The 72,089-nt window shown below is 38.5% G+C and overlaps 1 non-coding gene across 1 annotated transcript; it reads right to left on the reverse strand.

Moving 5' to 3' along the window:
- Positions 1-35,165: 35,165 nt before the first annotated feature.
- Positions 35,166-35,271, reverse strand: LOC145612924 (small nucleolar RNA R71). Its single transcript, XR_014106828.1, has one exon. It is a non-coding gene; the product is annotated as a small nucleolar RNA R71 (small nucleolar RNA).
- Positions 35,272-72,089: the final 36,818 nt, after the last annotated feature.

The raw sequence follows: 72,089 nt of genomic DNA on the forward strand, positions 1-72,089 counted from the left end.
ATAAGGTAAGAGTTACCTAATACTATATGAACATTTTAACTTTCACTAAGGTATGTGATACCAAGTTACAGAGCTTAACATTGTGATGTTACGTAGGAACTGCAAACAAGTGAAGCTAGCTTGGAGATGGAGCTTGAAGGTGCACTAGAAGTTTTGAGTGGCCAGAGATAGCTTCATAGTTTTATTTTCTCATTAGTTTATCATGACATTTAGAACAATTTCCAGTTTTTGATGAGACAATATTTCGGTTTTCTTGTTTTGAATACTGATTTGGTTTTAATTGGCTTGGACAAATGTTGATCCATGACCAAGGTAATAAATTGTTTTCATTTTGCTAGATATGAGTTAATTTTATTTATGACATTGATATAAGTAGATCACAAAAGTAAATTTAGATGATTCAAAGTAAACTTACTTATAAATAAAGTAAGGTTAGGTCACACAAACCATTTGCACATCCAAAGTTATGGATGGACTCTTACTCTTATATGATTATGAATCACTTGAGAATTTGAAGTCATGCTTGATAAGTTAAAATGACCAAGTTACCTTTTAGTTGAAAGGGTAAAAGAGCTAAAATGACCTTTTGGAACACAAACATATGATGTGAATGTACCATAAATTCAAGATTTAGCAAAAGGATTTAACTATTTCATTGCACTTATTAACGATTTAAGTAAATATAACGATAATTACTTAATGAAATAATAGCTGGAATCATTGAAATGTTCAAAATTCCAAAATGAAATGTAAAATCAGGTTTGAGATAAACAATTTAGCACCACAATATGATTGTTGTGATAAACTTTTAACTCAAAACAAATGATCATCTAAAGGAATTGTTGAATTAGTTCACAATCCAGGAACATTACAATTAAGATGTATGTATAAAAAGGAATCAAACTTTGCTTGCCATGGTTCGATCCAAGATTTAATAATTTACAAATATCGTTTTGAGGATATGCATTAGAACAACAATTGCGAATATACTAAACAAAAAAACTTAACCAAAGCAATAGAAAGGATTGGAAATGTTCCAAAGTAATCTTTTCTAAACAGGATTGAGGGAATATGAAATCTATGTAAAATGTTTACAAAGATGACATAATAAACCCTAAATCAGGTGTTATTCCTACAATCGCGTAGAAATAAAATGTTTGTTGCTCGCGATAGTGTCTATATAGAAAAAAAATCTCTTCCTACAAAGCCAAGTGGGAGTAAAGTTAGATCTCGATGAGATTCGAGACGAGCAACAAAGGGATGTGGATAACACTACATCAGAGACGAAGGCGCATGAAATCAGCTAATTTGATAAAACATGTGTCGAAGCAAGCTAATTCAAGTAGCGAGACTTCTATCGTCCTACTAGAATGAAAGACTTCAAAGGGTTGAAGAGAATAATTCTATTGTCGCTCATACCTATCGTAGGTAGAGAATAATTCTATTGTCGCTCATACCTATCGTAGGTAGAGAATAATTCTATTGTCGCTCATACCTATCGTAGGTTACTTAGGATTAAAACAAACAGTTTGTTGGAATTTTAGTAAAAGGTGGATTCTAAAATTTTCCTATTGGAATAGTTGGAATCCATACCTACAAGCAAGCTTTGCACAAGTGCCAACTCAGGAAGTGGCTTAAAGCCAAGAAATCCAGAATGGACTCCATATCTATAAAGATGTGCTAGTCCATGATAGTCTTGCAAATAGGGTCAAACCTATTAGTCATGTAAGCCTATTCGGATTATTTCTAGTTATGGAAATCAAAATCACTTTCATGAAATATTCTTGATGGATGGCATGTATATGATACAACCTAAGAATTTTGAAATCCATGAATTCCTATAAAGTTTTGCAAACTTCAAAAATTCATTTATGGATTGAAGTAAGCATCAGGGAGTTGGAACATTCATTAGGTAATCAAACGGTTTGATTACCTTAGAAGAATGGAATAGAAATCTTGTAGAGATAAGAAGTTTAGTAGGAGCAATTGGTCTTCTTAGTCTAGTATGTAGTTGACATATAGTTCATATGAAATGATATATCAATGCTTGAATAAGTCAAGCAATGGTTAAAAGATTGTTTCTATATGGGAGACTTAGGAGATGTTGAGTACATATTGGGAATCAAAATCCACAAAGTGAATCTTGAAGGATGACTGGACCTAATCAAGAGACTTATGTTGATAAGGTTCTTGACAAGTTCAAGATGCAAGATTCTAAGAGAGGATCTTTTCCCATGTCTCATGGTTTTACACTCAGTAAAACTCAGTGCTTTAAAAGCTAGTAGAGTTGAGTTGTAAAGGTAATGTACCTTATGCTTTTGCAAAAGGTCCATTACATGTGCCATGAAATGTACAAAACAAGTTGTTACATATGACTTGTGCATGTGTAGCAAATTTCAAGCAAATACAGAATAAGCATACGGAAAGTTACCAAGAACAAATCCTTGAGTACTTGAGAAGCGCTAAAGGAATTTTTCTAGTTTATGGTGTTAAAGATAAACAAGTTGTCAAAAAGGTTTTATGGATGCAAGTATTTCCAAACAGGCAAGATGATTCTAGAAGTTGGTCTAGATGCACAATTTTGTTAGTATGGAGAAGTATAGTGAGCTTGAAAAGTTCAAAGCAGAGCACTATTGCATGCTCAATGTCAGAATATGTGTATTAAGCTATAGTCGGATAGTTTAAGAGGAAGTTCGGATTAAAATGTCATATGACTAAAGGGTCACCTTTGCCCAAGAACAAAGGAGCCAGGGTCACATCACAAATCCAAACAAATGGATATGAGATATCGCCTCAGTTATGAGATCATTGACCGGCGGAAGGTCACGTTCTGCGAAGTTTTATTATGAGTGAGAAATCACTAAACCCCTTCCATAGACAAAGGTATGAAAGTCATATTAAAGTCTTGGATTGAAGCAAATTATGTAATTTAAGTTGTGTATGTTTGTGAAAACATATTACATAAGAAAATACATCAATTTGCAGAATTATATTTAAAATAGAAATTATTATTTCTCTTATTTAATTATGGTTTGAAATTAAATAAAATGTCCAAAATAATTATGAATTGATGGGCTCACTAGGTTGATGACCTTTTGAATGAAACCCCACAGGTGAACAAAATTCATATATTATTTAAGTTCCTAGTTTGAAATCATTATAATGGACATAAATGATTTCAATGAATGGACTAGCATGTAAGATTGATTGGATATCGCAGTTTCATGGGCTATAGGGGCATAGTGATGCTCGGTCAATCACTTGGATATGCATGAATGATGCATGATCGAACTATTGACCTACTTTGAAGTTCAAGTATAGAGCTTCCGTATATATTAGTGGATTCCTTTGACATGAGTGGAACATTGATTTCATTCAATGGATGTTATGGCTGTGGTACACTCAAACGTCTGCCCGTAACTGGAGATTATAAAGGGTGTTTCCCGGTCATTTCAGAAGTTGAGTGGGAGGCTTGTTGCCACAAGATTGGATAGAGTCTACCTATTAAATTAGGAAATGTGTCATGGCCGCTTGAAGAGGGAGAATTCAGAAAATACGTGGCCGCGTTCAAATGCATTACTCAGTAATCATTTGGTTTTGTAATTCTAACTCAGATTTCAAGAAACGATTTGTAGATTAATATGATCTCGACATGTGATGCAATCATATTATCAAATCGACATATACATTGACTTAAGGAATTTGAATATTGCACCTGTCTCAGACAAGTGGGAGATTGAAGGAGTTATGTCTTCGTCGTGTGCAATTACTAGATATATAATTGGATTAAATTATGGAGATAATTAAGTCCGGACATTTGGGTCGTCGTTTTGCCATAGCTAGAGGTACTTACGATCTTTGGACTAGTAAAATAGGCCAAAGCCCAATTGGACGGATCCTATGAGGTCACACAAAGGGGCTAGATCGAGCATTAGAGGACGAGGCCCATCATGGGCCTCATCACTCTAGGTGGCCGGCCATATGGGGCTTTAAGAGGCTATTGGGCTTCGTGCCCTAGTCTAATTATAATGAGATTATAAATAGACTAGGTGCCTAGGTTTGCATGTAAGGAATTTACTGATCATTTTAGATCAAACCCTAATTAGCAAACACGAAACCAACCCCTCTCATACTCCCTCTCTCACGTCACTCTCCTCCTCCCGTCGCTGGTGGTGTCTCGTGGTGGTGGTGGTTCGTGCGGTGGTCGGTTGTCCGAAAAGGTGGTGATCGCGGTTTTCCTCAATCACTCGACCAATCTAGTATTGGTGGACGGCTCGTTCAAATCTCGTGGACTAAGTAGAGGAGCAACACTTGGGGCTCTATTCTCTCCCTGATTTGCCTGTCAAATAGCTTCGTGGAATTCACGCTTCAAAGGTATGATTATGTGTCTTGTGTGTTATGCATGTGATCCTTGGATTAGGTACTTTATTGAATATGATTCATATATGTTATTTCCGCTGCGTAGTACCTATAAACTCCTACACCATAGCCCACAAAAAGCAGTTTGACTCAAAGATATCCCTTGCTAGTGAGATTATCCATCCGACCCTTAGGATCCTTCATAGAATTCTCGGGTATTCGGTTTATAATAAGAAAGATTTGGGGAAGTTATCTCGAGAGGAGATCTTGGTATCGTGGATGGCTACCAAGCCGGAGTTGGGGTCTAGGCTAAACTTTGGCTATATCTTCATGGAATGTTGTAAGGAGATTATGCATGGGGTCAAAACGGGGGAGATTCATTGTGGAGGCATGGTGACCCGTCTAGTGAGGTATTTTAAGCAAGAGCAGTTCTTAGAGTCTTGCACTCCGGTTGGAGGGAGTGAAGACATTTGGATTAGTTTGAAGCAAGTCAACACCCTTCGTTTCATAACTAGTACTAGGAGAACCAATACTTTCTCTTGGCTAGTGAGGAATACCCACCATTGCCTTCTCCTAACCCGGCCACCACCTCCATCCTTCGCTAAGCTAGGAATGTTTGGATGGTCCCTAAGGACAATGGGAGGATAGACGAAGATGAGATGGAGGAGGTTGATGATTTTGTTGAGGGAGTCGGGAATGAGGGAAATAATGAGGAGGAGGAGGAAGGAAGAGGAGAAGAACAAGAGGAACAACAACAACAACCACCATTTCATCAACAACATGAGCATTTCCAAGATGATGCTCAAAGAAGAAGAAGAGAGAGAAGACAACAACAACAACATCAACAACAACAACAACAACAAGACTTCCAAGGAGATGCCTATCTCCGGGAAATGGAGGCCATGAGAGCCAACATGGAGCGAATGCAATTGAGCATGCAAGGTATGTTTTCGGACCATCAAACTTTGTCTTATCAAACTAGCGCCTTGTATGACGCTAGTGTACGTAGGGGGAAGGTCGCACCTCTGGTCAACTACCCTTATGTGCCGCCCCAACAAGGGCCGGTACCATCCCGGGGTGGTGACGGCCTCCCTACGTACCCATATTGGCCCGGGGTTGAGGACCCCGATGTGCCAAGGCGCAACTTCCCGCCCTATGATTATACAGTCGCCGGGGGAAGTGATTATCGGGGTGATCCCGTATATTACTATGTTCACCCCCGTCACCCCGAGCTCCTTATTCAACGTGAGCCCTTTGACCAATTAACCCCATCCCAACAAGACCTATTTAAGGGTCATTATGGATTTCCTCTCGGTTTCACCGGAGGTTGGGATAGGGGTGATGATGTTGGAGGTGATGATGGTGCCGGCCCTAGTGGCCAATAGTCCCCTTTTTGCATGTTTGTTTCCCTTTTTGTTCTCCCCTTTCCCTATTTTTGCATGCTTGTCGGCATCGAGGTCGATGCTTTCATTTTGTAAGGGGGGAGGGTCAAAAAGGATGTTTTATGATTGGTGTGGGGGAAGCACCTTGGGCTCGGTGGGAAGTTTTTGATAAGGCTTTTGGTGGATTTTTAGCTAATGGTCTCGTTGGTGTGTTGCTTGTTGTTGTCTTATTTCTTTTGATGATGTTTTTGGGAATTTCTTGAAATTTTTTTTTTTTTTATGATGATAGGTTTTTCTAGGTTCTTGTATATAGTTGGTGTTTAAGTGTTTTATCGTTTTCTTTTGTTTGGAAGTTACTAACAATTTCATTTTGTATATATATAGCTTTTTTTCCTTTAACTCACCTTGTTCGTAGCTCATGCTTCGGATTGCGGAACCTTTTGGAGAAGCTCGTTCCTACTCCTTGGGTACTTTAGTCTAGCACGGACGCTTGGTGAGGCCTTTCTTATTTTACTCCTTCTATTTTCACTTCTTTATTTTCTTGGTTGCTTAGATTAGGATTAGATTTAGGGGAAGTTGAACGATTCGAGGATGTATGAATTTAACACCTAGTGTGTTTGGGGTCTTTGGCGACGTGGCCATTAGACCGCTTATATGTCGATTGGGATAAGCGTGTTATGATTGCATCTTTGCCCTTTCCTTTTTCCCTTTCTTATCCTTATCTTAGTTTTCCACCTTCTCTTTTCTTTTCTTTCCCTTTCTTTTATTCTTGTTGGTGTGGATAACTTTTTGAGGCTTTCTTTTTACTCTTTCTCTTTTTGAATGTTGGACTTGTATGCAATGAACTTTTGCTTTTGAATAATAGTCTTTCTAGGTAATAATGGTATGCATGGTTTGAGATTACGTTTGGTTGATTCTAGGATAAAGCATGCTAAGATAGTTGTCTAGAACTAGGGGGATCATGAAACCGGATTCTACTCGTTTGTGGCATGTTGGTAGTTGCTCCCTATCTTTGATTTGACATCCTTAGTGAGTTTTTGCTACAACCATGTGTGATGTACAATTGTTCAAGATTTCATCAAATTCTTGCATGAGCGGCATGGATCCTTGATTTTCGCAAACCTAATCTAGAATCTTAGCGTATGATTTCTAAGACCGTGACCGAATTACCTAGGAAGCACAAAGGCAAATTTTTGGGGAGGTATTTTCTTTTTTCTAGGATAGTCCCTTTTATGTTTACTTTTTGGGTTTGGGATACATTTGCCTACTTGTTACCCCTTTGACCTTTTTCTCTCTTTTCAAGCCGCATAGTTAGATATCTTGAGCCTTTTGTTTTGTTCTCCTTTTTTTTGGTTTTTGTGAAGCAAAGGTCAATGTTTGGTGATTGTGGTATATGAAGTTGGAGTTTGGTTCGATTTAGTACGCATAATTGAGTTGTTTATATTTTTTAAATAATGGCAAATGCTTATGTAAAAGCCGTCCTTAAGAAAAAAAAGGCAAGGATGTTAATAAATGCATATTTGAAAAAGCCGTCCGAGTTGAGAAAGAGGCAAGGACTAATGCTTAAAAGGAGTAAGAGAAAATTCAAACAAAGTAAAAAAAAAAAAATGAAATTTTTTTTTTTCAAGTGACTTTGACCCCTCTTTGCATTGAGGACAATGCTTCCTTTAGCGGGAGGGAAAGCGTTCACGCTTTTTGTCCCTATTTTAGTAGAGTGTTGCTTTGAATAAGCTTGGGGGTGTTAATACATTTTTGTTTGGTGATTACTTAAGTTTGGTGTTGAAATTTGGCCGGTCTTTGCTTCACATTTTAGGATAACCATTAAATTTTAAATTTTTATCCTACCTTAACCCTTCTTGCCTTACGTTACAACCTTGGGGAAGACCTTTGGACCTAGGAGTTGAGTCTTTCATCGGTGGAGGGAATCATAGGTTGTGGACTAAGGAAAGGGGATACGAAATCAAGATGTCGAGTAGCCCAAAACTTTGATCTTTTTCCGGTTCCTTCGCGGAATCTATGAGATGCTCACTAAGGGGAGATATGAGATTAGTAGGGGGAACGCGGTAAGACCGTTTGGGATGAAAGTGGAGTGTGATAACTAGTTCCTATGCTTAGCATATTTATGTTTCGATCAATCTTAGGTATCTTATAACGTGCATACCATAATTCACTTTAGAAAGGTTGTTATTCATTTGAATTATAGTCTCTTTGTAAAGTCCATTTCGTAAAGATTTTGTTTCCTTTTTCCTCTTTCTTTTCTTTCTATGGTTTGCCTCTTGGGGGTTTGGTGGAGAGTTATGGGTAAACTCTTAGGATACCCTTACGAGAGCATCACTTGTCCTCTAGGGCGATCTAGGGGTTTAAAATGGCTTGTTGTAGCTAAAAACAACCGTGATTCCTACGACAGTGAGTCTTAGTGTAAATTCTTGTCCCTCTTTTTCTTTTTACTTCGAATAAGCCCTTCTTTTTCCTTCTTGGACTTTGTTTTGCTCGGGACAAGAAAAAGTCTAGCTTTGGGGAATTTGATGAGTGTCATTTATGGCACTCATAGGGTAGTCTTTTAGGGTTATTTCTTTCCCTTTTTCATGCTTTCTTCTCTTATTTTTGGTCCTTTTTCCTTTAGTTCCTCTTTTTCCTCTTTTCTTTATGATTCTCGTGTTTTCCTTTATTTGGCTCTTCTTCCCTTTTATTTCCTTTCTTTGTTTACTTGTGTAGGTATTGTGAGAATCACCTTGGCAAAGGATTCAATTCGGGACCTTAATGATCAAGCAAGGAAGAAGCATTTGGCTAGAGAGGGCTTAGAGAGGCCTTGGAGAGGCCTCGGAGAGGTCTCCAAGGCAATTCCAGCAGGCTTTTAGGGATCAGCAGGCCGCTGGCGGCTCTTCGGAATTTATCAGGTCAGCCTGCTTCGTCAGCTTTCCTCCGCGGATTGCTAGAGTTTTGGTGGGATTCCACCAACACTTTTCACTTTCCGTGGGGAGAGATGACGGTTACCCCTTACGACTTCTCTATGATTATGGGTTTTCCTTTTGTAGGTGAGCCTGTAGTTGTAGGGGTCGTTACGGGGTTAGACGTGAGACTGAGTGACCTCGTGGGGAACCGTCTTGCGACGGTTCTTCACGTGTACGTACAGTCTTGTCCGTACTCAGTTCTTGCCGACGAGTGGTCGCTGACGAGGTTGACCGGCAGTGTGAACTTGAGCAGCTTTCTCGGATATACATTGCCCACGTTCTTTCCGCCACTATCATGAGTGATTGGGGAGAGCGTTTTGTTATCTGGTTACGTATTTGCCTCATCAATGACTTGGGGAAGTAGGTAACCTGAATTGGGGGGAGGTGTCTTACGCCCGTATGCTTAAAGTTATGGGCAAGGCTACCCGGGTGACGGATCCCGCGGAAGCTACCGAGGTGCCTCGGATCTCCCTCACATGGCATGGGCGTATCCTTGAGGTACATACTGAAAGGAATGGTGTCCTTCGAACAAGTGTATTATTCTGATAGCGGGTTCAGAATTAGTAGAAAGCTAATATATTCAGCAAGGTCATGTGATCGGAATGCCTGGGTGGAGGCCGCTTCCGATCAGTAATATTAATATAATTAATATTACAGCTTAATCTTGACTGAACCCTTCGGGTCACACCCAAGCAAAATATACGAACCGACTCGACGAATTAATTCGGAAGAAATTAATTCGTCGCCCGAGTGTTAAATAATTAGATGTCGGTAATTCGAGCTTGGAGCGTCGAAACCAATCGTCGGAAGTCGAGTCAAAATAATAAAAGACGAGGCGCGCAAAAATGATAATAAATCGACCATATTCCCAAAATACCCCTAGCATCGGAGTGCCCCGAGCATCCGAATGCTAGGGGCAAAAATGTCCTAGCAAAGGTGGCTAGCAAGCACCATGCCGAGCCTAGCATGGCTGGCTAGGTGCGTGCTAGCGCACCATGCTAGCAGCCACGGCCAGCAGCAGCTAGCAGCCGCAGCACGTGGTGCGTGCAGCAGCTAGCTACCGCGGCTAGGCTCGCTAGCACAGCAGCAGCTGGGTGCGGGCTGGGCTCGGGCCGGGCTCGGGCTTGGCTCGGGCCATAGGGCCGTGGATTAAGGGGAAGCATGGAAATGGGAGTAAGTGAGTGAGGACATGTGGCACAAGGAGATTACTGAGTGGGGAGCAAGTATGGTCCCCTACTTTCCATGTGGTCCTCACCAACCCATCTCACATGGTAATGCCACTTGTAGATTTGTTATTAGTTTGCAATTTTAATTTAATTTAGCTTTAAATTAATTTGTGGAATTTCATGATCCCACATTTATGGGATTGAAATTCCCACTCATACTCTCCTCTATAAATACCAACATTGGGATTTGGAGTAAAGTGCTTGAGTGGGAGTTAAAAAGAGCATTTTATATTTTTGGGAAAACTCTTAAATCATATAACACTCGGGTTTTGGTCGGACCTTGCTAACTCCAAGGTAGCGGACCTTAAAGTTGTGTTCGTCCTTTGTGGGTGGATACCGTCGGAGGCACGACGCTTGCGGTGCTCGTGGCTTTCAATTAAGAGCCCGGTTTTGTAAGGGCGAAGCTCGCTTCGAGGGTAAGATTCGTTCTCCTTTCCTTGTGATTATTTATTTATGCTTTATGATTTTATTAATTGCGAGTGGTTCCTCAGGTCGGGGTTGTTTTCGCGGTGAGTCGGACTCACCAAACCCGAACAGCGGCATCGGAGCCTTGCTCGTTTATTTTTATAATCATGTTTTTTCAAGGTTTATTCTGGCTTAATTTTCTGGTTTAAGTTGCTAATTAGATTAGTAGCTAGGTTTTATTTATTTCAATCCCGTTTTTAATGTCGAGTTTGGCCCGGATGCCAGATTTTCGCCCAAGACTAGTGAATTTTTGGTGGAAAACGTGTTCTGGAAAGGTTATAGCCCAAGGGGATTGTGATTTTAGCCAAATTCTGACCAGAAATGCCTTTTTCGAGGGGTTTTTCGTTTTTGACGAAAATTTTTAAGTCTTTTCTAACCTTGAAATTAATGGCATAAATTGTTGATTATATGGTTGATTGTTTGCATTATTTTCTGCATTTTTATGTCCCCTTAAAGCACACTTACTTGGTAGTATTTGATGCTTAAAGGTTGATATTTTTACATAATTGCAAACTAATTGCCTTTTAGTGTGAAAATTTTATTTTTTGAGGCTTCCTAAGTGTTAAAGATTCAATCTTTATTTGTGATAAGTGATTGAAACTTTAAAAACCACTAAATTCCATGTTATTTTGAGTTGAACTTTGTTGTTTTAATCATTTTGAGTTGATTGGAAACATAAAGTTTCGATTTTTATGATAGAAATTTGGTTTTCTTATGTTGGAAGATATAGTTTTCAAGGATTCACAAATTTAGATGTTGGAATTTTTATTTGAACATTAAAGTTCATATTTTTCCAACTTCCCTTTACTTTGTCAAATTCTCAAGTTTAATTTAAATTGATTAAATTGAAAGTGAGAAATTGCCTCAATTTTATTTTGCACCAAGCTAAACCAATTTAATTAAAGAAATTTCTTGGAATTATTTTGGTTATTGCACTTTGAAAATTTTATTAAGTTAGACTTGTTTAAAATTTTATTTTGCTCACTAAATTAGTTCTAAAATTAATTTAGAATTAATTATTTTTGTCTCGCGAAAAAGGGATCAAATCCCAAGGTTGTGGCACGCAAAACGAGGCAATGCACCACCATGGCGAGCCGGGCTGCACAGCAGCCCGCATGTGGATGCCAAGGTGGTTGCGCCGCCTCGCTTGCAGCCACACGCGCGGCAGCAGCCACGCACAACAACAGCACACGCGCGGCAGCAGCACGCGGGCTGCAGCAGCCACGCGCGGCTGTTCCGTGGTAGCAGCTCGCGGCCGTGTGCCGTGTGTTCGTGGTTTTGGCGTGTGCGTATGCTTGGTGCGGTGAGGTGACTAGCCATAGTAAGATTAATGTTAATTATTTTGCCGTTTTATTTATTTTAATTAATCTTGTTTATTTTAATTAAAATTTTGGGAGGCTAGGCCTCGATTTTGAGCGGCATTGGCAAAATTTCATTTTGACAAGTTTGGGTGCTACTGACTTAATTAATTAGATTAATTAAGGGAAATGCGGAATTTAGTGAGAGCTTCAATTATTAACGACGTCAATCACATAATCGGTTAAACAACTTTGACTAGTTTTAATTAGGCGTGTTAATCGGATTAACCACCTAGATTAGTTTCTAGTGCGCGCGTTGTTTAAATGCATTTTACTTGTTTTGTTTTTGTAAATTGCATGGGCCATTCACAAATAGTGAATGGATGAATGGAATGTATATTCTCTCTCTCACAGGTTTTATGAAATGGCAACTAGTGGGACCCGACTAGGATAGAAAATACGGACTACGTGCCGTTATGTAATTTTGTAAATCTAAATACGGTCTATGCACCGTTAAGTATTTTTGTACTTTAATATTTAGATTATTCCTAGTTGTAGACACTAGTTTTTGCATAGTTTGGTTAAGTCTTGAAGACGGCGTATCCTGGAAGACAAAGCCTTGAATTGCAAATAAAGACCTTTTGAAGATATGAAGATTTCAAGGGGTCATGCTAGTTGCCAATATGCATCTATAATTTCGCTTTATATATTATGCTTATATATATATGTGTGAATTATTCGTTAGATGCATGTTTAGGTTTTCTTGATGTTGCGATGATTAGTTAAGTTCACTTAAATCAACCAATATAGAAATCCTAGGTCCCTAATAATATTGAGTCAAACTTGCCTTTCCAAAACAACAATTACTAACCGGTCGATGGTGATGGTAGGCTACGCCAAAGCGAGGTGCCATCACTTCTCTAAGGGGCATAAGGCACACCGGATGTGCACGTTGGTTTTGGTTTAACTCATCGGTATGAGTGAGGAGTCCTCACATACCGTGGAAAAAGAGATACATCGTCAAAGATGCATTAGATGCGACGATTGTCTAACCAAGAGTGGCTTAGAGCCATTAGCAAGGCAATGCTTACCCTAGAAGATTGAGTGTTTAAGACAAGCCAAAGCATGCTTAACCACTCTTTGTTTCTTCGGATCTTGGAATCGCCTTATTTTCGCCAAACAGGGACAATTTTTATGCGTAAATAAGACGTTTAATAAGATTGAAGTTTGCATGAATGCTATTAAATTTCAAACTTATTATGTTCTTGATAAATGGTTATATTTTGCACTTATATTTATAGCATTCTAAATCAAATAATATTGTTTCCATGATTGGTAAAGGAAATCCTTGAGAATAGTTCTCAAAGAAAGGAAAAGCATTTCTAAAATACAATTCTCATAAATGACTTTTATAACTAAGTCCGATAGGACGGTTGGACGTCATGTATTCAAAATACTAGGTAGTTTTGATAAAACATGAGGTATTGAGTTGCAAACTCAAGATTGTCAATGTTTGACAACCAACGTATCTTTTCGCATCACAATTGAGTAGGACTCATTGATGTAGTAATTCGAGTAAGAATTAATGGAAAAGATGGAACTTTGTTTAACGACGCACTAGGTGCTTGATTATGCCTAACAAAGTATAAGAGTCAAGGTACTTAAAGAAACGATTCTTAAAGTAAGATTATGATATATTGTATGATAAGAAATATAGGAAAGAAGGAACAAAGAAAAGGAATTAGATTTCATTTCAATTCATGAGTTCATGTTATTGTAGTTTACTTAGCAATTCGTTATCTTCACAAGTATCGGATACTGCTTGAGTGTTCCACTATGAAAGTGACCTCAAACTATTGAAGTTAAGCTAAGTTATCGACTTACAAGCTTAGAATGAAGCAAGAAGAGCTACATCAGTTGTAAGGTCGTATGTTTTGTTAAAGACCTTTTAAGCCAAAGGCTGGAACAAGTAATGGTTATTATGTTCCATAATCAGCAATTGATCCGTTTACACACGAAAAAACTCACATTCAAAGTAATGAGCAATAGTTGCGAGATTTATTTGAATGGGATGGTTATCCAAGTGGTGAGTTAAGAATGCTTGATTATAAACAAACATTTCTCTAACATGATAAACTCACTAAGTTCAAGTCATCGTCTTGATTTGCGTTCCAAACATCTTTAGCAATGTCACATTGACAAGAACGTACTCAAGGCTCTATTAGATAGGCTCTTGATAGTTGCTCGAATTGGAAATCGTTCTAAGACAAGAAAGTCTTACTTGTTGAAACCGACAAAGCAGAGAGCTATTGTTCTTGGTATAGATAATTGACTCCGAAGACTAAAGAGGATTCAATTATTTCAACGTTTCACAAAGAATTTGAAAGGATATGGCTATATTCATCAAATGTGAACAGACTTGACTTGAGTAGCTCAAGAGTTCAGTAAAGTACATAATCGACTTGGCAAGATATCAAAACGTCTAGATTAGATCGACCGATTTTTGCCTGAGCCAAGCGTGACTATCTCAAAGTTATGAATGGAAATTTTCATAAATAACTCCACAAAGAACATGGTGTGTCTTCATGGAGACCTCGGTGTCATTTGAAAATGACTCGAACGATGATGGTTCACAACCCTTCCTATAAAGTTCTTAAAGATTTGCACAAATGACTAATGTTACACTAAACAAAATGTCGAAGCTAAGAAAGGACACCATATTTAGTTATGGATAGAAATAACTTGTAAAAGTCTTTTCAAGTATATGTCTAAGGCTATTAGTCTCAGTGGGAGCTAGGTGGCTCAGTGGGAGCTGAATGGCACAATAAAGACTAAGATAGCTCAAGTGGGAGCTAACTGTTTGTTTCACAACGAACTTTTACCCAAAGATAATATACATGTCTCTTTGTAAGCATTCAAGTGAGACTACGGGCATTACCTCCACATCCTAATCGAGAACATAATGTTTGTTGCTCTAAGTGGTGTCTTTCTGGAAAGTAACACGTTTCCAAAACGACAAGTGGGAGGAAAATGAACTCGATGACCATCGAGCTTAGCAACAAACTAGAACTGAGAATCTCGGAAGACCTTAAAGGACTTCATGAGAATGCTTGATCAAGAGTACTCAAAAGGACTTTACAAGTGCCTTAAAAGAGAATTCATTACTCACAAAACATTAAAGATGTTGGAGTAAGATCAACATAATAAAAGGGCTTTGAAAGCGCCTTAAAACTCAGTGTTTGATGCAATTACCCCGTATAGGTATAGAATTCACCAAAGGCTTGGATTGAATCCTATAAATTTTCTATTAAGTTAGAAATAAACCTAAGACTTACAAGCAAAGGAATAATGTCTTGTAAGATAGTTACGACAAATCCAAATTCCGAATGATGGTTAGAGGCCATGAAAATCCGAAATAGACTCCATGTTTGAAAATCATGTTTGAAACTTGATTAATTTGCATGAAAGGTGAAAGACCCATCGATTGCAAATAAGTTTTCAAGGAGAAAACTAACAAATGTGGAAATATATATGCATACATAGCTAGATTGGTTGTAAAGGATATAATTAATTTCAAGGAGTTGATTTTAATAAAATCCCATTCACCAATCGAAATGCTCAAGTCTTTTCGTGATTGATCTAGCAAAATTACGCATATGAAATATGAAAAAGTAGATACCGAAACCGCCTTATCAAAATGGAATTTTGGAAGTGACTATGGAATGGTCTAAGGGTTTTGAAAATCTAAATAATGCTAGATTTGAAAGCAAGCACATGGAATCCGCCATGGGATTAAAGGAAGCATTGCATGAAGTAATTGGAACGTGTTTTCTCAAAAAGTTAATAAGAGGATTGACTTATGGAGAAACATAGAAATTCTGATGAACAAGAAGTTTAGTGGGAGCAAAAGTAATGATCCAACAAGAAGTTTACGAACTCTATTGTAAAACAACTATCAAATGCTAAATGCTTAGATTTGAAAGTAATTTCGACAATGGACTGAGCTAAAAATGATACTTAGTACATGCTGGGAATTAAGTTATATGGTATAGACTTAATTAAATGTTTAAATGAGTAAAGGAAATTACCATGTTAAACATGAAGGACTTTGAAAGTCTTTCGACCCATATGTATGAAGCTAAGTAAATTGTTTGAACCAAGTATAAGCTAGGCTAAGTACTAAGTCAAACAAGAAAGACTCTAGTAAGAGATTTTCAACCATGTCATATAGCGAACAATTTGGCAAGACTCAGTGTAACTGTATGAGCTGAATGTCACATGGATGGAATAAAATTGAGAATCATTCTAGAATTAAAACCATCATGTAAAGCTATGATATGGAATTGTCAGACGACTTACTTGCTTAGAGCATGTGAAGTACGTATATAACACCAATCAACGTTAATCTATGTATTAGATCATTACATTATAGTCAAGAACATCCATAGAACTTAGATAAGTAGTTGGATGAAGTTCTTGACGCATGGAAACAAATATAATTTGAGTTATGATGTTGCAAGCACAAACCTTAACAAGGATTAGATCCTTAGCAAAGAAGCCATTTATAAGCACGAGGCAAGAAGTGTTGTGGCTTGAGAATGGTAACATGGATATGCATCCATATATAATGTGCGGGAATTTAAGTAAAATTTCCATAATCACAAGTGATTAGGGTATCCCAAATCGTTGTGAGTCGCTTGGAGTGAAACCCAAGCTAGGCATCATCAGGGAGTCTACTAAAATATATGTTGAGAATATTGTTGCCTTAAAGGCAATAATAAGGAAAGATGTTAAATGGAAAAGTTCGTTGTTGAACATTAATGATTGTTGACGTGGGGAAAACAAGGTCATTGGGCTAATTCTCCCTAAGCCAAACAAAATTTATAAACACTCAACAAACCTAAATACAAGTATAGAGGTAAGTCAAGGGTCGAACCCAAAGGAACGGTAATGTCTAAGTGCTTCCAATTATATACCTAAGCTAGGTCGAAGACAAGGGGTAAAATATGACTCTAACAACTACTAAAACGAAGAAACCAAACAAATATAAGAGCTAGGGATTAGGATCCGAAAATAATAGCAATGAACATAGCAAATTGGAATGGAAAGTCGACTAAGTCAAGCAATGTGAGGGTAGATCAAACATGCAACCAAAAGAGCATATCAAGCTATTCTCCTAGAGGTCTAACTAGCGTCAACTACGATAAACTCTAGCTAGGAAACATCACAAGACACCTCAATCGTGTAAAATGCAAGCCACAAATCAATGGTCTGTATCAATGTGAACTTACAATGCAATCTAGTGCAATAATCAAAGTTAGCTACTCTTTAATTAATCACACACATGCTCATGATCAATCAACCAAGTTTAATCACATCATCAACTCCATCAATTATCCCCAATTTACAACAATTCATTACATCATAAGTTTCACCAAATCCCTAACCAAACAACTACTCAAACATGATCATCCATTCAACCAACAACTAAAGAGATCAACAATCAACAATCAAAGAATCAACAATCTAAGAAGAACAAATACACTAATCAAGATCAATCATCAATTCATCAAAATCCAAACGAAATCAAAGAATCAAAACAATGAATATTAAACAAGCAATAAATGAGATAGAGTTTAGAAATGCTCTTTGATAATAGAGTAGATCTCCAATACAATTGTCACCATTGGATCTTCAATCTCTCAATCACCATTGAAATTCCTCACTTTCTCTCTCTAAAATCTACTCCTAAAATTACCCTAAAAACTAGAGAGAGAAGCTCTCAACTAAGCTAAGAATATGATCTAATTCTACTTCTAATTCTACTTGTTTCTCTCTCTACCCAAAAATGGGTATTTATAAATACAAGGATTAAAGAAATAAAACTAGAAAAGAAAATAAAAAGGAAAAGGAAAGGAAAGAAAAGAAAATAAAATAAAATAATAAAAGAAATAAAAAGGAAAAATAAATCAAGGAAATAAGAGTTAAACGGAAATCGTTTTGCTGCTCAAGTCAAATGCATCACACGCATCAATTCATCACAGCTGTTCATCAACATCAATCAACGACTCATGACATACCCAGCTGGGTGCGGCCGCACTCATCGAATGTGCGCCCGCACCTGCTGAGGTTCGAAGGAACTCGATTGCGGAGGTTCAATTGGAGTTGCTGCTGTGGCTAGGAGATGCTTCAAGGGCGGCGCAATTGGTGGTTGCGGCTGGAGAAATATGCGACGGTGGCAGGTTGAGTAGAACTGGTTGCGGGTTGCATTTGTGGTGAGAATTGGAGGTAATTGCAGGTGGCGAAGGTGGTTGTTGGTAGTCGGAGTGTGTGTTGCGGGGGCTGCTTGTGTGGTTGCGTGTGTGGTGGTGTTGCATGAGGTAGGTAGGCGCATTTGGTGGCTGTTGGTTGATACGGGAGCTGTGGTGGCAGTTAATTGAGGGGTGAAGGGGCAATGGCTGTGGTTGGCTTTGTTGCTGCAATTGGTGTTGTTGCGTGAGGTAGTGGTGGCTGGAGTTTGTGTTGTTGCGTGAGGTGATGGTGGCTGGAGTTGGTGGCTGATTTGGGGGTTCGATTGGTGGCGATTGTTGCTGCTGGTGTTTGCGTGGTGTGGAGCTGGAGCAGGGGCAGAGGTTGGTGTTGTGTGAAGTAGCTGCACGAGTTGTTGCGGGGTATGAGGCAGCAGGGGCTGCATTGAGAGGAGTTGAAGTTGAAGCAAGGAGTGTGGAGCAGGGGAATTGTTGCTGTAGTTTCTGGTTACTTTAATCACCATCACCATCATCACCATAATGGTGATGAAGGTTCAACTATGCAGTAGCTAGCACCAATTTGGACTTGGAACCAACACCTACAAACACACATAAAACCGAGGAATAAAATAAAGTCAAATAAAACTAAAACCGATAAATAAAAGTAAAAGAAATAAAATGAAAATGAAAATAATAAAGGAAGGAAAAATATAATAAAATGAAAATAAAATAAAGTAAAGAAAATGAATTGAAAATAAAATCAAATAAAATAAAATAAAATAAAACTAATTCTATAAAATCTAAAATAAAGAGAAAACAACTAAAATAACGAAAATAAAAGAAATAAAGGAGAAAATACTAGAAAACCATAGAAAGGTAGAAAAGAGAGAGAAAGCATAAAACCGAACATTTATTGAGCAAGAAAGCTATGAAAAGAGGATAAAAAGGACCTAAATGCTCATCAAATGTGTGCCATTTATGACACACATCAATTGTAGGTTGTCAAGTAGAAGGTCTCAAATCATGAAAATGAGTGGGAGCCATTGCTTGGACAATAAATCATGAATCACATGTAATCCATTAACACTCTCAAAATTTTATCATCTTATTATGGAAATGGTGGATAATGAAGATGCTAAGGTTTGCAAAGTAATTTTATCTGAACCTTTGCAATAAGTGAACGACAACATTCATAATTGCATGAAAGAAATCAAGCATATCAAATATGGGTGTGATTTCTATGAATGTTTTATGAAGGGTATTACTCTTTAAAACATTTGGGAACCATTTATCATAAGATGAAACATTGTGAAGTTTCATAGTGGAATAAAATATTTCAAAATATTCCACAAAACTATTTAATTGTGGTTTAGAATTAAATAATGAGTCCATTCGATTTTAATAAATATTCAAAATAGGGTATCAAGTCAATGGCTTGGATAAAGAAACACCTATTAAGTGAACATTGAATATCTTAATCGAAAATTATCCCTAATCAAGGTCGTTTATTTGTGGACGATTAATAACCATTAGAGATTAGTGTGTAGTATGATTTATAGCACCATTTCTTGTTCTATGAGGATATAAATCATTTGCACAGGTATTGGTTTAGAACCATACTGGATCGACCTATGAGAAAACTTTAAGAGATTTAAAAATCGTCATAAGTATTTTTCTCATTATTACTATCGGAACTCTTTTCCTTTGACCATGAGTAGTGGGAGATCTCTTGTTTGAGTTCTGGTCCGCTTTGGTATCCGCCAAACGTATGCCGTAACTGAGGATTATAAAGACATATTTCAGGCGGGTGAGTCCTCTTAGTAAGAGAAGCTACATTAAAAGACTGGAAATGTCCCCCTACTAACAATAGGGAACATGTCTTGTTGTTTACAAGGCCTCTCGAAGAGCGAGACTGTGAAAATGCATGGCCGTGCTCAGATGGATTTTAGAAATCATCTGCGTATTGACAGTCAAACTCGGATTTCGAAAACACTTCTGGACGTAATAGAGATGACTAGTAATCTTACTCTGTAGTTCATGAAGAGACATTAAGAGACATAGGATAAGGGTTATACACTAAATGCACACTTGTCCGGAAGGACAAGTGGGACATTGAAAGGAATGGTGTCATTCGAACAAGTGTATTATTTTGATAGCGGGTTCAGAATTATTAGAAAGCTAATATATTCAGCAAGGTCAAGTGATCGGTATGCCTGGGTGGAGGCCGCTTCCGATCAGTAATATTAATATAATTAATATTACAGCTTAATCTTTACTGAACCCTTCGGGTCACACCCAAGCAAAATATACGAACCGACTCGACGAATTAATTCGGAAGAAATTAATTCGTCACCCGAGTGTTAAATAATTAGACGTCGGTAGCGTCGAAACCGATCGTCGGAAGTCGAGTCAAAATAGTAAAAGACGAGACGCGCAAAAATAATAATAAATCGACCATATTCCCAAAATACCCCTAGCATCGGAGTGCCCCGAGCATCCGAATGCTAGGGGAAAAAATGTCCTAGCAAAGGTGGCTAGCAAGCACCAAGCCGAGCCTAGCAGGGCCGGCTAGGTGCGTGCTAGCGCACAATGCTAGCAGCCACGGCCAGCAGCAGCTAGCAGCCGCAGCACGTGGTGCGTGCAGCAGCTAGCTGCCGCGGCTAGGCTCGCTAGCACAGCAGCAGCTGGGTGCGGGCTAGGTGCGGGCTGGGTTGGGGCTGGGCTCGGGCCGGGCTCTAGCTTGGCTTGTGGCTTGGCTCGGGCCATAGGGCGGTGGATTAAGGGGAAGCATGGAAATGGGAGTAAGTGAGTGAGGACATGTGGCACAAGGAGATTATTGAGTGGGGAGCAAGTATGGTCCCCTACTCTCCATGTGGTCCTCACCAATCCATCTCTCATGGTAATGCCACTTGTAGATTTATTATTAGTTTGCAATTTTAATTTAATTTAGCTTTAAATTAATTTGAGGATTTCATGATCCCATATTGATGGGATATAAATTCCCACTCATACTTTCCTCTATAAATACCAACCTTGGGATTTGGAGTAAAGTGCTTGAGTGGGAGTTTGAAAGAGCATTCCATATTTTTGGAAAAACTCTTAAACTCATATAACACTCGGGTTTTTTTCGTACCTTGCTAACTCCAAGGTAGCGGACCTTAAAGTTGTGTTCGTCCTTTGTGGGTGAATACCGTCGGAGGCACGGCGCTTGCGGTGCTCGTGGCTTTCAAGTAAGAGCTAGGTTTTGTAAGGGCGAAGCTCGCTTCGAGGGTAAGATTCGTTCTCCTTTCCTTGTGAATATTTATTCATGCTTTATGATTTTATTAACACTCGGGTCGGGGTTGTTTCCGCGGTGAGTCGGACTCACCAAACCCCAACACGTACTTTAAACTATCTTTTAATTATTTTTTTTTCTTCTTTTAAGCTTATTATTTTTCGTTTTTTCGTTTAGGCTTGGGAACACTCGTACCTGCCTTTTTTAGGCCCCAGGGTGTTCGGGGCTGCTTGCTTTCCTACTGGCCATCGATTGGCCACGATTAGGAAAAGGCGAGCCATTTCAGCCGGCGACTTTCGCTAGAGGATTCTTTCGGCGACTCATGCGTCGGTGATTATTTTGACAACACATGTGTATCTTTCTATATATATATATATTATTATTAGTATTGTGTTTTGATGATTTTTATGTGATTGTTTTTTATAGATCGATCTGCGTCCTTAGAGTTTGATCGGCGGAGTCCCTAAGGCTATCCGGTCTGGCACGGTTCGTTGCTAATTCCGGGCCCTCTACCCGGGACTCCCGGTGCTCCAGAGGACGGACGCTTGGTTTTTAGGCGAGCGTGTTCTCTGGCAGCATTCGTCAGAGGAGCCTGTGGTTCCTGCGGATCATCCGATCCGGATGTTACGTCCGGATTTGCTGTCTATTGAGGAACGAGCTTAGGCGATCCTTGGTTATCCAGCGGAGCAGCAGGTACTGCTGGATGCTTCTTTTTCGGCTTTCATTGCATCCAGGATGAGTCCATTCCCAGCTTTTGTTCCAGTTAGTACTTCAACTCTCTCTTTTTCTTGTTTCTATTTATTTTTTCGGAACTTTGACCCTTTTTATTATTGTTTTATTTTAATTTTTTAGCAGGTCGAGCTAAGTGGTTGGGTGCCTCCTACAGCGGAGATCACGTATACCGATGCTATCAGATCGGTAATTCGTGAGATCATTCCAGCAGCGGAGGATGATGAGGGGATACCGTTTGTTCCTGAGACGGTTGAGTCGGTGTGTCCTTTTGTATATGTACTTAAACATTTCTATTTATTTTTTCTTTAACATACAATTGTTTACTAACTGTCCTTGTATTCTTGAAACAGGTTCCCCAGGAGACCGTGAACGACATGGTGAGGACTATACGTGCTTTCCGAGCTGCTTATCGGAGAGCCCTCGTGACTTTGTCATGTCTTGATCATCGGATGATCGCGGTAAGTTTCATTTCTTTTCTTTTTAACAAAGTTATTACATTCCATGTATTAATCTTCGTTTTTGATTTTGCAGGATGTGCAGCAACCGTCTAGTAGTCACCGAGCACCCTGATTCCTTTTTTAGACATATTATTATTTTTTTTAGGAAACAGATGTATATATCATTTTTATTTTGTTTTTCTGTACATATGACACATTTTTGTGTATATATGTCATTATTTTTTTTTTCCATGTGTACGTACATTTTTCTTAAAAAAACAAAAAAATTTCCGAGGGAGGGAAAGGGTTCCCGACTTACCCCCTTCGAAAAAATAACAAAAAAGAGAAAAAGGAAGGAGAATAGGAAAAAGAAAGCAAAAGGGAAACAAAACAAAGAAGAAAAAAAGGAAAAAAAGGAAAAAAGAAAATTGAAAAAGAAAGTAAGGAAAAAAAAAAAAAAAGAAGCACAAAAAGAAAAGGAAAAGGACACAAGAGTTAACAAAAGGTAAGTGTATGATTAGTCTTAAGATTTTGTCAAGATTCCGTCATTATGTAAGCCAAAATACGGAAATAAATCTAACCCATATGCCGCGACAGAGGAGATGCGCGTAACTGGATTAGTCGCGCATGTGAATTGGTTGCGCACGGATGTCGCGCGCAACTCATGAGTTGCGCGAGCCTTTCCTTTGGGCGAAAATTGCCAAAAATTTGCCCCTCTTGGGTCTATTTAAGCGTGGTTTCATGTAGGATTTTGATCATCTCACATTCATTCGTTTAGTAATATCATAAGAAACTAAAGAGAATTAATCTCTCTAATTTCTTGCTCTTTTTCTTTTTTGAATTGAACAATGGTGAAGACCTTTGAAACAACGTTTGAAGCAATTGGTCACTTCCCTTTCAACCGAGGACAAACTAGCTTTCAAAATTTACCACCTAGATCCTCTATTGAGTTATATGCAACTAGTGATTAATTTTGATTTACTTCATGCCGCAGTCAACCATGGGAACTCTAATCACCATCTCTTCTTGTTTAAAGGGGATGAAATTTTTCCACTACGTGGTGAGTTCGAGGCCTTGCTAGGCTTTCCTATAAATACACTCCATGTGACTTATTCACCTACCTTGTCGGATCCCAAACCTATATTCCAAAGAATTTTCGGCTTGTCCGACAATGATATGACTAATATTGGAACTGAAGAAGGCGTGAACTTGATTCAATTTATTGAACATTTCGTCGCCCCTCATGATAACATGACTAAACAACGCTTTAAAATTCGTGCTTTATGTTATTGTCTTGTTGTTAATTGTTTACTTATGACAGGCAAAGCGTATGGAGATTATTCCATGGTGTCCATAGTAGAGCAAATAGAGGGACATCATTCACCCGCTCCTTTGGCTTTGGCGGAAACTGTTCTATGCTTGAATCGCCTTAGAGGAGTCCCTAACGAAAACGGTTTCACGTGAAGTCCAATCCTATTACACGTACGTTTTTTTTCCTCGTTCATCGGCGCAAGTTACGAAGTTGCGCTGACATGACCAGCGCAATCTTCTGCGCTGCGCGCAGATGGCGCGCGCAACAGGTTTTGATGTGCGCGCCACCTGCTCGTGTAAATTCGCAAATTGATTTTTTTTTTCTTTTTTTTTTTAAGATTTGGGTCATGGAGCGTTTGCGAATTGTTGATCAGCCACAAAACCTTGAGGTTAATGGAGTAAGGACATTCCCTAGAAGTCGAATCCTTTATAAGCACAAGAATGAAGAGGAATGGATGTCGTTTTTCTGTCACGGGGTTCCTAACATACGCTTTGTGATTCCTTGGTGGAACATAAGTAGTATGGTTGGGAATAGTCTCAATTGACCTTACATCAGGCTTCAAGGCCTATCTAGTGCTACGAATACTTTTCCTTGTAGGGTAATGAGACAGTATGGGATGAAGCAAATTATTCCCCCGCAAGATAGTGATGCCCCTAAAGATGTGGTCTTTAAACCTGAACGAGTTTTTCGTTGGATGGAGTATTGGTCAAGTATCCCTAGATGGGTAGTACAAAATCCTACCGAGAGTATTGTATTATCTTCCTTTTAAAAAGCTTGGATGAATGCGGCGGATAAGGGCGAATTAAATAAGGCTCGATCACAGCATCAAGCTGCCACTACTCGTAATCCACCTAAGCCTTTGATGCATTCGGCCACCACTACTCCTCCTAGTGGCCAAAACAGGAGTGAGAAGAAAATTAGACTTCTCATCTCCTGAGGATCGTTTGAAGGAAACAAAAAGGAAAGCCCCCTCCAAAGCTACGCAACAAGGCGTGATAATCAAGGAACCTTCGCAACCTACTTGCAAAAGGACTCTCACGAAAGCTACAGAAAAGGGAAAAAAGGTTGAAAAGACCCCAATTCCCAAATTAAAGAACAATGTGTGGGTTAAGAAGAAGATTGTAGGAGAAAGCTCTAAGGTTTCTCAAAATACTGCGATGGAAACTACTCCTCCATCATCTGTGACAATCAAGGACATAGTAAAACCTTAGAGTGTTACACAGTTTCGTTATTAGTTTTAATTTGAATAAAGTGTAATCATTACTATGTTTTTTTGTTTACAATCTAGTTCAATAATGTCTCTCTTATTTTAGAAATTTGAATGAAATAAAATGAGCTTTATGTTTTTATATTTTTAATGACCGAATCATAAAGATTGCCTACTGACGAGTTGAAAATGTAGGTCGTTATCTACCCTTCCCAAAAGTCAAATTAAATTTGTAAACACTTAACCAACCCTATACTAGTATATGGTAAGTCAAGAGTCGAACCCAAAGGAATGGTGAGCTATTGTGTATTACCTATAGTCAAGATATCCCAAACTCTAGAGATAGGCTGTGAATTCTATACTAGGACAAACACGGCAAATAAACAAGAAGAAATCAAATGTAATAAGCACTAGGGCTAGGATCCACATGTAGTAATAATGGAATCAACTAATTGGGAGGTCAAATTGGCTAAGTCAAACAATGTGAGGGAAGATCAATCATGCAACCAATAAAGCGTATCAAGCTATTCTCCAAGAGGTCTAACTAGCGTCAACTACGATAAGCTCTAGCTAGGAAACATCACAAGACACCTCAATCGTGTAAATGCAAGCCACAAATCAGTGGTCCGTATCAATGTGAACTTACAATGCAATCTAGTGCAACAATCAAAGTTGGCCAATCTTCAATCAATCACACACATGCACATGATCATCAACAAAATTTAATCACATTATCAACTCCATCAATTATCCCCAATTAGCTCTAATCCATCACTCATACATGCTTCACCATTGCCCTAGCAAGTAATCTACTCACTAGCCATTGAAATGAAGATCAAAACAACACTAATCAACAAATTCATCATGATCAAACCAAACAAGCTAAAATCAACACAAAATCAATCAAACTTCAATCAAACTTGAACAATCCATTAAGCAAATGAAATCAAAGTAAAGATCAAATTATAGATTGAATTGAAGAAAAGGAATCCTTACAAACTTGATCATAAATCAAAAGTAATGTAGAAATCTTCAATCATCAAAAATACACCATGAACTTTCTCACTAAAACCTAGAGTTTCTCTCTCTAAAATATGATCTAAAATTATCCAATGAATTTTTAAAAAGTTCTCTCCAAAAGTTCTCCCTCTAAAAATAGAAGGAAAAGCTATATATATAGGAAAGATACAAAAGAAAAGTTAGTTAGATCGTCCCAAAAGAAACCCTGGAAGGTGCGGTCGCATCAAGGAGGAGGCGCGGACGCGGGAAAAGGGTACGGAACAGAGACCCCGGGGGGCGCGCCCGCGCCACCCAGGTGCACGGCCGCACATTGCAGCAGGGCATTCCTCTCTTTCTTCGTCCTAGCTCATCCTCGTGCGCTCGTCTTGGTGATGATGATGAACACTAAGGTAGGCAGTTTCAAAATGGATATTTTGGTGGGTTCATGGGAAAGATGATTCGCACACCGCATACGTGCACCGATCTCTTGACTCGTTCCTTGCGTTCCTTCAAACTTGAAGCTCCAAAAGGAGAACATGAGGCATCCAAATTGATGAGAAATATGAGAGGAAGGCTCGGGAATCCTTGGAAACACGATCATAACCTGAAAATAAACGAAAACAAACAAACAAAAGCAAAAAAGAACAAATAAACAAAGAAATGCACAAAACAAGGAAACTAACTACGGAAAGCACAAACTATTGAAATAAAGAACAAAACTAAAAAAACTAAGGAAAAGAGCTACAAAATAGCATGAAAATCATCCTAAAAGAGGCGAAATGAGTGCCATAAATGACACTCATCAAATTCCCCCAAGCTAAACTTTTGCTCTTCCTCGAGCAAACCAAAGCAAGAAAGAATAAGGATGAAAGACTTATTCCAAAAGAAAAACAAAGAGTCAAGATGAGAATATGCACTAAGACTCACTGTCGTAGGAATCACGGTTGCTTTTAGTTATAACAAGCCCTTTTAAACCCCAAAGTCTCCTATGAGGACGAGTTAGGTCTCGTAAGGGTATCCTAAGAGTTTACCCACAACTCTTCACCAACATCAAAGAGGCAAAACCACAAAATAAAAGAAAAGGGAAAAAGGAAAACAAAACCTTTGCGAAATGGACGTACAAAGAGACTACAATGCAAATGAATGAAAATCTTTCTCTAGTAGTCAAGGTATGCACTTTTCAAGATATCTAAGGTTGATTGAAACATAGGGTATGCTAGGCATAGGAACTAGACATCACAATCCACATTCATCCTAAACGATCTTACCACGTTCTCCCCACTAGTCTCAAATCTCCCCTTAGCGAGCATCCCAATGATTCCTCGAAGGAACCAGAAAAAGAGATTTATTTAGGCTACCCGACAATCGTGACTATGCATCCCCTTTCCTTAGGAAATGACCCATGATTCCCTCCCCCGAATACTGAATCAACTTTCTAGGTCGAAAGGTCTTTCCCCAAGGTTGTAACGTAAGGCATAAAGGGTGAAGGTAGGCTAAAATTTAAAATTTGGCGGTTTTCCTAAAAAGTGAAGCAAAAGGGTGATCAATCCTTAACAACACGATCAAGAAATCACCAAACAAAAACAACACCCCCAAGCTTATTTAAAGCTATACTCACAAGAAATAAATATAAAAAGCGTAAACGCTTCCCCCCTAAGCTGAAATGAAGCATTGTCCTCAATGCTTAGCAGGAGAAAAGAATACATCAAAATGTTCTTTGAATTTTTCACTTTTTCAATTTTTTTGTATTTTTTCTATTTGTATGCTTTGCTTTGTCCTTGCCTTTTTCTAAATTCGGTCCATGCCTTTTTTAATGTAGGACGGCTTTTACTCATACTCACTTGCCATTATTCACAAAGAAGACATAATCACAAGCTTGCATCAATGGAACCACATATCCCAATTATATCACCACAACTTCATCAAGAATGATCAATTGTTTCACAAAAACAAGATAAGAAAGAAAATGAAACAAAAGGCCAAAGGTCTAAAGATATGGCTTGTAAAGAAGGAAATAGGCTCAAATGGTTGCAAGAAGGCAAATGTAAACCCAAAAGCAAATATAAAACAAACTATCTTGAAAATGAAAAATACCACCCCGAAAAAGGTGCCTTTGTCCTCCCTAGATAGCTCGGTCTCGGGTTTAAGAATCATAAATCAAGCTTTACAGATTAGGTTTGCAAAGTCAAGGCTCCACGCCGCTCATACAAAATAGGTTGAAGGCTTGAAAAACGATGAACCTCACATGGATGTAGCAAAAACTCACTACTGGTGTCAAATCGACTATAGGGAGCAACTACCAAGCATGTTGCAAACAAGTAGAATCCGGCTTCATGATCCTCCTAGTTCAAACCAACTACCCTAGCATACACCTATCCTAGATTCAAACAAACATAGTCTCAAACCGTGCATACCTTTACTACCTAGGAAGAAAGTCATGCAAAAGACAAAGTCCAATGTACAAAGTCCAACTCATAAGGAAAACAAAAATGATGTAAAATAAGCCTCAAAATCAAACCACAAACCAAAATAAGAACAAAGGAAAATAAAAGGAAAAGAACAATAAAAGAAAAGAGAAGAAAAGGAAAGTCATAGATAAAGGAAGAATAGGAGAAAAGGAGAAAAGAACTAGAAAGCAAGTTAAACACATACATCCCAATTGACATACAAGTGATCAAATGTCAACATTGTCATCGATCCCAAACACATTACATGTTAACAAGCAATCATCCTCGAACCATTCAACTTCCCCTAAACTAATCCTAATATATGCATCCAAAAAAAATAAAGAGAAAAATTAGAAAGGTCTCACCTGGCTATCCATGCTTAGCATAATAAACAAAAGCAATAAAAAGAACCACCTTCGTTGCGTTCCAAGATCGTAAGCATCATAAAAAATCCATGCGAGAAAAAGAAAAGTAAAAGAAGCGATAAACAAATAAAATGGTTAGTAACTTCAAAACAAAAGAAAGAAACTACAAAATAAGAGTAAACTAAGCTAACAAAGATTATAAACAACTAATAAGCAAAACTAAAACTAAACTAACAAAGACTAAAGAGTAAAGGAAAGAAAGACTAAAGAGTAAAGGAAAGAAAGACTAAGAAAACAACTAAACAACTATCTAACTAAAGAAACTAGACTACAAGGTTTGGATTCATGGGATTTGGATCAAAGGGTTATGGATATTAGGGATTTGGATTCGTGGGAGTAAGGTGCAAAAACATCATCACAAAGAAAGCATCACAACAACAATAGTAAATCATGCACACGGGGCTAGCAACAAGCATCAAGAGGACTAGAGACCAAGAAAAGAAAACCATCAAGCAAGAGGCAATAAAAATACAAGGCATGCAACAACAACAAATACTGGCAACCGAGATGTAAAAGAAGTTCCCCCAAACTAAACAAGAATACATCTTAACATCCCAACAATACAAAGCAAGCATATAAAACATAAGTGATGGAGGTAAAAAGCAAAAAAAGCGAGGGAACTAATGATCACCACCACCATTACCACTCGGCCCGACCCTGTTGGAATCATTGTTGCCCATGTAGTCATCGAAGGTTGAGGGTGAATATGGAGTCCAACCTCTAGTGAACCCCTCGGGCCAACCATAATGCCCCTTGAAGTTATCTTGTTGCCAAGGGGCAAGATGCGTGAATTCCTCGGGCAAAGCGAGCTCGAGTGGATGGTTAGGGTGCACATAGGGGTAATTAGGATCCCCCCCCTATAGTCACACCCTCCACGGGCGCTGTAACCATAGATACCGTGCTCGTCCGGGTAGAATCGAGGCTCGGTACCGGGCTCTAGAGGCCCTTGCTAATACGGATGCCCTTACGAAGGTATAGGACCTTGCTGGGGCGGAAAGTAAGGATAGTTAATTGGGGGAATGATGTTCCCGCGGTTTACTTCCGCATCATACAATTGTTGTTGAATGAACATACCTTGTTGCATTTCAGATATACCTCTCATTTTGGTGTAGAGGGCCTCAAAATCTTGGTCGTACATGCCCTCTAAGCGGATTTGCAATCCCCTCATTTGGTTGCTAAGGGCTTCCAAATCGGAACTAGTAAAAGAAGGTTGTTGCCCTTGCCCTTGTTGTTGTTGTTGTCGACGTTGATGTTGTTGTTGATGTTGTTGTTGTTGTTGTTGTTGTTCTTCTTCTTCTTCTTCTTCTTCTTCTTCCTCCTCCTCCTCATCGGAGTCAAAGTAGGGCCGTCGGTAGCTCTTGGGAACATACCACACATTTGCGGTGTCGATCCGGTGAAGAGATGTCAAGGAAGGGTTGGGAAGGAAGAACCAATGCTTGTTATCCCTAAGCCACTCATAATGCCCCTCTTCATATTGTTTGGAGATAAACTGAATTTTCCCCAATTGTCTCATGTCGAGGTAGAGAGAGGAGGCATCTCCAACCGGCTTGCAATATGGCAAATAGTGATCAAGTTGGAGGTGTGACAAAAGCCTAGTGACCATTCCCCCACAAGGTATATCTTCGGTGCTCCGGTTTCTCAAAGCGACAAAATAAGTAGCAAAGACATATCCCAAGTTCAACCGGCCACGATATTCTCCTCTAGTGGAAGACCGCGTACCCCAAAAGACGGCGCACCACCCGCAGAAAAGGTTGGTACACACTACTAATCTTGGCCTCCTTGGTGACAAAATCACCACCACCGGAGATATCATCCCACCATGAATCTTGATCATACTCCGGAAAAATGTAAGGCTCTAGATCCAAGATGTCACCATGAGGATCGAAATCGAGAGCGGCATTGAATTCCTCTAAGGAGTGGTCGAAGAATTCGTTGAAGATTTGGAATTGAACCCTATATTGACCTTCTACGGGAACAAGCTCAACCGTAGCAAGAAATTCTAATGTAGGCTCAACATAGGTGCGGTAGCTGTTAGCGATGAAGGAGCCCATTCGAAGATTTATCAACAATTCCCTCACATCTTCATCTATACCCAACTTGGACATGTCATGTTAGAAGTAGTGTCTCGTGGGTTTGAGGGAGCGCTGTTCTTTTAGCTTTTGGTATCGGTTCTTTTGTGTTGGTCATGGATTTTTCGTTTTCGAGGTGGATTGGATTGTCGTTTTTGGGTGGTAGAAGTGCTAGGGGTAGGCTCTTCAATGGTGATGTTGGTTTTTCATTTCTAGGTAAGCTTTTTTATTATGTTTGACATGTTGAACCAAGCTTAAGATCACTAAAAATCAATCACAAGTATTCCAACACCAATCCACAAAATTCACCAATCCAAGAAATTCAACTTCCACCAATCACAAACTCAATCCAAATTGCCGCACAACCACCAAACAATCAAGAATTCCTTCACACACAACTAAAAACTCAAGAACACCAACCAATACCACAATCAAATACTCCTTACTACCAACACTACCAAAATTCAAATTCCAAATTATTCAACCAAATTGCTCACAATAGCTACAAAATCAACAATCAAAACAATGTAAGGTGAAATCAAGCAACAATCAACTCAAATAATCATCCAAATACCAAAATCAATCATCAAATTCAACAAAACCCACACTACTACTATTCATGCTCATGAAAATTTCAATTCATGCAAATATATGATATAATTAAACAAATTAAAGCTAGAGAAGATGATTACACCATATATGGAGGAAGATTGAACCACTTTAAGCCACAAATTTCAACTAAATAAAAAAGCCCCAAATTTTACCCAAACATGGAGGAGCAAGATTAAGGGTTTAATTTGGTGAAAGAAGTATGTTTTTGATGATTTAGATGAAAATGTAGATGATTTTGATAAATTTGGAGTGAAGATTTGTGTGAAAAATGATGAATTTTGATGAGAAGAAGGAGGGTTTGGTGCGGGTTTGAGGGTTGAGGGTGATGGGGGTCGTGAGGAAGAAGAAGAGAGTAAGGGCAAATGAGGGAACATGAAGGAAAGAAGGAAGGAAAAGAAGGAAAAATGGCACGGGCTAGCTGATGCACACGCACCAACCGCGTGCCCGCCCGCACCTGAGCCCAGCCAATTTCTCTCTTTTTTTATTTTATTTTTTTGTTTTTATTTTTTTTATAAATTCTTGGTGCATTCATTGGTGGGTACACAAATAATGATGATGATAAATACCAATATAGGCAGTAGGAAAATCCCATTTTAGTGGGTTCAAAACTAGAATTTCATGAACCCACCATAAGAACCCACCAAGTGCAAACTTCCTTCAACTTTAAAGCACAAAATCCTAACTTACCTCACTAAAATTCTTACCCCTTTTACCTCAAATTTCGATAGAATCGAGTATAATCACATCAAAAACCGCAAATCACCTTCTCATTCTTCATGCTCACATGATGAAATCTAATCCCAAAAATGCAACCTACAAATACAATCAAGTAACAAAGTGAAAGAAAAGAAAAGGAAATAAAAGAAGGAAAAATAAGAAAAATTCAATATAAAAAAGAAAGGTTAGAAACTCCGGGTTACCTCCCGGGAAGAGCTTGCTTAAGGTCCTAAGCTCGACCTTTCCTCCAAATCACGGAGGGTCAAAGAACACCACCTTTTTCATGGTAGCAAAAAGAGCAAAATGCTCTTCAATTTCTAGCAACCTCTCATTGTTGCTTGGTGAGACTTCCTTCAAAGATTTCTCAATCGCAAATTTTTCTTGTCTTAACTTCTTTCTCTTTCTCAACAACTTAGAATCACAAGATTTATTCTTTGCCTTGTTGCTCAATGGAGATGGTTCCTCAACATCCATAATCATGGAAACATCCCCTTCATCTTGAGGATAGAGCTCAAACCAATGAGGAATTTCAACTTCCTCCTCGTCTACAAGCTTGGGAATCATCATTTTCTCTTCACTAACCTTCTTGTTATCAAAAATTGAAAGAACGAACATCATCAAAATTCTCAAGAACATCATTAGTTGAAGAATCAATCATGCACACATTATCAATAGAACAAGGGGAATTAGCACACATAATTCCTTGCACAAGAGACAAAGACTCTGATGAGTGACATTTATGGCACTCATTTGGTTCCTTTTTGGATGACTTCTATTTCATTTTATCCCTCTTTTCTTTAGTTTTCCTTAGTTTTATTCTTGTTATCTTCATTTTATGCTTTTTGTAGTTAGTTTCTCGATTTCATGCTTTTTCTAGTTTACTTGTTATTTTTCTCTTTTACTTGCTTTTTATCATTTATTTGTAGGTAGTAATTGATTGTCCAAGAATTCCCAAGCTTCCTCTCTATGAGCTTTCATTGTTTTCATGCCTAGAGATGGTGCAAGAAGCTTCAAGTCAAGGGTGGATCCAAGAGGCAAGCTTCAAGGCTTTGTATATGCCTTCTTCATGGCTTATACTTTTCAAGAAATTCAAGAAAGTTTCTGCCTACTTTGTCCTCCATCATCATCATCTAGGACGCGTGCACCGCTTGAGCTAGGACGAAGAGAAGAAGGGGGAAAGACCCAGATATGTGCGGGCGCACCAAGGTGGTGTGCGGCCGCACATTGGTCGGGTGCGGCCGCACACCTGGTGCGTGCGGGCGCACCAATCTGGGTGTGCCCCGTGCGCACCATTCTCCCTCCTCCGAGCGCCCGCACCTACGAGGGTCTATTTTTGGGCGTCAATACCGACCTCCTCTTTGTATATATAGTTATTTCTACCTATTTTTAGAAAGAAGTTTTTAGATTGAATTTGATAGTTAGTTTTGGGAGAATTTTAGAGAGAGAAACTCATGATTTTTGGTGATTGCTCAAGAATTCCTCATTGTACTTGATCTTTAGATCAAAGTTTTGTAAGGATCTTCTTCTTGATTTCAATACAAGTTTGATTCTAGTTGATTTAATTTGTTTCCCATGTTATTGATGATTGATTGTAGTTTAATTGAATTTTGATTGATTGATGGTTTAATCTTTGATTTCAATTATGTTGATGATGAAATTGATGATTGTTGTAGTTTAGATCTTGATTCCTATGGCTAGTGAGTAGTTTTCTAGCTAGGGAAATGGTGAAGCATGTTTGAATAATGGATTAGAGTAATTTGGGGATAATTGATGGAGTTGATGATATGATTAAATTTGGTTGATAATTCATGTGCATGTGTGTGATTAATTAAGGTTTGGCCATCTTTGATTATTGCACTAGATTGCATTGTGAGCTTGCTATGATACGGACCATTGATTAGTAACTTGCAATTTCACGATTGAGGTGCTTTGTGACGTTCCCTAGGTAGTGTTTAGCGTAGTTGACGCTAGTTAGACCTCTAAGTGAACCATCTTGGTTTGCTCTTTTGGATACATGATGATCTTCCTTCATATCACTTGACTTAGTCGGTTTAACCTCCCAAATTACCATTTTCTATTACAATTACATGTGGATCCATTGCCCTAGTGTCTTTAGATTGATTTCATATAATTTCTTGCATCATTTAGCTCTAGCTCTAGTTTCCTTCATAAACCCCTTTTACTTGACTTTGAAATAGCTTGACTTAGGCATTGTGCATTCGACCTCCATTCCTTTGGGTTCGAACTTGACTTACCACTACACTAAATAGGGGTTTGTTAAGTTATAATTTTGTTTGATTGGGTGGGGTGGTAGCCCAACGACCTACCGTTCTCCTTCCCATCAAAATGGCGCCGTTGCCGGGGAATGGTGCTTTGAGTGCATGTTGTTGTTGAGTCTATTTCATTTCATTTGCAAAATACAAAAAGATTTTACACTTTAGGCTACACTTGTAGCCGTGCTACTTATATTTTCTTTGAGTTTTATATGCATAGGTCCCGAGATCGCTCATTTGTTCCCTTTGATTCGGAGATTGAAAGAACTCTCTCAAGGAGGAGAGTAGCAAACAAGACTTTGGATTATAGTTCCTCAAGCGAAGAAGAGATTGAACAAGAGCAAGTCATGGGAGAACAACCAAGAGTTGCCTTGAAAGAATTGGGAGTACCCGGTGCATATAGGTTCGAGAGCGGCATAGCTCCACCTACAACACCGACAAACGACTTTGAAATTCGGCCGGCAATGATCACCCTAATTGAGAGGAGACAATATAGTGGGGCAAAGAACGAGAGCCCATTGAACCATCTTAAGGAGTTCGAAAAATATTGCAACACGATCAAGGTTAATGGAGTGTCTTAAGAATTCATCCGCCTTAAGTTGTTCCCTTTCTCCCTCATAGGAAGGTCTTTGGAATGGCTAGACAAAGAGGTGAAGCCCAATTCATTGAGAACTTGGGATGATGTCACTAAAGCTTTCTTGTCCCGTTTCTTTCCTCAAAAGAAAACGGCGGAGGCAAGAGCTTTAATTCAAGGATTCAAGCAAAAGCCAAATGAGAGTCTTTATGAGGCATGGGAGAGATTCAAGGAGTATCAAAGAGAATGTCCTCACCACGGAATTCCAACATATCAATTGATCCAAATCTTCTACGGTGGTTTGAGTCCTCAAGGCAAAGCATGCCTTGATGGAGGGGCCGGTGGTCCAATCATGAACAAAACCGAAGAAGAAGTTGTGGTTATAATAGAGGATGTGGTGACTTACTATAGAGATTGGCAAGATGGGGAAAGAGATTCTTCAAGCAAGCAATCTTCGTTGTACTCGGTGGACCATCTTAATGCCATCAACAATCTTTCCTCTCAAATGACAAACTTGGGAAAGGAGATGACGGCGATCAAGGCCAAGTTGGAGAGTGTTTCTTCCTCTTCCCAAGCTCCAAATCTTCCCTCCCAAATTAAGGGGAGAGGTACTTCTTCTAACTCTCAAACTCCTTCTACTTCACATAATATGCCTATGGGATGTTTGTTTTGTGATGTATGTGGATCATATGACCATGATTCTAGCAATTGCAACAATGAATGTGTTGATGAGTTTGACAACAATGAGTGTGAACATGTTAATTTTGTGTCAAACAACAATGTTCAAAGGTTTGATAATCAAAGAGGCCAATGGAATAGGAATTACCAAAACCAAGGCAATTTTGACAACTATAATCATAGTGGTGGTTATAGGAACCAAGGGAATCAAGGTTCTCGTGGTAACCATAACCAAGGTTATAGTGGCCAAAATCAAAGCCAAAATTATGGTAATCAAAACCAAAATTATGGTAATCAAAACTAAGGTTATGTAAATCATAACCATGGTAATGGTAACCATAATCATGGTGGTGGTAAACATAATCAAGGTTATGGTTCAAATCAAAATAGGGGTAATTGGAACAATCAAGGAAGGGGAAATTTTCAAAACAATGCTCAAAGAGGTCCCCCACCCGGTTTTGTTCCAAAGACTCAAGGTGAAAATTCCTATTCACAACCTTCTTCTCTTAGGACTACTTTGGAGGAATTGATTGATAATCAAACCAAGATCATTAACACCTATATGGCGGTTAGTGATAAGAAATTCAATGAGATGATGACCCACAATAAGATGCTTGAGACTCAAATTACCCAATTAGCAAGCACTATTAAGGATTTTGCTAGTCCTTCATCTTTGCCTTCCTAAGGTGTTGAACCAAAGAAACCCGTGTACTCTATTGCCACAAGTGGTGGAAATGATTTTGATGAGGGATTTTCTTGTTCAAAAGAGGAAAGATATGAGAGTGGTGCTATGGAGAATGAAGTGGAGAGGGTTGAGTCCAAGGAAATTTATTGTGAGGTTGAGGAAAAAGAAGAATATGTTGTTGAAAAGATGAGTGAGGTAGAGAGATTTCCCGATCTACCATATCCCCAAAAATATTTGAGATTCAAAATGGATGAGCAATTTGGGAAGTTCCTTGAAGTTCTTAAGGAAGTTCATGATTCCACACCCTCTACCGAGCCAATTCCCGATATGCCTAAGTACTCCAAGTTCCTTAAGGAGATACTAGAGGAGAAGGAAGATTTTGATGAGGGTAGTTCGGTGGAAGGAGGGAAGTGTTTTAGTGCTCTTATCCATGGTGAGCTTCCGGAGAAAATGGAAGATCCGGGGAATTTTTCAATCCCTTGTCAAATCAAGAAAATGGTTTTTGAGAATGCTTTGTGTGATCTAGGGGCTAGTGTGAGCATTATGCCCTTTTCGGTTTTCAAAAGGCTTGATCTAGGTGAGCTTCAACCATCTAATATAACATTTCAATTGGCCGATCGCTCTATTAAGCTTCCTAAGGGAAGAATTGATGATGTTCCTTTAAAGATTGGAGAGTTTGTCTTTCCCGTGGATTTTGTTGTTTTGGAGATTGAGGAGGATGAGCATATTCCAATCATTTTAGGGAGACCTTTCTTAGCCACCTCGGGAGCCTTAATAGATGTGAAGGGAGGTCAAATCACTTTGAGATGTGGAAAATTGGAAGAGAGTTTTAAGTTGAAGCCAATGCATGAGTCCTTATCTTGTGTGCAAGATATAGCATGTGCTAGTCTTTCTCGTTCCATTGATGATATGTGCATGATTGATTCTTCTACTAACGATGTTTTTGAGATTGTTGATGATGTTTGTGCAAGTCTTGATGATGTTAGTAAAGAAGAATTTGTAATTCAAAAGCCAAGGGATGAGAAAGAAATTGAGATTCCAAATTGGTTCAAGCTTAATTCTCAAGATGAAGAGAAAGCTTCCATGATTAAAGATGTTGAAGTCAAGCCGAAGAAAAAGGCCCGTGACTCGAAGAAAGCAAGAAAAAGAAAGAAGTTGAGAAAGGAGAAGGAAGAATTTGAAAAGAATTTTGTGAAGGTTTCATTAAGCAACGATGAGAAGTTGCTCAAAATTGAAGAAAATTTTGCTCTATCAACCACCTTAAAGAAGGTGGTGTTCTTTGATCCTCCATGATTTGGAGGAAGGGTCGAGCTTAGGACCTTAAGCAAGCGCTTCCCGGGAGGCAACCCGGAGTTTCTAACTTTTCCTTTTGATTTTTGAATTTTCTTATTTTTGTTTCTTTTATTGCTTTGTCTTTTCTTTTACATTTCTACTTGATTGGATTTTTAGGATGACCTTTTGCGGGATTGGAATTCTACAAGTATGCATGATGAATGGAAGGTGTTCGTGGCACAAATCATATTTTGTTCGATTCTAATCGAAATTTGAGGTAAAATGGTAAGAATTTTAGAGAGGTAAGATAGGAAATTCATGTTTTGAAAGTTGGAGGAAATTGATACTTTGTGAATTTTTTGTGGTGAACACATGAATTTTCAACTTTGAGGGCTTTGAAAATGATTTTAGCTACTGCCTATGTTGTTCCTCATCACCATCATGATTCATGTGCGCACCAAAATGAGCAGTAAGTATCAAATTTTTGAGAAAAAGGAAGGAAGGGGCACGCACAGGGATGTGCGGCCGCACACGAGGCATGTGCGGGCGCACGTCAGCTCTGTGCGGCCGCACATGGGCTGGACGTGCATATACTCTTCTTCTTCCTCCTTTTTCCCTTAATTTCCTCATTTCATCTCCTTCCTCACGAGCATTCCCCTTTCAAAACCCTCTTGTGCGCACTCTTCACTCTCCATTCACCATCAAAAATCACTCAAATCCTCACTAAAATCCCTCCATTTTCACTCAAAATCACTCACAAATCTTTCTACACTACAAATTCCTCACAAATTGACCCAAATTTCACTCACTCTCTCTCCTACTCTTGGTGGCCGAAAATTGGGGCTTTCTTTGTGGGTTCAAATTGGTTGCTCTAAGTTGGTTAATCTTGCTTCTCTTATGGTATAATCACTAATCCTTGCTTTAATTTTGCCATTTATATCATAAATTTGCATAGATGGAAAATTTGTATGAGCATGAATAGTGTAGTATTGATTTTGTGATTTTTTATGCTTGATCTTGATATTGGTTGTGCTTTGGTGATGTTTGTTGATTGATTTTGCATAACATTGTATTGTTTGTTGATTTTGTAGTGATTCTCATCATTTTCGGTTGATATATTGTGAGTTGAATTTTTGGAATATGGGTAGTATGTGGTGAATGTGGTATTGGTCTTGTGGTTATTCTTGGATTGTTGAAGGGGAGTTTTTCTTGGATTATTGGTTTTGTTGATTGGTTTGGAATTGGTTTTGATTGAAAAGAAGTGTGAATTTGGAGTTTGGCAATTTTGGTAGTAAGTGGTGAATTTAGGTGTGGTATTCTTGGTTCATTGATTTTGCTCTTTGTTGGATATTGGTGATCTTTCTAAACCTCTCAAAATGTCTAAATACCTCAAGAAACTCACCAAGAAACGGAAAACCGATGTTAGCATCGATGAACCTCCTCGCCCAAGTACCTCCTCTAGGCCTAGTACATCTTCTAGGCCTAGTACTTCCAACCCTTCCTCCACTCAAACACGACCCCCAACCTCTCTTCCCAAAAAGAAAAACTTCACCGACAAACAAAAGACCTTCTACCAAAATTTGAAGGAAGAAAGAATCCTAAAACAAACCCGCCACTACTTCCAACCCGATATGCTGAAATTGGGTATTGATAATAATGTGCGGTCGTTGCTCCTAAATCTCCGATTGGGTTCTTTCATCACCGATGCCTATCGCACCTATAAGGAGCCTACTTTGGAGTTCTTGGCTACCTTAGAGCTTGTACCCGTAGGAGGGGTATATAGGGTGCGTTTCCAATTGTTCAACCACATCTTCGACCAATCATTGGAAGAGTTCAACGCCGCTCTGGATTTTGATCCCCACGGGGATATTGTCAACGTTGAACATTACATCTTCCCGGAGTATGATCAAAACTCATGGTGGGAAGACATCTCAGGTGGTACTGAGTTTATCACCAACCGGGCTAAGATCTCATCGGTGTACCAACCTTGCCTTAGGGTTGTACACCGTCTTTTGGGCTATGTTTTGTTCCCCAAACAAGAATTGGGGAAGTTGAGCAAGTTGGAGCTCAAGGTCCTTTGGTTGTCTACCCGCCCGGAGTATGTGGGCCGGTTGAACTTGGGGTATATCTTTGCCCAATATTGTTTGGACCTTCGCAAGAGGAGTACGGGAGAGATCCCATGCGGGGGCATGGTAACTAGGCTATTGGCTCGCCTTCGCCTCGATGCTTATCTCCCATTTTGTAAGGAGATCGGGGATAGTACTTCTATCTACCTCGATATGCAACAATTGGGTCAAATCCAATTCATCTCCAAGGGCTATAGCGAAGGGAGATATGAGTGGCTTAGGGGCAACGAGCATTGGTGCTACTTGCCTAACCCCAGCTTGACTTCTTTGGCTCGGATCGCCAACAATGTGTGGCATGTTCCCAAGTCCTTTCGGGATCCCAACTTCGACTCCGATGAGGATGAGGAAGAAGATGATGAAGAAGAACAACAACATCAACAACAACAACAACATCAACAACAACAACATTATTCTCCACAACAACAAGCTCCTCAAGAGCAAGAGCAAGAGCAAGGGCAACATGCTTTCGCCAATGCGAATTTGAGGGCTCTTAGTGAGCAAATGAGTGGATTGAAAATCCACGTGGATGGCATGTATGATCAAGACTTTGGGACCATCTATGAGCAACTAAGAGGTATTCAAGAGATGCAACAAGGTATGTTTACACAACAACAACAAATTTATGAGGCGGAGGTTAACCGTGGGAACATTACTCCCCCGGTTAACTATCCGTACTTCCCGCCCCAACAAGGTCCTCTACCTTCATATGGGCATCCTTATTGGTCGGGGCCTTCTAACCCCAACACCGAGCGTCACTACTATCCGGACGAGCACGGTAACTATGATTACAAGGCTCCGGGTGGTAGTGACTATAGGGGTGATCCTAACTACCCCCATGTCCATCCCAACCACCCCTTTGAACTCACTTTTCCCGATAACTTCACCCCTCTTGCTCCTTGGCAACAAGATCTTTTCAAGGGGCATTATGGGTGGCCCGAGGGGTACACCGGAGGATGGGAGCCCTACCCTCATCCCTTCGATGACCCCGAGCGCAACAGAGACCCCGATAGGGCCGGGCCGAGTGGGATTGGTGGTGGTGATGGTAGTAGTTATTAGTTCCCTTTAGCTTCTCATGCTTTTTGCCTCCATCCCTTATATTTTTTATGCATGTTTTGTTTTGATTGGGATGTTGAGATGTATTTTTATCTAGCTTGGGGGAACTAATAACTTGCTCGGTGACCAATTTTGTTGTTGTGTACATACCTTAGTTGTTTGCATGTTTGTTTTCATTCCTTTTATTTGATTTCCTCATTTTCTTGATCTCTAGGCTACTTTCCTTGTAGCTAGCTTGTTTGCCCGATTTGCTTGGATGCTTGTTGTTTGTGGTGATGTTTTGCTTGGCATGTTGTTGTTGATGATCCCTTATATCCAAATCCCTTAATCCAAAACCCTTTAATCCAAATCCCTTAAATCCAAATCTTGTAGTTTAGAGTAGTTCTTTAGTTAGTTTAGACTTTATTGTTTACTTAGTTTTATTTCTTTTATTCTTTCTATTCTTTGGTTAGTTTAGCTTTTCTTTCCTTTAGTTGTATATACTTCTTGCTTAGTTTAGTTTCCTTTTATTTGTTGTTTTCTTTTATTTGTTTTGAAGTTACTAACCATTTTCTTTGTTCATAGTTTCTTTTATTTCTTTTTCTCACTTGGTTCCTTGAAGAGCTTATGGAAATGGCATGCTACGAAGTGGTTTCTAATCGCTTCATTTATCTTTGCTAAGCTTGGAAACCCGGTGAGACCTTTCTTATTTTCTCTTTATTTTCCTTGGTTGCATAGAATAGGATTAGTTTAGGAGAAGTTGAATGGTTCGAGGATGGATGCTTGTTAACACGTAATGTGTTTGGGATCGGTGACTTTGTTGTCTATCGATCACTTGTTTGTCGATTGGGAATTTTATGTGTTTAACTTGCTTTCTAGTCCTTTGCATGCTATTTCTCCTATATTTTCCTTTTCTATGTCTCCGTTTCTTTTCTTTTACTCTCTTTAACTTTTTCTCTTACTTTCCTTTATTTTTCTTTTCATTTTTGATGTGATTTTGAGGCATTGTTTTTCATTTCTTTTCTTATGAAATGAACCTTGTACATTGGACTTGTCTTTTGCATGATTTTCTTCCTAGGTTGTAAAGGTATGCACGGTTTGAGACTATGTTCGGTTGACTCTAGGATAGTGTATGCTAGGGTAGTTGGTTTGAACTAAAGGGATCATGAAGCCGGATTCTACTTGTTTGTGGTACGTTGGTAGTTGCTTCCTATAGTTGATTTGACACCACTAGTGGGTTTTTGCCACAACCTTGTGAGGTTACTTGTTTTTCTAGCCTTCAACATTCCTTGTATGAGCGGCGTGGATCCTTGACTATGCAAACCTAATCTAATAAAGCTTGATGTATGATTCTCAAACACGAGACCAAACTATCTAGGAAGGACAAAGGCACATTTTTCGGGGTGGTATTTTTCATTTTTGTTATATTTTGTTATTTTCTTTATTTTTGGGTTTACATTTTCCTTCTTGCAACCATTTGAGCCTTATCCCTTCTTTTCAAGCCACATCTTTAGTTATTTGACCTTTTGTTTCATTTTCTATATTTTCTTGGTTTTTGTGAAGCAATATGATCATTTGAGATGAAGTTTGTGGTGGTTAAGTTGGAATTTTGGTTTTTATGTAAGCAAGTTTGTGATTTCATTTTCTCTGTGAATAATGGCAAATATTTGTGGAAAAGCCGTCCTACTTCTCAAAAGGCATGGACTAATAATTTGCATTTAGGAAAAGCCGTCCGAATTAAGCAAAAGGCAAGGACTTTGCAAATAGAATATAAAAACACAAAAAAAATTTGAAAAGGTGAATAATTCAAAAAATATTTTGATGTATTCTTTTCTCCTTCTAAGCATTGAGGACAATGCTTCATTTTAGCTTCGGGGAGAAGCGTGTACGCTTTTTGTATATATTTTTGTGAGTATAGCTTCAAGTAAGCTTGGGGGTGTTGTTTTTGTTTGGTAATTTCTTGATTGTGGTGTTAAGGATTGATCATCCTTTTGCTTCACTTTTTAGGAAAATCACCAAATTTTTAAATTTTAGCCTACCTTCACCCTTTATGCCTTACGTTACAACCTTGGGGAAAGACCTTTCGACCTAGATAGTTGAGTCACTATTCGGGGGAGGGCATCATGGGTCATTGCCTAAGGAAAGGGGATGCATAGTCAAGATTGTCGAGTAGCCTTAAAATAATTCTTTTCCGGTTCCTTCGAGGAATCATTGGGACACTCACTAAGGGGAGATTTGAGACTAGTGGGAAGAACGCGGTAAGATTGTTTGGGATGAAAGTGAATTGTGATAACTAGTTCCTATGCCTAGCATACCCTATGTTTCAATCAACCTTGGATATCTTAAAACGTGCATACCTTAACTACTTGAGAAAGATTGTCATTCATTTGCATTATAGTCTTTATGTTGGTTCATTTCGCAAAGGTTTGTTCTTATTTCATTTTCCTTCCTTTTTATGGTTTGCCTCATTGATGTTTGGTGGAGAGTTATGGGTCAAACTCTTAGGATACCCTTACGAGACCTGACTCGTCCTCATAGGCGACTTTAGGGTTTAAAGGGCTTGTTGTAGCTATAAACAACCGTGATTCCTACGACAATGAGTTTTAGTGTATATTCTTATCTTGAGTCTTTCTTTTTCGTTTTCAATAAAATTTTCATCCTCATTCTTTCTTGCTTTGTTTTGCTCGAGGACGAGCAAAAGTTTAGCTTGGGGGAATTTGATGAGTGACATTTATGGCACTCATTTGGTTCCTTTTTGGATGACTTCTATTTCATTTTATCCCTCTTTTCTTTAGTTTTCCTTAGTTTTATTCTTGTTTTCTTCATTTTATGCTTTTTGTAGTTAGTTTCTCTATTTCATGCTTTTTCTAGTTTACTTGTTATTTTTCTCTTTTACTTGCTTTTTATCATTTATTTGTAGGTGGTAATTGATTGTCCAAGAATTCCCGAGCTTCCTCTCTATGAGCTTTCATTGTTTTCATGCCTAGAGATGGTGCAAGAAGCTTCAAGTCAAGGGTGGATCCAAGAGGCAAGCTTCAAGGCTTTGTATATGCCTTCTTCATGGCTTATACTTTTCAAGAAATTCAAGAAAGTTTCTGCCTACTTTGTCCTCCATCATCATCATCTAGGACGCGTGCATCGCTTGAGCTAGGACGAAGAGAAGAAGGGGGAAAGACCCAGATATGTGCGGGCGCACCAAGGTGGTGTGCGGCCTCACATTGGTCGGGTGCGGCCGCACACCTGGTGCGTGCGGGCGCACCAATCTGGGTGTGTACCGTGCGCACCATTCTCCCTCCTCCGAGCGCCCGCACCTACGAGGGTCTATTTTTGGGCGTCAATACCGACCTCCTCTTTGTATATATAGTTATTTCTACCTATTTTTAGAAAGAAGTTTTTAGATTGAATTTGATAGTTAGTTTTGGGAAAATTGCAGAGAGAGAAACTCATGATTTTTGGTGATTGCTCAAGAATTCCTCATTGTATTTGATCTTTAGATCAAAATTTTGTAAGGATCTTCTTCTTGATTTAAATACAAGTTTGATTCTAGTTGATTTCATTTGTTTCCCATGTTATTGATGATTGATTGTAGTTTAATTGAATTTTGATTGATTTTGATTGATTGATGGTTTAATTTTTGATTTCAATTATGTTGATGATGAAATTGATGATTGTTGTAGTTTTGATCTTGATTCCTATGGCTAGTGAGTAGTTTTCTAGCTAGGGAAATGGTGAAGCATGTTTGAATAATGGATTAGAGTAGTTTGGGGATAATTGATGGAGTTGATGATATGATTAAATTTTGTTGATAATTCATGTGCATGTGTGTGATTAATTAAGGTTTGGCCATCTTTGATTATTACACTAGATTGCATTGTGAGCTTGCTATGATACGGACCATTAATTAGTAACTTGCAATTTCACGATTGAGGTGCTTTGTGACGTTCCCTAGGTAGTGTTTAGCGTAGTTGACGCTAGTTAGACCTCTAGGTGAACCATCTTGGTATGCTCTTTTGGATACATGATGATCTTCCTTCATATCACTTGACTTAGTCGGTTTAACCTCCTAAATTACCATTTTCTATTACAATTACATGTGGATCCATTGCCCTAGTGTCTTTAGATTGATTTCATATAAGTTCTTGCATCATTTAGCTCTTGCTCTAGTTTCCTTCATAAACCCCTTTTACTTGACTTCGAAATAGCTTGACTTAGGCATTGTGTATTCGACCTCCATTCCTTTGGGTTCGACCTTGACTTACCACTACACTAAATAGGGGTTTGTTAAGTTATAATTTTGTTTGATTGGGTGGGGTGGTAGCCCAACGACCTACCGTTCTCCTTCCCATCAGACTCATGGATTGGTTTCAACTTAAAACTTTCCTCCTTCTTACCAACTCTCAAGGTAATACTGACAAGAGGAAAATATGTGTCGTTATCTACCCTTCCTCCAAGTCAAACTAAATTTGTAAACACCTAACCAACCTTATATGAATATAGGGCAAGTTAAGGGTCGATCCCTAGGGAATGCAATGATGAAAACTAGAGTCTAAGTCAAGCTACCTCGAAGATGGAGTTGAGATTATGGTTGGCACTATGATAAACTAAAACCACTCTAATCAAGTAAATCAAAGGTCTAAACACTAGGGGTATGGGTTCCACATGCAAGTTCAATGATAATGCTAGTTTAGAGCTCGATCAATTAATTCAAGTATTGCAATGGACAAACAATAGTAGTAATCAAGAGAGTTCAAATGTTATCTCCTATAGGCCAATCTAGGAGTCACTATGAAAGGCAAATCAAGAAGAATCACAAGCAAACCCAATCTATTAGAGCAACTTTCAAATCAATTGTTCATGTCATGAAGAGTTGCAATGCAATCTAGATTAATCTTATACGTTGATCACTCGTAGTCTAATCAATCACATGCAAAACTATGTCAACCAATTTAATTGCAACAAATCAATCAATCAAAGAGCATCAACTAGAAATTTCATTAATCAAACATGCTTCCCCCTTTCCCTAGCAACTAATCTACTCACTAATCATGGTGAAATTCAAGAACAAATAACTAGAAATTGCATTGATCATCTTTCTATATCAAAATCTAAGAGAAATCAAAATATTCAACAATATCATGCTCAAATCCAAAGAGAAACAAGCAATAAGCATAAATCAAATAGCAAGTAAGTAAGAGATGAAAGAAGGAAGAGATTCTCACTAATATTGATGATTGAAAATGAAGAAATCCAAACTTGATTGATCAAATGTTGAGTTACAAATCCAAAACCAAGAACTTCTCTCTAACTTCTCTCTAAATTCTCTCTCTAAAACTAAGCTAATGAAATATTATCAAAAAGTTTGTTTTAAAAAGGAATTACAATTCTATTTATAAGCAAAGAAGAAACCGGCAAATCCCGCGCCCTCTCCCGATGAACCCGCGCCCGCGGAGAAATGGGTACGGAACCCTCCGCGGGCTGTTTGGGCAAAACCCGCGCCCGCGGCATTGAAAGCCCGCTCCTGATGAACCCGCGCCCGCGGCAAGTCCCCTATTCCCAAAGCTTAATCAGGGGGCCGCGATCTCTCTGAGATGGAGCAGCCTCTCCAGATTTCCCGCGCCCGCAGAGAGCCCGCGGGTAGTTCCTGCCAAAATCTGGCCATTTTGTGCTTCTTGAGCCCGCGCTCGCAGCTCCCCTGACCCGCGCCCGCGGCTTGCTGGAAACACCTTAGAGACCTCTCCGAGGCCTCTCCAAGGCCTCTCTAAGCCCTCTCTAGCCAAATGCTTCTTCCTTAGTTGATCATTAAGGTCCCAGCTTGATTCCTTTGCAAAAGCGATTCTCCAAGTTCCTACACAAGCAAACAAAGAAAGGAAATAAAAGGGAAAAAGAGCCAAATAAAAGGAAAACACGAGAAACATAAAGAAAACAGGAAAAAGAGAAACTAAAGGAAAAAGGACCAAAAATAAGAGAAGAAATCATGAAAAGGGGAATGAAATAACCCTAAAAGACTATTCTATGAGTGCCATAAATGACATTCATCAAATTCCCCCAAGCTAGACTTTTGCTCATCCTGAGCAAAACAAAGGCTAAAAAGGAAAAAGAAGGGCTTATTCGAAGTAAAAAGAAAAAGAGGGGCTAGAATTTACACTAAGACTCACTGTCGTAGGAATCACGGTTGTTTTTAGCTACAACAAGCCATTTAAACCCCTTGATCGCCCTAGAGGACGAGTGATGCTCTCGTAAGGGTATCCTAAGAGTTTAACCATAACTCTCCACAAAACCCCCAAGAGGCAAACTTTAAAAAGAAAAGAAAGAGGAAAAAGGAAACAAAACTTTATGAAATGGACTTTACAAAGTGACTATAATGTAAATGAATAACAACCTTTCTAAAGTGAATTATGGTATGCACGTTATAAGATACCTAAGGTTGATTGAAACATAAATATGCTAAGCATAGGAATTAGTTATCACACTCCACTTTCATCCCAAACGGTCTTACCGCGTTCCCTCTACTAATCTCATATCTCCCCTTAGTAGCATCTGATTAATTCCGCAAAGGAACCGGAAAAAGGTCAAAAAAATTTTGGGCTACTCAACATCTTGATTTCGCATCCCCTTTCCTTAGTCTACAACCCATGATTCCCTCCACCGATGAAAGACTTAACTCCTAGGTCCAAAGGTCTTCCCAAAGGTTGTAACGTAAGGCAAGAAGGGTTAAGGTAGGCTAAAATTTAAAATTTGGTGGTTATCCTAAATTGTGAAGCAACGACCGGCCAAATCTCAACACCAAACTTAAGTAATCACCAAACAAAAACGTACTAACACCCTTAAGCTTATTCAAAGCAACAATCTACAAACATAAGAACAAAAAAGCACAAATGCTTTCCCCCCCAAGCTAAAAGAAGCATTGTCCTCAATGCATAGAGAGGAAAAAGGCACTTGAATTTTTATGGTTTTTCTTTTTTTTTTCTTTTTTTTTTTGAATTGTCTCATTTATAAATTTGTTTGTATTTTCTCTTACTCCTTAAAAGCATTAGTCCTTGCCTTTTTCAATTCGGATGGCTTTTTTAAATATGCATTTATTAACATCCTTGCCTCTTTTACTAAGGACGGCTTTTACATAAGCGTTTGCCATTATTAACCAAATATAAACAACTCAAACATGTGTACCAATTCGAACCAAATTCCAACTTCATATACCACAATCACCAAACACTGACCTTTGCTTCACAAAAACCAAAAAGAAGGAGAACGAAACAAAAGGCTCAAGATATCTAATTATGAGGCTTGAAAAGAGGGAAAAAGGTTCAAAGGGGTAACAAGTAGGTAAATGTTTCCCAAACCAAAAAAAAAATAAACATAAAGGGACTATCTTAGAAAAAGAAAATACCTCCCCGAAAAGTTGCCTTTGTCCTCCCTAGGTAGTTCGGTCACGGTCTTAGGAATCATACGCTAAGATTCTAGATTAGGTTTGCGAAAATCAAGGATCCATTCCGCTCATGCAAGAATTTGATGAAAGCTTGAACAAATATACATCTCACATGGTTGTAGCAAAAACTCACTAAGGTTGTCAAATCAAAGATAGGGAGCAACTACCAACATGCCACAAACGAGTAGAATCCGGTTTCATGATCCCCCTAGTTCTAGACAACTATCTTAGCATGCTTTATCCTAGAATCAACCAAATGTAATCTCAAACCGTGTATACCATTATTACCTAGGAAGACTATTATTCAAAAGCAAAAGTCCATTGCATACAAGTCCAATTTTCAAAAAGAGAAAGAGTGAAAATAAAGCCTCAAAAAGTTATGCACACAAACTAGAATAAAAGAAAGGGAAAGAAAAGAAAAGAGAAGATGGAAAACTAAGATAAGGACAAGAAAGGGAATGAGGAAAAGGGCAAAGATGCAATCATAACACGTTCAAACATCCTCGAACCGTTCAACTTCCCCTAAATCTAATCCTAATCTAAGCAACCAAGAAAAATAAAGAAGCGAAAATAAAGAGGTAAAATAAGAAAGGCCTCACCAAGCGTCCGTGCTAAACTAAAGTACCCAAGGAGTAGGAACGTCCTTCTCCAAAAGGCTCCGCAATCCAAAGCATAAGCTACGAGCAAGGTGAGTTACAGAAAAAGGCTATATATACAAAATGAAATTGTTAGTAACTTACAAACAAAAGCAAACGATAAAACACTTAGACACAAACTATATACAAAGACCTAGAGAAACCCATCATAAAAAAAAAATTGTTTCTTCAAGAAACTCCCAAATACATCATGAAATGAAACAAGACAACAACAAGCAACAAACCAACGAGACCATTAGCAAAATTCCACCAAAAACCTTATCAAAGACTTCCCACCGAGCCCCAGGTGCCTCCCCTAAATCAACCATAAAACATCCTTTTGACCCTCCCCCCTCACAAAATGAAGGCATCGACCGCGATGCCGACAAAACATGCAAAAATAGGGAAGGGGGAGAACAAAAAGGGAAACAAACATGCATAGGGGGATTATTGGCCACTAGGGCCGGCACCATCATCACCCGTATCCCAATCCCCAGTGTAACCGGTAGGAAATCCATAGTGACCCTTGAATAGGTCAAGTTGGGATTGGGTTAATTGCTCGAAAGGCTCACGCTGAACAAGGAGTTCGGGGTGACGGGGGTGAACATAGTAGTATGCGGGGTCACCCCGATAATCACTCCCCCCCCCCCGAGAATCTATAATCATAAGGCTGGAAGTTGTGCCGTGGCACATCGGGGTCCTCAACCCCGGGCCAATGTGGGTAAGTAGGGAGGTTGTCACCACCCCGGGAAGGTACCGGCCTATGTTGGGGTGGCGCATAAGGGTAGTTGACCGGAGGTGTGTCCTCCCCCCTACGCACACTAGCGTCATACAAGGCGCTAGTTTGATAAGACAAAGTTTGGTGGTCTGAGTACATACCTTGCATGCTCAATTGCATGCGCTCCATGTTGGCTCTCATGGCCTCCATCTCTCGGAGATTAGCATCTCCTTGGAAATCTTATTGTTGTTGTCTTTGTTGTCTTCTCTCTTTTCTTCTTCTTTGAGCATCATCTTGAAAATGCTCATGTTGTTGTTGTTGTGGCGGTTGTTGTTGTTCTTCATCATATTCTTCACCTCCTCCTTCCTTCTCTACTTCATCATTCTCATCATCCCCAACCCCCTCATCAATATCATCATCCTCCTCCATCGCATCCTCAATTATCCCATTGTTCTTAGGGACCATCCACATGTTTCTTGCCTCGCGAAGGATGGAGGTGGCGGCCGGGTTAGGGAGAAGGCAATGGTGGGTATTTCTCACTAGCCAAGAGTAAGTACCGGTTCTCCTAGTGCTTGTTATGAAACGCAAAGTGTTAACTTGTTTCAAACTAATCCACACGTCTTCACTCCTTCCAACCGGAGTGCAAAACCTCAAGAACCCCTCTTTCTTAAAATACGACACAAGACGTGTCACCATGCCCCCACAATGAATTTCCCCCGTTTTGGTCCCATGCATTATCTCCTTACAACACTCCATGAAGATATAACCAAAATTAATCTTTGACCCTAACTCCGGCTTGGTAGCCATCCATAACACCATAATCTCCTCTCGAGATAACTTCCCCAAATCTTGCTTATTAAAGACCGAATACCTAAGAATTCTATGAAGGATCCTAAGGGCCGGATGGATAATCTCACTAGCAAGAGACTTTTTCGAATCAAACTCCCTTTTGTGGGCTATGGTTCTCCAATAAGAAATCTCATTATACTCAGTTTTGGCTAGGGAGATAAGGGGCTCGAAGATATCACCATTGGGGTTGAAATCGAGGGCTACATTGAACTCGGCTAGGTTCATGGTGTTTTTGACATTGAAGAGTTAAAATGAAATAATAAAGTCGGTTTCCCCCACCCTATTGAACTCAAATGTGGAGAAAAACTCAATGGAAGGCTCCAATTAGGTTCTAGGGGAAGACTTTATAAACTCACCCAAGCTTAGGTTGTTTAGAAGGATGTCAAGGTCATTCTCAATTCCTAGCTTGGCCATGTCCTCACGAAAGTAATGGCGGGAAGGTCTAAACTTCCGGTCTTTCATTTTGTTATAAATGGGGGTTTATTTAGACTGGTTCCAAAATTTGAGAGGGGGTAGAGGAGGAGGAGGGGCATCATCTTAGGGTTGAGGGTTAGAAGATTGGCCTTAAGAAGATTGGCCGGGGGATTGGTTTGAGCGTTTCTTGCTACTTTTCACTCTTCTTAACAAATCCATTTTGACAAAATTCACACAATTCACAAGAACAACACAAACTCCCTCAAACAAAACAACTACCTCCAAAATTACTCACAACCCTCCTTACAAATCCAACCAAACCACCACAAACTACAAGGTACCTGTTCCAATCAACACAACAACCAAAATTCCAACAACAAACAACAATATCAACAATCAATCATCAAATATATTCATGAATCAACAAGAAAAATTAACAATCACTCAAATATTCCAAATTTCCCATAAATCAACCATAAACACAAAAATCATGCTCAAAATCATGGTAAACAAACCAATGCAGAGAAATTAATTGAAATTGACAAAAATAATACAAAGGTTAGAAGTATACCAAGATTGGAGACTCAAATTAAGCTCAAAGCACTTCAAAGACCCAAAATTTCCCGAAAAACCACGAGAAAATAGAGTAGGAGTGATGAAAGTGGAGGAATATGGAAGAATTTGTGAAAATTTGAGGCAAAATTTGAAGAAGTAAGAAATTGATGTTTTGGGGTTAGGGTTTGAGAGGAGGTAGAGAGAGAAAGGGGAAAAATAAGAAGAAGAAGAGAAAATAAGAGAGGAGAGAGAGAGGAGGGGGTGCGCCCGGGTTTTGAAAACCCAGAACGCCGCGCCCTCTCCCGACTCTACTGCGCCCGCGGCAACTCTCCCGCGCCCGCGGAGAGACCGCGGGACAACCGCGGAGAGTTCTTATTCATTTTTTGAACTTTTTACCTGATGGGGGCCGCGCCCTCTCCAGAAATGTCGTGCCCTCTCCAAAAACTTCCCGCGCCCGCGGAGAGACCGCGGGGCAACCGCGGGAAGTTCGTGGTTCATTTTTCACATTTTGGCTGAAATGAGGGTCGTGCCCTCTCCTTATCTCCCGAGGCCTCTCCAATCTTTCTCGCGCCGGCGGAGAGACCGCGAGGCAGCCGTGGGGAGTTCCTGATCGGAAAATGCCCCTAAAAGTGAAGAGGCCCCCGAGGTCTCTCCAAGCCCTCGGGGAGCCCTCTCCCCTGCACTCTAAACTCTTTATCAAACCCCTTCTTTCCAATGAGTGATGATAATAGGCGACCTATAAAACAAACACAAAACCAACTCAAAATAAAATAAAAAACCAATCGAGGAAAAATAAAAGAAAAGAAAGGAATGAGAAATGAGATGAGAATCCGGGTTGCCTCCCGTAAGCGCTTTTGGTTAACGTCGTTAGCTCGACGTGCACCATCATCTCAAGGTGGCTTAAAAAGAATCATTTTGTGAACAAGTCTAACAGACACTCCATCATAGTACTTCTTGAGCCGATGACCATTAACCTTAAATGAAGATGAGGAGTTCAAAGGAGAAATCTCCACGGCACCATTATCAAAAACATCTTTCACCAAGAATGGTCCACTACATCTTGACATGAGCTTTTCGAGGAACAACTTCATCCTTGAATTGTAGAGGAGGACTCTGTCACCTACACAAAACTCCATTTTCTCAATCAACTTGTCATGAAACTCCTTGGAGCGAGCTTTGTAGGTGCTAGCACAATCGTAAGCATCAAGTCAAAGTTCCTCTAGCTCATGAAGATCTAACCACCTCTTCTCCCCCGCACTAGCTAAGTCAAAATTTATCTTCTTAATGGCCCACAAGGCACGATGTTCAAGCTCTACCGGAAGATGGCATGATTTGCCATAGACAAGGCGATATGGAGTTGTACCAATAGGTGTCTTAAAAGCCGTCCTATAGGCCCAAAGAGCATCATCCAATTTGTCCGACCGATCCTTTCTATTGCGAGCAACCATCTTCTCAAGAATAAGCTTGATTTGACGATTTGAAACCTCAACTTGGCCACTCGTTTGAGGATGATAAGGAAGGCAAAATTGTTGATGCACACCATGTTTCCTCAACATCTTTTGAAAGGCATTATGGATAAAATGGGAATCATTATCACTTATCACCGCTTTTGGGATACCAAACCTTGGAAAGATGATTTTCTTAAACAATTTCAATACAACCTTGTGATCATTTGTTGGAGAAGCGATAGCCTCAACCCACTTAGAACCATAGTCCACCGCCACAAGGATATATTGATTCCCGTATGAAGAAGGGAATGGTCCCATGAAGTCAATCCCCCATACATCGAACACCTCCAATTCAAGAATAGCTTGTTGATTCCTTGAAGAGATGTGGCCACCATAAACCACTTTGAAGAACCTTGGTAGCGGTCTTGGAAACACCCATATGCCCACCACTATGGTCCGAGTGGCACATCCTTAAAACACTAGGCACCTCTTCATTTGGAACACAACGCCTAAGTAAGCCATCAACCCCTCGTTTGTAAAAGATAGGATCATCCCACAAGTAATGTCTTGCCTCCCTCTTGATTTTCTTCCTTTGGTTCTTTGAGAAAGAGGGTGGAAACTCCCCACATGCTAGAAAATTCACCAAGTCGGCATACCATGGGAGTTCCTTCACCTCTATGGCATATAGGAAGTCATCAAGCATTCTATCCTCAATTGGTGAACCATCATCATGAATTTGATCCCCCTCAAGGCGAGAAAGATGGTCCGCCACAACATTCTCCGCACCCTTCTTGTCCCTAATCTCAATCTTAAAAGTTTGCAATTCAAGCACCCATCGAATCAACCTAGGCTTGGACACTTTCTTGGCAAAGAGATACTTGAGGGCAACGTGATCCGTGAAAACTATGGTCTTGGAATCCAACAAGTAACAACGGAATTTTTCAAAAGAGTGCACAATTGCTAAAAATTCCTTTTCCGTTGTTGTGTAGTTCTTTTGAGCCCAATTGAGTTCTTGGACATATAGTAAATCACATGAAGCTTCTTGTCTACACGTTGTCCCAAAACACCTCCAATCGCCCAATCACTAGCATCACACATTAATTCAAAAGGAAGATCCCACCTTGGGGCTTGAACAATAGGAGTGGAGATTAGGGCCTTCTTCAATCTATCAAATGCCTTCAAGCATTTGTCAAGTCTTTTAGACCCGAGCAAATTTTTCGTTGGATAGAGTATTGTTCAAGTCTTCCAAGATTGGTGGTATAAAATCCTACTGCGAGTATTGTATTATCTTCCTTTTATAAGGCTTGGATGAATGCGGCGGACAAGGGCGAGTTAACAAAGCCCGTTCTCAATATCAAATTGCCACAACTCACAATCCACCTAAGCCTTTAATGCATTGGACCACCACTACTCCTCCTAGTGGCCAAAACAAAGGAGTGATAAGAAAATTGGACTTCTCATCTCCTAAGGCGCGTTCGAAGGAATCCAAAAGGAAAGCTCCCTCCAAACCCGCACAAAAAGGCGTGATAATCAAGGAACCTTCACAAAAAACCCGAAAGAGGACTCTAACAAAAGCTTCGGAAAAAGGAAAAAGGGTTGAAAAGGCTCCTATTCCTAAATTAAAGAACAATGTATGGGTCAAGAAGAAAAATGTAGTGGAGAGTTCTAAGGTTTCTGAGAATACCACGATGGAAACTACTCCTCCATCATCCGTGACAATCGAGGATATAGTGAAGCCTTAGAATGTTACACAATTTTATTATGTTTTTTTTTTAATAAAGTGCAATCACTACTATGCCTCTTTTTTTTTTGTTTTACATAGTGTAGGGAATATTTCAAGCATTATGATCCCAAACTTGAACCCCACTGTGATCATACACTTAAGTATGGTGGCGTTCCAAAGGGAAGAAAAAGAGAGCAAAAGAGTCGCCAACAAGTTTTAGGAACTTGTAAACCCAAAAGACAATCCAAAAGGACCATCAATTCCATAAGATCTTGAACCAAATAGGGTTCGGGGATGAGGGTACGAATCCAATCTACAAAAGAAAGGACCCGCCCTATAAAATAGGCCTCTACTTTGTTCTGCTCGTATTCATGTGCGCTTTTCGAATAACATACAAACATTATATTAAACCTACCCTGTTTATCTATGTTGGTTGAATATTAATGCACAAATAAATCTATTATTGGCGATCACTTGAGTTAAAATCACATTAGCCTAAACCAAATTATTAATTATCTTATTAAGCGTGATTTCAAGTACAAATTCCCTTTAACAAGCATAAAAGGCGTGATCAAGCAATAACAATAAAATAATAAAGCAACATAAGGATAAATCAATAATAATAATAATGATAATAACATGATAAGGCATAATAAAGCTTAATAATAATAGCAAGATCCTAGACATGATACTAACAAGATTCATAACAAATCCTAGCATGTCACTAAGCAATAAAGATCAAAGCTTTAAACCTAACATGGTACTAACATGATATTAGAAATAATAAAGAGCATCCTAAACATGATACTAGAAAGCATAAAATAACATCTTAACATGATACTAGAAAGCATTAAAAGCATCCTAACATGATACTAGGAATCATAAAACAATAATAAACATGCTTCCTACATTGAAAGAGAGTAATAAGATTACATACTTTGAAGCCTCGTACCTCTTTCTAATAACAAAATACACAAGTTAGTAAACTTCAATGAAAATAATAAATCAAAGAATTAAATTAAATTATTGAAAGAAAGAGTTAAAAAGTTTAGACTGGATTTGGGACCAAACCCTCAGAACATATTAAACCTTTCACGTCTAGGGAGAAGGCAACTTCAAACTTGGCTAGGTGTTTCTAGATCTTGTGTATGCGGTATTGTATTTGAAAAGGTTAGTTTAGAAAGAGAGAAAAAGAAAGAATTAAGTAATTCTTAATGAGAGAATAGAGAGAATTGATTGGGAGAATTGATTGTTGATGAGAGTTGATGAATAAAAACAGAGGTTTGGGACCCTATTTATAGGAAAATAGTCCGAAAAATCATAGAATTTGATAAGGAATAAAACTCCACGCTGTCGCCAGGAATTTACTCTGTCGCGAGGCGACAGACTTGTCGTTTGGCGACAACCTATATTAGCGCGTTTTTCCCACGCGGAATCCGATCTTTAATCAACTTGATCTACGGAATCCGTACAGAAGATAAAATACGTACTTTTAAGATAATAATATTAATAAAATAATGTTTTATTCCAAATAAAAATCTATTTTAAAATAAATAATTATTAAATCTAATAATATTAGAATTAAAAAGAATCTTCTAGAAACTTCTTAGAGAATTATAATTAACCCTAATAATTTTAGGAATAATAATTAAAATTGGGCCCTCCTCTAGATCATTGGGTCGTATGTAAATAATTAACCGGGCCCAGTTTAGTATTTTGGCCATAACTTCCTCAATATTCATCGGAATTGGGTTTATAATATATCGTTGGAAAGGTCTTTTAGAGCCCCATCCAACTACACTATTATTGGACCTTAATTATGGACCAAACTAAGCTGGTTCGGCTATTTAGAATAAATAGAGTTATTTTCAAAAACAGCGAGAATAGAATTTTTAATAAAACTAAACCGCAACACTTGACTTTCAACCACTTTCACCTCATTCGATTATGGTTCGACGTGAAACGCATTCATCACTAGGTTTGGATTAGGGGAGACACAAATGGGTGTCTACAGAAGCCCCCACTTTGACTCAGTTTGGAGAAACTTAGGTTTCAAAAACAAAAGTCAAAGTATCGATAGGGACGGAGAATGTTTCAAAACGTTCTGCGATTCCAAATCATTCTTATAACGCCTATACCTGCAAACTAATCATTAGTTAAAACAGATAAAAGAGTTAAGAAACGCGTATTTTGCACCGTCGAGCACACGTCTCTGAACGTAACCGTTTTGTTGTTGCTTTTGTTGTTTGTGACAACCTCCACAGTATCTCGTGAACGGCATCATTGAAGATAACCATGCGTCGTCATCTTCAATACTCTTGGTGACAATCCTTCACAGTATCTCGGGAACATCATCGAGAATAACTGTACGTCGTCATCTTCAGGGTTCTAGCAGTACGTCCCCACGGCAGTGCGTCGCCGCTATAGACAATCTCTTCTTTATCTTGAGGGACCGTCGAAGGTGACCATATCTCGCCATCTTCAGAATTTGTGACAACTCTCCACATCCTAGGGAACACTGTCTATCATTGCTGCTACATCTTGAGCTTTTCCTTGAATCATGGTGACAACCTTCCCAATCATAGCGAATGTCGTCGAAGACCGCCTCATCACGAACCGCTCTTCTCAAATATAGGTGACAACTTCCACAATCTTAGTGAATGTTGTTGAAGACCGCCCATCTCGTGCTATCTTCTCAAATCTTGATGACAACTTTCACAATCTTAGCGAACAACGTCGAAGATAGCCCATCTCGTGCTATCTTCTCCAAATCAAGTGATAACTTCCTCAATCTTAGCAAAAGCTATCAAAGACCGCTTCATCTTGAATCGTTCTTCTCAAATCTAATAATAACATCCCTAATCATAGTGAAAGCTATTGAAGGTCGCTTCATCTCAAACCGCCTTTCTCAAATCCAAGAAATAGACTCTTTTTAATCTTAAAGCCCCCTATTGAAGGCTTCGCCATCTCGAATCTTCAAATCTTCTTCCATCCTAGGAAATCGTTGTAAACCGTTACTATGGTGCTTGCGATGAGCCAATACTTAGGCGCTTTAAGCTAAGTGAGACGATCTTTTGTCAAGTCGATCACTTATTGTTGTTGTAATCGAGCCGACTACTTAATCATGTCAAATTGCTCATAGGGGCTAATTGGCGTACCAAGGAACCCAAAATTACTGAGCCAGGTCTATATGACCACATTATGAAGTCACGTGACCTGTCGCTGCACCAGCGCAAGCCAAAAGTGCCTGTCGCCGCGATATCGTTCCGAACTTTCAATTTGGTCGTTTCCTTACAACCAAATCTGCTCAAATCTTTTGGAAATTAAAGCTCTTCATAATTTTGCTCAAACTTCTCTTATCTTGGAAGAATCTCATATATCTATATTCGCGGTTTTTTTTCGAAAAAATCCGGGAATATTCTTGCTCGTTGGAACGTACCTGCATTTATATTTTGGACTATAGGACTTTGCTAATCTTTTATTATCTTTATTTTAATACAATGATGGTTATAAGTGATGAGTGATGAGTGATATGACAAAGCATGCTTCAACATTATGTTAAGATTTCATGACAAAATATTCCTAATTGGATGTCTATTTAGTCATGTATCCGTGATGTGTGTGAAAGTGACACTAAGGTTAGGCTGCAAAGGCTAACGGTGTGGAAAAGTATCATTTGATAAGAGTCAAATAATGATGACTCTTAGGCTAGGTAGGCTAATGATGTAAGGATCAAGCCCCCAAGTCTAGCTCTAAGTGAATAGGGATGAGCATTGGAGATCCCTTGACATGATCATGGTGTGAGTGTGTGAATGTGAAAATGAATACATTTTTATTATGGCCGCACCCCAATATGAGGTTGCCTACGTATCCGTTAGGAATCAGGCCAAACGTAGCTCTAGCCAAACCTCGCACAAGTGTGTGTATACCTCAAAAAGATCTTTTAAGGGTTGTAACGTGGTTAGGCTAAAGGTTAGAGAAGAAGGGGATAAAGGCTCAAGACCCTAAATAAGCCCCCAAGGTGTGCAACCATGCTTTTGAATCTTTGTATTTTCATGCTTGAGGTTTTCTCATTTTTGAGTTCTCTTTCTTTTTTTTGTTTATTTTTTTTGCTCTTCTCTTTTTATTTTGCTTTTGCATTTTTCATATTCGCATTTTGTTTATAAGTGTGGGCAATCTCGATCATGCGGTCTATCACTCACTTGGCATTCATGTTTCTCAGGCACTGTACCGAGCACTCGATAAGAGACGCAATATGAGACGTGTTCTTATCAAAGATATTTTCATGTCAAAGACATTGGAACACTTGCCCTTTTGTACACTTTTATTCATTTACTTATCTTTATTTTATTCTTTTGAGATCACTCAAGCTTTCATATTTGTAAATTGCATAAGTTACACACCATCCCATCCCAAGGTTAGGTAGATATGGGTTGAAAAATGAAAGGTCTATCGTTAGACGAGGCTCAAAGTGGTTTATCAAGAAAAGGATTATATATTTAAAGGGTGAGAGATATGATATGGCTACAAGGGGTGCCTCAAATCATTGGTATACCTTGTGCTTAATTCGGCGATTTTTCTTTTTTTTTTTTTTGGGTAATGCAATGATCATATGCAAGAAATAAAATGCTCATTTTATTAAAAGGGAAAAAGAAAAAACCTATGTAAAAAATCTAAGGAAGACAAAAGGTGCCTATGCTAGACTTATGGGGGAAAGGTTTGAAAAAAAGAAGAAGAAATCATGAAATCTTAGTGAGAAGCGTGCCTTGTATTTTGTCTTATCATTACTTTTTTTCTTGTCAATTATATGACTCAAACTCAATTCAACATGCATAGATGGGAAGAGATCATGAAAGAATGAAGGGAGTGATATATGTGGAGAAAACATGTGGAGAGTGGGAAGAAGATGTAGATGAAGAAATATGGAAGAATTAGGAATAGAATGGACCCCCAACTCAAACGACAGAAAAATCGACTTATGCATGAACCTAAGACATGGTTATGGTGACATGTACAAAGTGTGTGCTAAGACTTTTGATCATGTACAGAGTGTAGGTGACATGTTAAGACTTTTGTCATGACCATGTGGCTAGACTATGTGACTAGACTCAAGTAAAGACTAAGTTAAGACTTCACGTATATGCATTAAACTGGACAGACTGTGGTATTTTAGTCATAACTTTTAATCTGTGACTCTGATTGGGACTAAACCAACGCCAAGTTAAAGATAAAATTCGGGGCTACAGATCCATAGGTTGTACGACTCGTGGTTCTTCCTAGAAATCCGGCTATGACCAAAACAAGTTGACGCATGTGCAGTATACGGGAATAAAAATCCGGGTTGACTTAAAGGAACTATGACTCGACTTTAGGCTTTTTTATTAGTTCAAATTAATTAATTAATTAATTAAACAAAGTCCTTTAGTCATTGGTCAATTTATTTAGTCTTAATCACAAGTCAAACAAACGGTTAACACATATATAATATGCACAAACAAGGATGCACAAGTAGTTCACATAGTCACAATATGATGCAATGAGTTTGCAACCTAACCATGTCTCTAGTTCTCTAAAGTTCAAGGATATGGGTTAAGTCAAAAAAGGTCCATGGTTATGAATCCGTATGCATTGCACACAAGCCTACCGTGAGGGTTGGTGCGAATGGACGGGACCCCGCGAGTTCGTGATGAAATCAAACTCGACTCCATGGTTTGGTGGATTCACAAACTTTGCACGTACCCGTTGTTTGCACATATAGTGGATATTCAATTGGGCAGGTGAAGCAGGAGCCCCCAGAGGGTTATGTCCAAATGTAGAACACATATGGGTTCAGAAAAGTGAAAAAAGGACTAAATCAATAAGTAAAATCGAGCCAACAATGCTAGAAATGGTCAAAGCAAGAAGGCAGACCCCTGACTCGGTATTGGAAGAACTTGGCGCCAGACTACAGGGACTGTCGCCGCAAAAAAGTCTCTGTCGCCAACCGACAGAACTGTCGCCAAGCGACGGAAACTTTTTACGGGCGACAAGCCCTGTTTTCTAGACGCTAGTTCCTACATGCCTTGGCAAGTTTCTGTGCTCTTAGAATTTTCCAAATTTCGCATCGTTTTTTCGATTCTAGTCATGAATGATATTTCTCAAATTTCCTACCTGTAAAAATTCCTTTGTATTGACTCATGGGTCTCTCCCATGAGAACCTTTTAATACATATGACAATAATGTTAATCAAATTACGCACATGAAATACTTAGAATTTTTCGAGTCTCATCCGCTCATTCTAAATAATTGCCAAAATAAATTTCAGGAATATAAATAGAAATCCTCCCCAGTGGAGTCGCCAAAAAACTGTAGGGAATATTTCAAGCATTATGATCCCAAACTTGAACCTCGCTGTGATCATACACTTAAGTATGGTGGCGTTCCAAAGGGAAGAAAAAGAGAGCAAAATGTCGCCAACAAGTTTTAGGAACTTGTAAACCCAAAAGACAATCCAAAAGGACCATCAACTCCATAAGGTCTTGAACCAAATAGGGTTCGGGGATGAGGGTACGAATCCAATCTACAAAAGAAAGGACCCGCCCTATAAAATAGGCCTCTACTTTGTTCTGCTCGTATTCATGTGCGCTTTTCGAATAACATACAAACATTATATTAAACCTACCCTGTTTATCTATGTTGGTTGAATATTAATGCACAAATAAATCTATTATTGGCGATCACTTGAGTTAAAATCACATTAGCCTAAACCAAATTATTAATTATCTTATTAAGCGTGATTTCAAGTACAAATTCCCTTTAACAAGCATAAAAGGCGTGATCAAGCAATAACAATAAAATAATCAAGCAACATAAGGATAAATCAATAATAATAATAATGATAATAACATGATCAGGCATAATAAAGCTTAATAATAATAGCAAGATCCTAGACATGATACTAACAAGATTCATAACAAATCCTAGCATGTCACTAAGCAATAAAGATCAAAGCTTTAAACCTAACATGGTACTAACATGATATTAGAAATAATAAAGAGCATCCTAAACATGATACTAGAAAGCATAAAATAACATCTTAACATGATACTAGAAAGCATTAAAAGCATCCTAACATGATACTAGGAATCATAAAACAATAATAAACATGCTTCCTACATTGAAAGAGAGTAATAAGATTACATACTTTGAAGCCTCGTACCTCTTTCTAATAACAAAATACACAAGTTAGTAAACTTCAATGAAAATAATAAATCAAAGAATTAAATTAAATTATTGAAAGAAAGAGTTAAAAAGTTTAGACTGGATTTGGGACCAAACCCTCAGAACATATTAAACCTTTCACGTCTAGGGAGAAGGCAACTTCAAACTTGGCTATGTGTTTCTAGATCTTGTGTATGCGGTATTGTATTTGAAAAGGTTAGTTTAGAAAGAGAGAAAAAGAAAGAATTAAGTAATTCTTAATGAGAGAATAGAGAGAATTGATTGGGAGAATTGACAGAGAGAATTGATTGGGAGAATTGATTGTTGATGAGAGTTGATGAATAAAAACAGAGGTTTGGGACCCTATTTATAGGAAAATAGTCCGGAAAATCATAGAATTTGATAAGGAATAAAACTCCACGCTGTCGCCAGGAATTTACTCTGTCGCGAGGCGACAGACTTGTCGTTTGGCGACAACCTATATTAGCGCATTTTTCCCACGCGGAATCCGATCTTTAATCAACTTGATCCACGGAATCCGTACAGAAGATAAAATACGTACTTTTAAGATAATAATATTAATAAAATAATGTTTTATTCCAAATAAAAATCTATTTTAAAATAAATAATTATTAAATCTAATAATATTAGAATTAAAAAGAATCTTCTAGAAACTTCTTAGAGAATTATAATTAATCCTAATAATTTTAGGAATAATAATTAACATTCGGCCCTCCTCTAGATCATTGGGCCGTATGTAAATAATTAACCGGGCCCAGTTTAATATTTTTGCCATAACTTGCTCAATATTCATCGGAATTGGGCTTATAATATATCGTTGGAAAGGTCTTTTCGAGCCCCATCCAACTACACTAATATTGGACCTTAATTATGGACCAAACTAAACTGGTTTGGCTATTTAAAATAAATAGAGTTATTTTCAAAAACAGCGAGAATAGAATTTTTAATAAAACTAAACCGCAACACTTGACTTTCAACACTTTCACCTCATTCGATTATGGTTCGACGTGAAAGGCATTCATCATTTGGTTTGGTTTTGGGGAGACACAAATGGGTGTCTACACATACAATTTAGTTCAACAATGTATATTCTATTTATTTTTTTTAATGGAATAAAATGAGCTTTATATTTCGATATTTTGATAAGACCGAATCTTATAGATTGCCTACGTATTCGTATCACAAAATCAGGTCATTCCGTAGTTCTTTTATATATATGTATATATATATATATATATGTATATATATACATATATGTATATATATATATTTTATTTATTTTTTTCTTTAACTCCTTAGGTAGAAGTTAAATGAAAAAATTAATCAAACTTTGTTTAAAGAGAATTAAATCAAAGTTTAATTTTTTATTTTCCGAGTATATGTTTACGTTAATGAAACGCCCTTCTTTTATCGTAAGTAGAAGTAACAACTTCGTTCAAACAAAAAAAAGTCTGGGTTCGCAATTTGACGGTCAGGTGCCGCGCGCAACATCTATGGTTGCGCGGGCCTGTCGCGCGCAACTTAATCAGTTGCGCGTGGCATCTGCGCGCAACTATTCCAGTTGCGTGCGACACCTGTACTTCAAGTGTTTCGGAAAAATTATTTTATTTTTGTGCTATTACCTCCCCAAGTGTTAAGATTTTTTTCGTCAAGCTCGAGAAAAAATCTGAACACTTAGAACGGTTTATTATTCTTGAATTACCCCCCCAAGTGTTATGTATTTTATCGTGTTGTTCAGTAAAATGCATAACACTTAGAATCTTTTAGTTGAATGCTAATTTAAAGGTGGTTGTATGAATGAACGAGTAATCCGAATTTCATATGTAATATTTTTTAAGTCGATCAATGTTTATTAATTGGCGAATTTCATCTCCTCCAATGTCCATTAATCTGACAACTCCTCCTGATAGGATTTCAATCACGCGGTAGGGACCGATCCAATTGGGTTTGAATTTCCCTCGTGGATCAGTAGGTGGACCCCTAACCACTTTTGGTACAAAGTCACCTTGTTTTATGTTTCTAGGTTTAACCCATTTATTGAAATGACGTGCAATGCGCTTTTGGTAGACTTGTTCATGATGCAAAGCTCTTAATCATCATTCATCGAGCAATAAAAGCTCTTCATACCTCGCTCTTACCCATTCAGCTTTCGGCAGCTTACTTTCGAGTATGAACTGCGTCCATTTCGAGGAATATGGAGTTACTCCAATTGATGTTTGTATAGACGTTCTATAACCCCATAGTGCGAAGTGTAGTTTATTCGGCCAGTCTTTATAATTTTTTGCCATTTTCTTAATGATGATTGTTATATTTTTATTTGTCGATTCTACAGCTCCATTCATTTGAGGTCTATATGGGGATGAGTGATGATGTTTTACTTTATAACGAGTTAAAGGGGTCTTAACTTCAGCTTTGAATTGTGATCCCTGATCAATAATTAGTTCGTGTGGAACTGCATATCTACAAAATATGTTTCGTTTGAGAAACTTTGCGACATGTTTAGAAGTGATATTAACGTAAGAAGCAGCCTCAATCCACTTAGTGAAGTAGTCGATGGCTACTAATACGTACTCGTGCCCTCCTGCTTCTGTTGGAGAGACTTTTCCAATTATGTCAATTCCCCAAGTTGAAAAGGGCCAAGGAGAAGTGAGATTATATAATTCAGATGGTGGAAGGTGTTGTAAATTAGCAAACATTACGCACTCTGGACATTTCTTGACATATTGTATGCAATAATGTTCCATAGTGGACCAATAGTACCCTTGTCGTGATATTATTTTTGCTAGCATTTTACCATTCATGTGAGGTCCACAAACACCTTTGTGAGTATTCTCCATAAGGCGTGTGGTTTTGGGTTGGTCTATACACAACAAACTTTGACCATTAGGTCCTTGTTTGCATAATTGACCATTTAATAGACCGTATTGAGCCGCAGGTGTTCGTAGGGCTCGTTGGTCTTTTGATGAAGTAGTTTGCGGATATGTGCCATGAGTAATATATTGGAGGATATGATCATACCAAGGATTGTTTCCTTTGATGTCATTTATTTCCTCTATTACGTTGCAATATGATGGTTCTTCTCTTCTATCAACGCATAATGGCATCATATTCAATTGATCTGGAATGTTGATCATTGAGGCTAATTTCGCTAGTGTATCGGCAAATTGATTATCATCCCTAAGGAGATATTTGAAGTCAATATGTTCGAAGTCAATATGTTCGAAATGCTCGATGAGTTGCTATTGGTGTGCTTGGTATAATATCATTATGGAGTTCTTTATTTTCCATTTTTTCAGTATGTGATTTATAATCAAACTGGAATCTCCATATACCTCTAATTTTTGCACACCTATGCTAGCTGCTGCTTCTAATCCAATAATGCACGCTTCACATTCCGCGGCATTATTACTAACCTCAAAGTCTAATTTTACAGAGATTGGAGTATGTGCTTCCTCTGGACTTATGAGTAACACTCCTACGCCACATCCTTTTGGGTTGGATGCATCGTCAAAGTACATTACCCATTTGTCATCTTGTGTCATGAGAATCTCTTCATCCGGAAGATGAGTAGTTTCTGTATGACTTGTTTGAATTGGATAGTGGGCCAGAAAGTCGGAAATTATTTTTCCTTTCATTGATTTTTCTGGAATATATTTTAACTCAAATTTGGCCAACATTACCAACCAATTGGATATTCTTCCTTGTATAGGTGGTTGTTCATACAAATACTTTATCGAATTTAGTTGAGAAATCACATGAGTGGTGTGTGGTAGCATATAATGTCGTAATTTTTTTAGTGGCCCACACTAATGCTAGACTTGTCTTTTCTAGAGTGCTATATTTTGTTTCATATTGGATGATTTTTTTACTTATGTAATACATTGCACGCTCGACTTTGTCTACCTCTTGTGCTAACATGGCTCTTGTGGCCGTGTCTGTAACTGTTATTTATAGCCTAAGAGGTAGTTTGGTTACTGGTGGTGCTAAAATTGGTGGAATTTTGAGATAATCTTTGATTTTCTCACAGGCCTTTTGGCATTGGTTGTCCCATTCATGTTTTTCTTCTATTTTCAAATTTTTAAATATTGGCTCACAAGTCATAGTCAATTTTTTAATAAATCGACTAATGTATTGCAATTTGCCAAGGAACCCCCTAATTTCTTTTTCAGTTTGAAGGAGAGGCATGTCAACAATTGCCTTTATTTTAGAGGGATCGATCTCAATACCGTAAGTGCTTACTACGTATCCGAGTAACTTGCCAGAAGTTACCCCGAAGGCGCTTTTTTGTGGATTTAATCGCATGTTATAATCTTTGATGCGAGTAAAAAATTTGTGTAAAGCTTTTATATGTCCCATTCTATCTTTGGACTTCACAATCACATCATCCACATACACTTCTATTTCTTTATGCATCGTATCATGCAAGAGAGTCATAGCCATTCTTTGGTACGTAGCTCCTACATTTTTTAAGCCAAATAGCATGACTATACAGCAATACGTACCCCAAGGGGTGATAAAGCATGTCTTTTCTTCGTCTTCTTTTGCCATTAAAATTTGGTTGTAACCTGCGTATCCATCCATAAAAAATAACATTGCATGTTCAGCCGTGTTATCTACCAATATATTAATATGTGGTAGAGGAAAATCCTCTTTAGGGCTAGCCTTATTAAGGTCCCTAAATTCGACACAGATGCGAACTCGTCCATCCTTTTTAGGGACTGGGACGATGTTCGCTACCCATTCTGGGTAATTACATACGCGAATGAAACCTGGGTCCAATTGTTTTTGTACTTCTTCTTTTATTTTTAATGCGACGTTAGGTTTCATTCATCGAAGCTTTTGTTTTACTGGTTTAGAGGTAGGGTTCAAGGGAATGGTATGTTCCGCGATTTCCCTATCTATTCCAGGCATGTCCTTGTATAACCAAGCAAACACGTCTTCGAATTCTTTGAGCGTCGATGAGGGTCGATCGCTCTTCCAGATTTAGAGTTAAGCTAATTTTGACTTCTCTTTTGTTTTCTTCAGTTCCTATATTCATTGTTTCAATTTCTCCAATGATAGGGTTCTTTTGTTCTTGTTCATTCATTAGTTCAACCAACTTATTAATGTTATCATCTTCATTAGATTGATTATTATAGCATTTTAAAGATTCAAAAGAAGGCATATACTCGGAAATAGAGTCATAATTGTCCTTAGCCTCCTTGCCTAAGAATATACATCATGCATACATTATACTCAAGACGAGCAGTTCAATCTGACAAGAAGAAAATCCATGCGATTCATTTCTCTTTGCTCAACGAGGAAGTTTTAAACTTCTTTTCCTTTTTCGTATTTTTCTTTTGGGGAAGTTAAAAAACTTTTTCAAAATTTTCTCATCGAGGGAAGTTCGAAAATAAAACTTTTTTTCACGTCTTTCTTTTTCGGGAGAAAGTCGGTACCCTCCTCTCATGACAAAAATGACGGAAAATTTTTGCTTTTGCATCTTCGTTTGCTTGTGTTTGCTCATACACTCAAATCATACATACACACACACACACAATCACAAGTCATACACATGTCATGTCAAGTCGTGTCAAGTCAAACTTGGTCAAGTTAGTTGGTCAAGTCAATCATAGTCTACACGAGTCCCTTGGCAAATTTTATTTTGCAGGTCTCAATTACAGCCCACGTCCGGGGACAAGCGGACCATCTACAGCCCACGTTCGGGGACAAGCGGACCATCTACAGCCCACGTCCGGGGACAAGCAGATCATCTGCATCCCACGTTCGGGGACAAGCGAACCTTTTACAACCCACGTTCGGGGACAAGCGAACCAACTACAGCCCACGTTCGGGGATAATCGAACCATCATCATTTTAGTGATCATCTCCCAAGCGAAGACGATTCACGACGCAAGGTTCTCGATACATAGAGACTTACAATTTCATCATTAGACAAGTTTTTCCTCAAGCATGGAAAATTGTCATCTATTGACTTTCCTCAAGCATGGAAAGTATCTCAACTGGTGGGTTTCTTCCAGCATAGAAAGCTACCAAACATCATCTGTCGACTTTCCTCAAGCATGGAAAGTATCATCTGGTGGATTCCTTCAAGCATAGGAAGCTACCAAACTCATTTGTCACCGATACACCGGTGTCAGATATGCATTCTATCTCTTTACTCTTTTATCTGTGGAACTAACATTTTTCTGCAGGTATCGGCGTATCAAGAGTTATTTAGGATCGCAGAACGTCTTAAATCATTCTCCGTCCCTATCGACTACTTTGACTATCGTTTTCGAAACTGACGTTTCTACAAACTCGGTCAATGTGGGGGCTCCTGTAGACACCAAAAAATGTCTCCCCAAAACCAAACCCGATGATGAAAAACCTTTCACCGCCATTATTGGTCGGGTTGAGTATGTAACTTTGGAGTGCTTAAATCCAGGTTCATATCCAATACATTTTTTAAAACAAACCCAATTCCTATCCCATTTTCCCAAATCATAACTTATTTTCCTCTTTCCGTGCCTTTAAGCCCAAGTAATTCATTTCGTGTTCTTTAAAATCATTCATTTCGTGTCCTTTTTATAAAAACGTTTAGATTAGTTTATTTTGGTCCATAATCTGGGTCTGATTGTTAAATGGTTGGATGGGGCTTGAAAAGAGCTTTCTAACGATATATTATAAGCCCAAATCCGAGTTGTAACGAATACGTTATGGCCAAAACACTAAACTGGATCTAAACCGAACCTAAGCCCACCTTACCTACGACCCAATGATCATGTGGAGGGTCCAAAGGATTTAATCTCATTACTAATCCAATTAGGATTAATTGGAAGCTTATATAACTTTCTAAAATATCTTAATTATCCTTTTTGAAAAGATAAGATTAAAGAGTTTGAAATTGAATAAAACTTTTCTTTTTGAAAGTCCTAATTCTATATATTCGAATTGAAAGACGTTCAAAGATTGTCATATATATTTTGTGCTTCATAGTTTTTATCTAATTCTTATATGGTTGGATAGCTCTTGAAATTACCTTTCCAATGATATATTATAATATTAATTCCGAGCTATAACGGAAAAGATATGAAAAAAATACGAAACTCTATCCAAAACTGACACCGTCCCACTATTTCGGCCATATATTTTATTCTACAAAATATTTTAATCTGATTCCAATGGGATAGAAATTAGACTTCAAGAGCTTTCCAACGATATCTTATTCATCTTATTCCGATTTCTTAATCAAAAGATATGATAAAAACAAAATCCGCAAAAACTGCTGTCTATCGCAAGAGTTTTATCCGATTCGAATTCTCATCTTTTCTTGATTCGACCTCTCCTTTTTCCCTATAAATAGAGGTCATATCTCCCTTTTTTCAATCATCAACAAGCTTGATCACCAAATCATTCTCTCTCCCTACATCAAAAATATTCTCTCCTCTCGTTCTTGCTCTAGCCTAAACCCTAGCTACCCTATTCTCTCATTTTATATCCCTTAAGTACTCTAAGGAGTCCATACAATACCCGAAGTTGTATACTTAAAACAAGGCGTGAAAGGTAGAATTAACTGAGGGTTTGGACCAAATCAACTCTACTTTTTATTTAATTTAATTTACATTTGATTTATTATTTTTATTGAAGTTACTAACAGTTTATTCATGATGTAGCAATTCAAGGAAACGCAGAAAGTGAGTAATTAATCACTTAATTACTCTTATTATTATTCTTATTGCTAGTATCATGATTAGGGTTATTATTTGATTTGACTAACGCTATTATTGTTATATTGCTTCCAATATTAATGTTTGTTCTATTATTATTTATTGATCACCATATTGCATGTTAAATGGAATATGTAATTGAAAATCACGCCTAATAAGATAATTTGGACAATTAGTTTAGATTCCTTTAATCTTGTTATTTAATCAAGTGATCACTAATATTTTAGAATTATGTGTGCATTAATATTCAACCAATTTAGCATCATAATAGTTTGGAGCGAATTGAATCTTTGTTTGCATGCCTTTGAGTTCGCAGGAATACTTTTCATAATAAAAATCGAGTAGAGGCCAATACGGGCGAATGTGACTCCATGACTCACTTCGTACCATCATCCCCGATCCTCCTTTCGTGGTTCCGAACCATATGGAGTTAGTAATCTCATGGATTATGAATGGGGTGTAACCTTCACGGGTCAATCGTTGTTGCCTTTCGTTGTCCCTTTTCGTGGTTGCCTTTTATGATCCGTGAACGGTTTACAAGTTCCTTAAAAACTTGTTGGCGGCTCCCTACTTTCCTTGTCCCTAATCGTATGTGTCAATTCCCACTTCCTATGAGTTCCAAGCATATTCACCACATGCTTAACGTAGGTGATGAGTGACATTTATGTCACTCTTAAGGAGTAGTTTTAGAGTCTTTTCCGTGTTTATTTTCCCTTATTTTCCTTTTCTTCTCTTGTTTTCTCTTTAATAAAGCTTCTAGTTTATTTTGGTAATTTTGGAGTGTTTTAGTTTATTTCTTTATTTTATTAGTTTTAGTCTATTTTCGTATTTTATTTTATTCTATTTGCTTGCGTAGTTTTAATTATTTTTAGTTTAGTTTTCCCTTATTTTCTATTTTATTTCGATTTTATTTATTTTTTTTGTCTTGGTTTTATTTTATTTTGTCCTTTATTTATTTTCATTTTTATTTATTTCTATTTTATTTATCTTATTTAATGTCCCGGTTCTCCCATGTGTATTTTTGGTTGTGTAGGTATGTTTTCGGGTTGAAGCACGGATTTCAAAGTCAAGTGGTTTGCATTCGATGTTCGAGAACCGAGTCAATTAAGTCAAGCTGCTGGTGCTGCCCATAAACCTTCACCACACCTCACTAATCCTACACCACATCACCACCCTCAATCCCTTGCTCCCAACTCAGCAACACACAACACACAACATCACCTCCCCTGCTCCCTCAGCTCACCACCACGCAACTCCCCTGTTTCAACCACACCCAGCCACCGCACTTCACCCAATTAACCATCACGCGGCCAATACACCAGCCACCCAACAGCCGCCAAACCCCAACATCGCAACCACAAGCGCAACAACAACACATCAATACCACCAATCGCAACCCCCTTATCACCCACGCAAACCACCTGCAACCACCACCTCTGCCACCATTTTAACCCACATCACACACACCAGCACCAACCTTCACCCCGCAACAAACCCAACACCAACAGCAACAACCACGCACATCAACAGCAGCAACTAAACCACCTCCAATCAACCTCCACCAATTCGCAATTCAAAATTAACCCCCAATTTGATTGGACCTTTACGCGGCCGCGCAGCCCTATCAGAAGGCGCACAAATTAAGTCCAGAAACAGAGTTGAGGCAGTGAGATTTGCGCGACCTCTGCGCGATGTCTTCGCGGGCGCGCAAATGTGGGTTCAATCACGAGCTTCTCACGTGATTTTAATGAAAATCGAAGGGCCACGATTTGATGCTAGATGATTGTAGTTGATGAACGGTGGTGATTGAGCAACAATGGCCGTTGACGATGGAGTATTGACGGTGGTGATTTGTTGGATGATGCGTGGTGATGAAGAGCAGCCACGAAGAAGAAGGAGAAGGGGGTCTGATAGGAATGTGGGGATTTTGGGGTTTATTTTCCCCTTTTATTTTCCTTTTTCCTTTTTACTTTATTTTCTAGTTTTAGTTTTAGTTTTTTTATTTTATTTGTTTTATTTGTTTTGTTTATTTTATTTTTATTATATTTTATTTTAGCTTGTATTATAAATACCCCTTTGGGGTTATTTCCTCTTAACTTTTCAATCACCCATAATTTTATTCTATTCTCTAATTAGTTTTAGGAGAGCTTCTCTCAGTGAGGGTTTCACCATTGTTGAACTTGGATTTTGAAGAAGAAATTGATCATCTTTTCTATAGATTTACATCTTCAATCAATGAGAATCTCTAACTCTCTCTCCTCTATTTTTATTGTTTTATTTTGATTATTATTTTTGTTGTTGGTATTGCTTTTTTATCATGTTGATTCTTGATTATTTGTTGATTAATCTTGTTATTATCATGATTAGTGAGTAATTTCCCCATTGAGGGGATGGTTGTGGTGTAGTTGGATCTTGAGCATGTTCTAGGTTTAGAGTTGATTTATTTGTGATTAAAGTCTTTATATGCTTGATATTCTCTAATCTTCTTGCAAGTGCACTTTGTTGGGTGATTAAAGGTGAATCTTTGCTAACAAGGAACGGAAGTTGACTTAGTTAAGGTTCATTATTATCGATTGTTATTTAATAGTACC

This window comes from Chenopodium album, chromosome 24 (assembly GCF_948465745.1).
Source record: "Chenopodium album chromosome 24, dcCheAlbu1.1, whole genome shotgun sequence".
NCBI classification, from domain to species: Eukaryota; Viridiplantae; Streptophyta; class Magnoliopsida; order Caryophyllales; family Amaranthaceae; genus Chenopodium; species Chenopodium album.